Genomic DNA, 72,089 nt, shown 5'->3' with positions numbered 1-72,089 from the left:
TACAACGCCACACTCTCGGATAAGCCCGAGAGATGTAAAAAAAAGTGTGGCGGACCGTCCAGTGAGGTCAGAGGTCAGAAAAGTGCAGTTTTCAGACAACGGTGGACACTGGACCGGCGCCGGCGGACACTGCCGACACTTCTGACATACACACGCGTGCGGGGACACCTCCCCTACAACGCCACACTCTCGGATAAGCCCGAGAGATGTAAAAAAAAGTGTGGCGGACCGTCCAGTGAGGTCAGAGGTCAGAAAAGTGCAGTTTTCAGACAACGGTGGACACTGGACCGGCGCCGGCGGACACTGCCGACACTTCTGACATACGCACGCGTGCGGGGACACCTCCCCTACAACGCCACACTCTCGGATAAGCCCGAGAGGTGTAAAAAAAAGTGTGGCGGACCGTCCAGTGAGGTCAGAGGTCAGAAAAGTGCAGTTTTCAGACAACAGTGGACACTGGACAGGCACCGGTGGACACTGCCGACACTTCTGACATACGCACGCGTGCGGGGACACCTCCCCTACAACGCCACACTCTCGGATAAGCCCGAGAGGTGTAAAGAAAAGTGTGGCGGACCGTCAGAGGTGTAAAAAAAAGTGTGGCGGACCGTCCAGTGAGGTCAGAGGTCAGAAAAGTGCCGTTTTCAGACAACAGTGGACACTGGACAGGCACCGGTGGACACTGCCGACACTTCTGACATACGCACGCGTGCGGGGACACCTCCCCTACAACGCCACACTCTCGGATAAGCCCGAGAGGTGTAAAGAAAAGTGTGGCGGACCGTCCAGTGAGGTCAGAGGTCAGAAAAGTGCAGTTTTCAGACAACGGTGGCACTTTTCTGACCTCTGACCTCACTGGACGGTCCGCCACACTTTTTTTTACACCTCTCGGGCTTATCCGAGAGTTTGGCGTTGTAGGGGAGGTGTCCCCGCACGCGTGCGTATGTCAGAAGTGTCGGCAGTGTCCGCCGGCGCCGGTCCAGTGTCCACTGTTGTCTGAAAAAGGCACTTTTCTGACCTCTGACCTCACTGGACGGTCCGCCACACTTCTTTTTTACACCTCTCGGGCTTATCCGAGAGTGTGGCGTTGTAGGGGAGGTGTCCCCGCACGCGTGCGTATGTCAGAAGTGTCGGCAGTGTCCGCCGGCGCCGGTCCAGTGTCCACCGTTGTCTGTTGTCCTCGGATTTTCTGACCTCACTTCTGACATACACACGTGTGCGGGGACACCTCCCCTACAACGCCACACTCTCGGATAAGCCCGAGAGATGTAAAAAAATGTGTGGCGGACCGTCCAGTGAGGTCAGAGGTCAGAAAAGTGCAGTTTTCAGACAACGGTGGACACTGGACCGGCGCCGGCGGACACTGCCGACACTTCTGACATACGCACGCGTGCGGGGACACCTCCCCTACAACGCCACACTCTCGGATAAGCCCGAGAGGTGTAAAAAAAAGTGTGGCGGACCGTCCAGTGAGGTCAGAGGTCAGAAAAGTGCCGTTTTCAGACAACAGTGGACACTGGACCGGCGCCGGCGGACACTGCCGACACTTTTGACATACGCACGCGTGCGGGGACACCTCCCCTACAACGCCACACTCTCGGATAAGCCCGAGAGGTGTAAAAAAAAGTGTGGCGGACCGTCCAGTGAGGTCAGAGGTCAGAAAAGTGCCGTTTTCAGACAACAGTGGACACTGGACCGGCGCCGGCGGACACTGCCGACACTTCTGACATACGCACGCGTGCAACAGTGGACACTGGACAGGCACCGGTGGACACTGCCGACACTTCTGACATACGCACGCGTGCGGGGACACCTCCCCTACAACGCCACACTCTCGGATAAGCCCGAGAGATGTAAAAAAAAGTGTGGCGGACCGTCCAGTGAGGTCAGAGGTCAGAAAAGTGCAGTTTTCAGACAACGGTGGACACTGGACCGGCGCCGGCGGACACTGCCGACACTTCTGACATACACACGCGTGCGGGGACACCTCCCCTACAACGCCACACTCTCGGATAAGCCCGAGAGATGTAAAAAAAAGTGTGGCGGACCGTCCAGTGAGGTCAGAGGTCAGAAAAGTGCAGTTTTCAGACAACGGTAGACACTGGACCGGCGCCGGCGGACACTGCCGACACTTCTGACATACGCACGCGTGCGGGGACACCTCCCCTACAACGCCACACTCTCGGATAAGCCCGAGAGGTGTAAAAAAAAGTGTGGCGGACCGTCCAGTGAGGTCAGAGGTCAGAAAAGTGCAGTTTACAGACAACAGTGGACACTGGACAGGCACCGGTGGACACTGCCGACACTTCTGACATACGCACGCGTGCGGGGACACCTCCCCTACAACGCCACACTCTCGGATAAGCCCGAGAGGTGTAAAAAAAAGTGTGGCGGACCGTCCAGTGAGGTCAGAGGTCAGAAAAGTGTCGTTTTCAGACAACAGTGGACACTGGACCGACGTCGGCGGACACTGCCGACACTTCTGACATACGCACTCGTGCGGGGACACCTCCCCTACAACGCCACACTCTCGGATAAGCCCGAGAGGTGTAAAAAAAAGTGTGGCGGACCTTCCAGTGAGGTCAGAGGTCAGAAAAGTGCCGTTTTCAGACAACAGTGGACACTGGACAGGCGCCGGCGGACACTGCCGACACTTCTGACATACGCACGCGTGCGGGGACACCTCCCCTACAACGCCACACTCTCGGATAAGTGAGAGGTGTAAAAAAAAGTGTGGCGGACCGTCCAGTGAGGTCAGAGGTCAGAAAAGTGCCGTTTTAAGACAACAGTGGACACTGGACAGGCACCGGTGGACACTGCCGACACTTCTGACATACGCACGCGTGCGGGGACACCTCCCCTACAACGCCACACTCTCGGATAAGCCCGAGAGGTGTAAAGAAAAGTGTGGCGGACCGTCCAGTGAGGTCAGAGGTCAGAAAAGTGCCGTTTTAAGACAACAGTGGACACTGGACAGGCACCGGTGGACACTGCCGACACTTCTGACATACGCACGCGTGCGGGGACACCTCCCCTACAACGCCACACTCTCGGATAAGCCCGAGAGGTGTAAAGAAAAGTGTGGCGGACCGTCCAGTGAGGTCAGAGGTCAGAAAAGTGCAGTTTTCAGACAACAGTGGACACTGGACCGGCGCCGGCGGACACTGCCGACACTTCTGACATACGCACGCGTGCGGGGACACCTCCCCTACAACGCCACACTCTCGGATAAGCCCGAGAGGTGTAAAAAAAAGTGTGGCGGACCGTCCAGTGAGGTCAGAGGTCAGAGGTCAGAAAAGTGCCGTTTTCAGACAACAGTGGACACTGGACAGGCGCCGGCGGACACTGCCGACACTTCTGACATACGCACGAGTGCGGGGACACCTCCCCTACAACGCCAGACTCTCGGATAAGCCCGAGAGGTGTAAAAAAAAGTTTGGCGGACCGTCCAGTGAGGTCAGAGGTCAGAAAAGTGACCGTTTTCAGACAACAGTGGACACTGGACCGGCGCCGGCGGACACTGCCGACACTTCTGACATACGCACGCGTGCGGGGACACCTCGCCTACAACGCCACACTCTCGGATAAGCCCGAGAGGTGTAAAAAAAAGTATGGCGGACCGTCCAGTGAGGTCAGAGGTCAGAAAAGTGCAGTTTTCAGACAACAGTGGACACTGGACCGGCGCTGGCGGACACTGCCGACACTTCTGACATACGTACGCGTGCGGGGACACCTCCCCTACAACGCCACACTCTCAGATAAGCCCGAGAGGTGTAAAAAAAAGTGTGGCGGACCGTCCAGTGAGGTCAGAGGTCAGAAAAGTGCCGTTTTCAGACAACAGTGGACACTGGACCGGCGCCGGCGGACACTGCCGACACTTCTGACATACGCACGCGTGCGGGGACACCTCCCCTACAACGCCACAATCAGTGCGACGAGGACTGGCATAGGGATACAATGACAACAATAGCAGTACATTGACATGTTAGTTAGAATTAGCAGATATACATGATACACAAGTATTTGAGCCTATATGCAAGACTCTAAACAAGCAGATATACATGATAACCACAAGTATTTGAGCCTAAGCCAGACTCTAATCAAAAGGTGGAGGCTGGGGTGGAGGAGGAGCTAACAAAATGCATTGGTTCAGCAACCAAGAAAGACCTAGAGAATAGAACCGTATTTAAAGGATCCTCTTTGCTCATGCGTGAGCTGTGATTGGATAATGAGTGTGTGACGTAATGAATGGGGAATAGAAAGCTGATGTTCACATCAGCTGACTGCCCGCTGGTTACAGCTTTGGCGTGCACGACTTCCGTGTCCTGCATGAACTAACGCTATGCTTCATTTCAATCAGAAACACTCTCGTCTTAGTAGATTCAGTTTACCATTTATTGACACAAATGGAAACAATTAGGCTTGGCATTAAAGCTCCCGCTCTCGGGAGAATATTCACTGAATTTTGTCGAAGCAGCTTGCTAAGCATATATTCAGAGAAAGCTTATACAAATCCCCCAACCTAAAAATGCATACTCTCTGGTTTCAGCCAAGCGGCAGCTAGGATACTCAGAGAGTGCATAACAGAAATTCCCCCCAACACACGGAAGCCAACGCCAAGCCTAAAGAACGCCTTTATCAGTCATACTATATTATGTGAAGTAGCAAACCTGCTACTGACTTAAAATAGAATGCGCACGCATTCTGAAGTAATTCTACAATTATGTGATAAGAGACTATGTGTCACAGCAAGCTTGCTGAGGACCTCTGCATTTAATTATTAAGCAATACTAAAAGAATGCAGCATGCATCTTTTTAAACAAAGAGGTCATCCTACAATAAATGAGATATATAATATGTATGTGTTCAATCAGCCATGTTAATCCTGTACTTCAGGAGTGCCTCAAATGCAGCATGCATTTATGTGTTCAACAGCCATGTTGATACTGAGCTTCAGGAGTGCCTCAAATGCAGCATGCATTTATGTGTTCAACAGCCATGTTGATCCTGTACTTCAGGAGTGCCTCAAATGCAGCATGCATTTATGTGTTCAACAGCCATGTTGATCCTGATCTTCAGGAGTTCCTCAGCATTTGATTGTTAAGCTAAACTAAACAAATGCAGCATGCATTTATGTGTTCAACAGCCATGTTGATCCTGAGCTTCAGGAGTTCCTCAGCATTTGATTGTTAAGCTAAACTAAACAAATGCAGCATGCATTTATGTGTTCAACAGCCAACACACGGAGCTTCAGCATTTGATTGTTAAGCTAAACTAAACAAATGCAGCATGCATTTATGAGTTCAACAGCCATGTTGATCCTGAGCTTCAGCATTTGATTGTTAAGCTAAACTAAACAAATGCAGCATGCATTTATGTGTTCAACAGCCATGTTGATCCTGATCTTCAGGAGTTCCTCAGCATTTGATTGTTAAGCTAAACTAAACAAATGCGAGCATGCATTTATGTGTTCAACAGCCATGTTGATCCTGAGCTTCAGGAGTTCCTCAGCATTTGATTGTTAAGCTAAACTAAACAAATGCAGCATGCATTTATGTGTTCAACAGCCATGTTGATCCTGACCTTCAGGAGTTCCTCAGCATTTGATTGTTAAGCTAAACTAAACAAATGCGAGCATGCATCTATGTGTTCAACAGGCCTGATGAATGCAGAACCTGAACCTTGATTCCTGAACTTCAGGAGTCCTAGACGGTGTCCTAAAGCGATGTCCACTTTTGTGCCGCACCGCGAATAGGAGCGAAAAAGGACATTCTATTTCTTTCCTTTTTAATTAAATCTGATGAATATATATAGTTATGTGAAAAGTCTATGTGTAACAGCATCTGCTGTAGACCGTCCAGTGAGGTCAGAGGTCAGAAAAGTGCCGTTTTAAGACAACAGTGGACACTGGACAGGCACCGGTGGACACTGCCGACACTTCTGACATACGCACGCGTGCGGGGACACCTCCCCTACAACGCCACACTCTCGGATAAGCCCGAGAGGTGTAAAGAAAAGTGTGGCGGACCGTCCAGTGAGGTCAGAGGTCAGAAAAGTGCCGTTTTAAGACAACAGTGGACACTGGACAGGCACCGGTGGACACTGCCGACACTTCTGACATACGCACGCGTGCGGGGACACCTCCCCTACAACGCCACACTCTCGGATAAGCCCGAGAGGTGTAAAGAAAAGTGTGGCGGACCGTCCAGTGAGGTCAGAGGTCAGAAAAGTGCAGTTTTCAGACAACAGTGGACACTGGACCGGCGCCGGCGGACACTGCCGACACTTCTGACATACGCACGCGTGCGGGGACACCTCCCCTACAACGCCACACTCTCGGATAAGCCCGAGAGGTGTAAAAAAAAGTGTGGCGGACCGTCCAGTGAGGTCAGAGGTCAGAGGTCAGAAAAGTGCCGTTTTCAGACAACAGTGGACACTGGACAGGCGCCGGCGGACACTGCCGACACTTCTGACATACGCACGAGTGCGGGGACACCTCCCCTACAACGCCAGACTCTCGGATAAGCCCGAGAGGTGTAAAAAAAAGTTTGGCGGACCGTCCAGTGAGGTCAGAGGTCAGAAAAGTGACCGTTTTCAGACAACAGTGGACACTGGACCGGCGCCGGCGGACACTGCCGACACTTCTGACATACGCACGCGTGCGGGGACACCTCGCCTACAACGCCACACTCTCGGATAAGCCCGAGAGGTGTAAAAAAAAGTATGGCGGACCGTCCAGTGAGGTCAGAGGTCAGAAAAGTGCAGTTTTCAGACAACAGTGGACACTGGACCGGCGCTGGCGGACACTGCCGACACTTCTGACATACGTACGCGTGCGGGGACACCTCCCCTACAACGCCACACTCTCAGATAAGCCCGAGAGGTGTAAAAAAAAGTGTGGCGGACCGTCCAGTGAGGTCAGAGGTCAGAAAAGTGCCGTTTTCAGACAACAGTGGACACTGGACCGGCGCCGGCGGACACTGCCGACACTTCTGACATACGCACGCGTGCGGGGACACCTCCCCTACAACGCCACAATCAGTGCGACGAGGACTGGCATAGGGATACAATGACAACAATAGCAGTACATTGACATGTTAGTTAGAATTAGCAGATATACATGATACACAAGTATTTGAGCCTATATGCAAGACTCTAAACAAGCAGATATACATGATAACCACAAGTATTTGAGCCTAAGCCAGACTCTAATCAAAAGGTGGAGGCTGGGGTGGAGGAGGAGCTAACAAAATGCATTGGTTCAGCAACCAAGAAAGACCTAGAGAATAGAACCGTATTTAAAGGATCCTCTTTGCTCATGCGTGAGCTGTGATTGGATAATGAGTGTGTGACGTAATGAATGGGGAATAGAAAGCTGATGTTCACATCAGCTGACTGCCCGCTGGTTACAGCTTTGGCGTGCACGACTTCCGTGTCCTGCATGAACTAACGCTATGCTTCATTTCAATCAGAAACACTCTCGTCTTAGTAGATTCAGTTTACCATTTATTGACACAAATGGAAACAATTAGGCTTGGCATTAAAGCTCCCGCTCTCGGGAGAATATTCACTGAATTTTGTCGAAGCAGCTTGCTAAGCATATATTCAGAGAAAGCTTATACAAATCCCCCAACCTAAAAATGCATACTCTCTGGTTTCAGCCAAGCGGCAGCTAGGATACTCAGAGAGTGCATAACAGAAATTCCCCCCAACACACGGAAGCCAACGCCAAGCCTAAAGAACGCCTTTATCAGTCATACTATATTATGTGAAGTAGCAAACCTGCTACTGACTTAAAATAGAATGCGCACGCATTCTGAAGTAATTCTACAATTATGTGATAAGAGACTATGTGTCACAGCAAGCTTGCTGAGGACCTCTGCATTTAATTATTAAGCAATACTAAAAGAATGCAGCATGCATCTTTTTAAACAAAGAGGTCATCCTACAATAAATGAGATATATAATATGTATGTGTTCAATCAGCCATGTTAATCCTGTACTTCAGGAGTGCCTCAAATGCAGCATGCATTTATGTGTTCAACAGCCATGTTGATACTGAGCTTCAGGAGTGCCTCAAATGCAGCATGCATTTATGTGTTCAACAGCCATGTTGATCCTGTACTTCAGGAGTGCCTCAAATGCAGCATGCATTTATGTGTTCAACAGCCATGTTGATCCTGATCTTCAGGAGTTCCTCAGCATTTGATTGTTAAGCTAAACTAAACAAATGCAGCATGCATTTATGTGTTCAACAGCCATGTTGATCCTGAGCTTCAGGAGTTCCTCAGCATTTGATTGTTAAGCTAAACTAAACAAATGCAGCATGCATTTATGTGTTCAACAGCCAACACACGGAGCTTCAGCATTTGATTGTTAAGCTAAACTAAACAAATGCAGCATGCATTTATGAGTTCAACAGCCATGTTGATCCTGAGCTTCAGCATTTGATTGTTAAGCTAAACTAAACAAATGCAGCATGCATTTATGTGTTCAACAGCCATGTTGATCCTGATCTTCAGGAGTTCCTCAGCATTTGATTGTTAAGCTAAACTAAACAAATGCGAGCATGCATTTATGTGTTCAACAGCCATGTTGATCCTGAGCTTCAGGAGTTCCTCAGCATTTGATTGTTAAGCTAAACTAAACAAATGCAGCATGCATTTATGTGTTCAACAGCCATGTTGATCCTGACCTTCAGGAGTTCCTCAGCATTTGATTGTTAAGCTAAACTAAACAAATGCGAGCATGCATCTATGTGTTCAACAGGCCTGATGAATGCAGAACCTGAACCTTGATTCCTGAACTTCAGGAGTCCTAGACGGTGTCCTAAAGCGATGTCCACTTTTGTGCCGCACCGCGAATAGGAGCGAAAAAGGACATTCTATTTCTTTCCTTTTTAATTAAATCTGATGAATATATATAGTTATGTGAAAAGTCTATGTGTAACAGCATCTGCTGTAGACCTCAGCCTTTCATTATTTAAGCTATACTAAAAGAATGCAGCATGCATCTTAAAAAGAGGTCATCCTACAATTAATGAGAATGAAGTCTACTACCATGTGTAACAGCAACGTGCTGCAGACCTTCCTATCCGCACAGATAAGAGGGATGCAGCATGCGTCCGTAAAAGGACAACAATCTAAATTGGAATGTGTACTATATGTAACAGCAGCGTGCTGCAGAATGTACTATTGAGATTCCACTGGTTGCCCTAGCAACGCAACACCCCTGTAATCACCACTGATTAATAGCACATGTGTGCAACAGCAGCGTGCTGCAAACTTTCCTATCCGCTCAGATAAGAGGGATACACTTATTTACTACTACTTATTTAACCTCTCCTCATACAGTACATGCCACTCATTGCTTTTTGAGCAACTTTCAAAGTTTAAGCCGGGACCAATGTAGCTGCACAGTAGCCCCGCCAATGCGGAAATGAGTGAGTTATACAGATGCGCAGCAGTCCACATCTTTTGCAGAGGAGACGGAGCCGGGCCGTAAACCATGACTTTGGCTTTCCCTTGTCGGTCAGGAACAATAACCATCTTGCCTCGCCAGAGGACGTCTTTGCAGGTACTGGATCATGGAGAACAGAGACAAAATATGGTTTTAGTTGGGGTTAGGGTTAGGAATAATTCATCTGATTACAGTCTTTAAGATGTATAAAAAATGCATCCTACAAAAGTGTGAACTATGTGTAGCAGCAGCATGCTGCAGGCCTCAGAAATTATTTTATTAAGCTAAACTAAATTAATGAGCGTAAAATGAAATGCAGCAGTAAGCATACTGCGGACCTTACCCATCACGCACAGATAAAGGAATGCAATACAAAACAGAATCATACTACCTAAATCAGTGCAGTGGAACCCAGCCAACACTTTCAGCAGCATACTTATGTCTGATGTCAATCTCAGATACGTAGATAGCAATCCACGAAAGCTTCAAGTTCCACAAGCATGCAGAACACCACCTATATGACTTTTGGAAAGACACACACACAAGAGCAAGCATGCAATCCTTCTCATCTGGACGCTGTGGAGATCTGCAAGCATACAGCTGGGATTATCTCATTCACTCATGGTGAACGTAGTAGCGTTCATGGCTGCAGACCGGCAACCTGCTGCTTCATTGTGAATGCTGGAACCTAAGCAGCTGAAGAGTACTGTAGCTGCACGGTTTGCAATAAGGGCAGACCGCAATGCATCTTTAAGACTTTGTTTGCAATAAGGCAATTTTTAATTGCAATTATCATCATAATGTTTTTCTTCTTTCTGCAACCATCCAATGAAACTTAAGCCAGCAGCACCTGTATGAGACAGAGACAAGTAAACCCCCTTTATCCTTGCAATGAATAATGACTATTATATGAGTTCCGCCTTTCACCTGCTGTGTTTTTTGTCCAACTCGAGATGTGGCCAGACGGTGCGTATCTTGCTTTAGTACTTAACCCTCTAAGACCCAGCGAAGCTTTAGAGCAACAATTATATTTTATAAAGAAAGGAGTTTAAATAATTTGTTTTTCTGTTATTTTTTCACCTCTAAATCCTCATTGGGTCCTATTGTTTAGTCTTACAATGCCATTGGCCAGGATATTTGCATATAAATACCCCCCACAGAGCCAGGAATCATCACAACTTGAAAAATCTCTGTTGGAACAGATCTCTTTTTTCTCTGGAACATATTCCTCACAAAAACGTAAGTAATATGCCTGTAATATTTGTTTTGGTGAACATTACAATGTCTAGAACATGTACATATGTTATTATTGTGAAATATATGTCCAAAATTTAAATTAGAGCATGATTCATACTTGTTGCTTTTGGTCAACGTTGGGCCCTCTTGGTTGCAAAAAATACAAGGGTAGGCCTAATGTACACCTGTTACTGTTCAGCCTTATATATAATTTTCACAATAGATTTAAACAGTTATATGTGTATTTTCCCCACTTTGCATTACTATATATATATATATATATATATATATATATATATATATATATATATATATATATATATATATATATATATATATATATATATATATATTTATATATATATATATATATTTATATATGATATATTGAGCTGTAAGCCTCAGAAAATGTCCACCCAAAGTTTCTCTTTCCCCCTAAACAATACATATTCAACCATAGTTTAACCAATATATTCCCTTGTTATTTCTCAGTATGTTTAATTTTCTTTCAATACTACAAGGACAGTGGGACCATTGTGGTAATTTTTGGGGGGTTGTGGGGGTTGTTCATTATTCATTCGAGGGGTGGTGGGTACTTAGGGGCAATGTAATGATGATGACCACTTAGGGGCAATCATCATCAAACAATAGGTTGGCCAGACAGTATTGTATGACTTGTGAAATGTTGTGAGCAGTGATGTGTAAGAACTTAGCACTACTAAATGTACTAATGTCTTTATTTCATTTCAGAATGCCACAACAACAGAAAGGGCCTCGCTTTACAGCAAGGGATGTTCTGGATATCGTGATGAACGGAGAGAGTGATGTTGACATAGACATCAATGAGACTGATGAAGAGTCAGATGAAGAGGACTGTGGCGTGGGGTCCAAAGAAAACCTTGCTGTGGTCAACGCCTGGCTGATCTACAAACGGGAGTGCCAAGCTCTCAAGGTCCCACGGAAAGACGTCCTGAAACTCAGACTCTTCCAGGCACCACTTGCATCCTCTCTCATTCTGGTAAGAATCAAGTTCTGTTTACCATCTGTCATTTTAATATTTCACTGTTTGCATTATCTCAGACTTGTATCCTGATGAATCTTTGATGTGTAAATTAATTTATTCTGTTCTAATCAGGTGGACACTGCAGTCAGAACGCCAAAGAGGGGACGGCCATCTCCAGCTCAGAAGAGACAACTGGAAGAGAGTCCAAGCACTCCATACAAGGTGGCACGACCGCATCAGCCATCAGATGTTTGCAAAGACCAAGTTGGACTCTTCCCAATCAAGACACAGAAAGGGCGCTGCAGGAATACTGGTTGTTCAGGTTACACCATTGTGAGCTGCAACAAGTGTGATGTCCGCCTGTGCTTTGCAGGAGAGAAAAACTGTTTCTGGGACTATCACAACTGAAAAGAAAGTGATTGGGGGTGCCTGTCTCATTTTGCAGAGCAGGTGTGAATTGTCAGGAATGTGCAGGGTCATATTGGGTGGAGATCAGTTTGCATCCTTTTATCAATGCAAATCAGTGAGTTGGCCAGACAGTATTGTGTGATCACTGACAATGGTTTAGGTTATTAGGTTTCTTTACATATATTGTACTGATTTTTATTTTGTTGTTCTTTTAATAAAATTGATTTAAAAATATGGCTTATTGGTGTTATTATTCATAATGTATACTGTTCTGAGGCCAAATATTATTCATAATTGATCTGAGGCCAAATAATAAACCATGTAAATGAATCATTAAGTTGTTTTAGTGAAGTAATTACACATTTGCCATGTTATCCATAAAAATGGCCTATAGGAAATTTTGATATCTGATAGACCCAACGTTGCTAAATGTCAACATTTGCATAAAAACTTACCAAAATATATATATTTTTAAAAACATTATATTTTCCTCTTCAAAATATCTGAAAGTGTTTTTTTTTTTTTTTGCAAGTACAAATATATCCGGGTCTTACAGGGTTAAAATGAAGGATTACATTGACACTACTGAAGCACAAACATGTAAAACAAGGTGAAGCAGGAAGTGGCTGAGGCACAAGCAGTCGAACGCTCTCTTCTTCTGTAGATGTTAACAGGCAGCTTGCATCCATTGTGTTGCACTACTGCCACCTGCTGGAGTTATTTAACTCCTACATCTTCCCACTGGTCATATTCTTCTCAACAGTCTGGTTCTCTTTAGGATATTGAGCAAATACTTCCACTGAATACATATTTGTGTTGTGTTTGTATTGTGTTATGTGTTGTGTTGTGGTGTTGAACAGACTTGCAATAGAATATCCCTCTGGGACAAATAAAGACTATTCATATTCTTCACAGATCAATAATCACGTGTGGCTGCTGCTCAAATTACAAGGTTGTTACAAATATACTAGTTGTAGATGTTTCTTTCATCTGTCATTTGTCTGATTCTTGACTTGAAAGTTAAATTTCTTGAGCATTCAAGCACACAGATGAACCTAGGGTGCGTTCGGATATTGCGCACCGGAGCGCACTCGCCTATTAGTTTGTATTGGCCAGTGCGCTCAGTGCTGTATTTCCGAACGCACCCTATATATACTGCCAGTGGAGGTGTGAATCATGTCAAGGTATTAAAAGTTTAAACATATCCAATAAATGCTTCACGTGCAACAGGGTGTGGTTGGTTTGTGAACATTGATGATGTTTTTGTCATTTGCATCTTTTCTATGACTGGCAGAGCAATTGTACTACAATGATGTCCTTCCATTGTGTACGAGTTCTCACTTACTGACTGAATTACAAATCAATGATAAACCAATAGACCAAACAATGACCAATGAGCCACCATTATGTTCTTTACAAGATATTCACTACAAAGTTAAAAGACTACTGCTAATTCAATTATGGAAACGATCAGTTAAAAGTGGACTCGACTTTTACAACATGTGCACTTATCATTTGCCTATTGTTCATCTATAATGAACATGATCATATACATCTGTAAACAGTTTAGCAGGCTTACTAAACAACTAGAAATAGTCTCTAAATACAGTGCATATCTCCACAAGGATGGGCGGCCAGTCTACATATCTATGACATATGAAGGAATAATTTGACAATATTTTAAACATTGTGCTGGTGTATTTTTCTTACTTTCCAATCAAGCTCCCGTCACGCTGTTCACAATGATATTATAGAGATCTCAGTGGAGTAGCTGTTATTAGCATTAGACACTAGTTTCGAGTATAATTTAGATAAGATAATCTAATAGCCAGTGACTATGTCAGTAAATTCAAAGTAACTATAGTAACTAAAGTTTTCAAATAATTGTTGAGGAGCAATATTTGCCTCTGAGATGTAGTGGAGTGGTTAGTTTGTGAATATTGATGTTGTTTTTGTCATTTGCATCTTTTCTATGGCTGGCAGAGCAATTGTACTACAATGATGTCCTTCCTTTGTGTGCAAGTTCTCACTTACTGACTGAATTACAAATCAATGGTATACCAATAGACCAAACAATGACCAATGAGACATCATTATGTTCTTTACAGATAAACCAATTCAAATGAGTCACCTTTAATGACAATGAACCATCATCATTATGCACTACTTTGCCCAAATCCAGCTCAAGTGAAGCTAGGAGTTTTGTCCGAACAGAAATCCATCTCAAGTAGAGTTAGGAGTTCAGCTGACAATAGCTCCAATCGCTGCTGAGGGAGAGGTTTCAAATGGGGCTAAATTCCTAAAAGCTGACAATGGATCTCCAAGCTGCATCACAACGCATCACAATGTGTGAATTAATGCCCTGATGCTTCATGACACTTATTATATAGGCCTACAATAATAAACAGGACTTTAAACATTACAATAACTTCTGCAAAGAGGGGTTCACGCCACAGAGTTGCAGTTTTAGTAGAACTAGCGAGAGTAACTCTGTATGAACTCATTTCTTGTCACATTGTTCTCCTATTTCTTTCTTTTCGTGTCTTTGAAGCATGTGGTTATATGACAGTTTCCCATTTCTTTACACAGTCCTTTGCATTATTATTGAACTCTGCGAGATCTTTTTAGCTGCACTGGTTGGGTAGTAGAGGGCAGACAAGGCAGTGCTGCATCGTATGGTCCTCTTCTCCACATTCACAGATGGTTGGGCCGGTTTTGTAGCCCCATCTGGCCATAGCAGCTTTTGATCGCCCCATTCCTATTCTCAGGCGGTTGAGAGTCTTCCACTGGACCCATGGTGCTTCTGAGCCAGAAGGGAGGTCTTCGGAAGGGGGGATTCCCATGTCAATAGGAGGGGGGTCATTCTCAAGCTTTGTTGTCCATAGCTGGAGTCTGGTTTCTTCCCGAGATGTTGTTAGGGGCTGGACATGGCTGAGGAAGCTTCTCCTTGACCTCAGTCGTTGGGCCGGGGGATCGCGTCCATGAAGGAGGTAGCGTTCATCACTGGTAGCTTTTCGCTTTTTTGTAGTGCATTAGGATGGTGGCTCATTGTCATTAAAGTTCAGTCATTGTCATTGCTTACCTGGGGCAGGTTGCACCACATGACCATGTTGCACCCATATTTTTACAACCATTTGTCATAGATGCACACTCATTATTTCAATTGATAGAAGACATCTTCAAGTTTTAGTAGATGTTTAGATTTGACTTCCATCTCATTTTTCCTTGCCAAGAGGTCAACATAAGTAAAAAGTGGTTCATCTTACCCCGTTCTCCCCTATCTAGTTATGGTCCAATACCTTAGTTGTCATTTATACTTTGTTCATAACAGGTGATTGAAATGCAGCTTAAACTAAAGTAAGACACCAGCAACTACTGTAGGTTGCATGTAAACATGTTTGTATATCAAGATGATATCAAACATGACAATGTAGTGATGTTTAAGACCAGGCTTGTTCCAGCAGTCTAGATAACTTGACCTTCAACACATACCTTATATTAAAGTTGTGTTATTGTATGATTATGTTATTAATAAAAACAACAGAGAATGTGTCTCAATAGAGTGTTTATTAAATTCAATCAAAAAAAACTTAAAAACATTTTGGAGGGAAAAAAATGAAGTCTAAAAAAATATACAGATACTTTAAAATATGTACAGGAAGTGTGTACAACAGATTCAGAAATGATCAGTTAAAAGTGGACTCGACTTTTACAACATGTGCATTTATCATGAGCCTATTGTTCATCTATAATGAGCATGATCGTATACATTTGTAAACAGTGTAAAAAGTTTAGCAGGCTTACTAAACAACTAGAAACAGTCTCTAAATACAGTGCATATCTCCACAAGGTTGGGCGGCCAGTCTATATATCTATGACATATGACGGCATAATTTGAAACATATTTTAAACATTGTGCTGGTGCATTTTTTCTTACTTTCCAATCAAGCTTAACATTGATAGGGTTTTCCTTACATATGTGTGCGCTCATGACTTTTTAGATGTCCTGACTGAGTAAACCCCTTTCCACATTGACTACAAGGAAAGGGTTTAAATCCTGTGTGAACTAGCTTGTGACTTTCTAAGTGATGGGAATGACTGAAAGCCTTTCCACAATGGTCACATTGGTATGGCTTTTCTCCAGTGTGAATCCTCTGGTGTGATTTAAGGGCGGACAATTGAGTGAAGTGTTTCCCACACTGGTCACAACCATAGGGTTTCTCACCAGTGTGAATTCTCTGGTGTTGTATTAACTCATAGTTGGTCTTAAACTTGCTCCCACATTGGTCACAATGGTGTGGTGTTTCTCTCGTGTGAATTCTCTGGTGTGATTTTAAGTTGGCTGATGTAGTGAATCTGCTCCCACACTGGTCACAGTGGTATGGCTTTTCTCCTGTATGAATCCTCTGGTGTTCCTTAAGTTTGGACAATGTAGTGAAGTGTTTTCCACACTGGTCACAGTGGTATGGTTTTTCTCCAGTATGAATTCTCTGGTGTTTTATTAAGTCAGATTTGGTTATAAACCTGCTCCCACATTGGTCACAGTGGTATGGTTTTTCTCCAGTATGAATCCTCTGGTGTGATTTTAAGTTGACCAATTGAGTGAATTTGCTCCCACACTGATCACAGTGATATGGTTTTTCTCCAGTATGAATCCTCTGGTGTTTTTTAAGGTTTCCCATTCCAGTGAAGTGTTTTCCACACTGGTCACAGCTGTGGTGATTTGGTTTAGCCAAGCTTCTTTTCTGTTTCTTTACAGCTGGTAAGGCAAGGAAGCCAGACTGAAGATGCAACACTGAAAACAAAGACAAAGGGAAGATAGTTGAGAGGCAGAAAGATACAACAATTTATCTATTTGAAGTTATGCATCCCCAATTGATAACTTCCTAAACTTGGCTAACATGGTTGAATTTTACAAATACATATTCAAACTTAAACCTTTGTAAATACTACAATACAATTTTATTTAGTTGCCTTTTTAATGCATGAATAAACATGACAACAATGACAGACAGACATCATTTCTATATCATAATATAATGAGGAAAAGGTGACTTAAGTAACTAAAATCACTAGGGTTCTAAGTGAAACAAAGCATGAACAAACTGGAGGAAAAACACAGGACACAAAATATAAATTATCTGAATTTAAATTAAAACCATACAAAAGGTGCAGGTTTGAGAATAAAATGAGGATGTTCTTAGAGAATGAAGGGGGGAAAAGAACAGAAGGGGAAATACATGAGTGAAAACAAGTAACTTACTGAGGTCTTGATGGTCTTTGGGTTCCTCCTGGAGAGAGTTCATCTTCACCTGAAGTCTGGAGTCCACAGTCAGTTCTGGTTGAAATAATTGATAGCCTGGAGGAGTTGTGAAAACATGACAACTACACACTCTTCTTATACTAGAGAGCCTGAGGTGGAACCACTAACTGCTTGAATGATTGGCCAAAGAGGAGAACAATAGAACCATCTCTCCACCAACCACAACCTAACATCTTATCTTACATGTCCACACATGTGCTCCACCCCTCCCTCCCCCATACATGTTCCACACACAATTCACACACATACACACTATATATATATATATATATATATATATATATATATATATATATATGCCATGTATAAATAATGGCATCAAGGAAAACTACCAGAGAGGACTGTGTTGTACAATACAGACAGAAACAATTTGCACAAACAGCCTGTTCTGTTTGAGCATCACATTACAGGAACAATTGACCACTTAAACTGTATATAAAATATATACCATATTTATAGGACCTGGTTTGGAGAAGAAACAAGCATGTGATTGTACAATACAGCATCTAATTTAATCTGACAACAAATATGATGTGGTCTAACGTTACAAGATCCGTTATGGCCTTCCAATTGGTCTTTCATGTGCAAATGAGGTTTCTATAGGGACTTGACTGGTCTATCTATGCACATTCCCCCACACACACCCCCGTCGCGGAACCCCCCGGGTCCCGTCGCAAACACACACACACACGCAACGTTTAGCGCGACACACATACGCGGCCGTCGCGCGAACACAAATAATGTACATTTTGACACGTGCCTCCCCAACGTGCATACACGGCCGCGGAGGCGAGTGTTCTGTGTGTGCAACAGTGTAACGCTGTGGTGTGTGCAACAGTGTAACGCTGTGGGGCTGTAGATGCGACGCATGCGCACACACAGAGCCAGCGTGTGTGTGTCGCGGCTGGATTGGATGCGACGCATGCGCAGTTTGATCGGGCACAGACGAAACGACCCAAGACACACGACCCAAGACAGACAGACAGAGGTTACTCAAATTATAGGAAGATTGTATATACGACACGGTAATTTTATCAACCATGGGGAGAGGTAAATACATATATAACCATCGCATCATAGTCTATTGCTGAATTCGGGCTTCAAATGATGTTGATGGAAACATCACCATAGGCTTTATCTGGCAAAAGTGTTTGCAGTAGTTTAGCTTAGCATCTCTCTCTCAGCTAGGGGGTCCTTGGCCTGAAAACGTTGAAGACCCCTGCACTAAATCACCAATCTCACTTGGGGGGAGGGGTGAATAAATTAAAACAAAGGCTTGTAACTGCAGCAGGCTGGCCTTTTACAAATCTCTCAAGAACAGATTCAGATGGGTTCCCAGATTGGCCTTTTACATACTATTAGGAGAACACAGTTGCTCAATGATGCAATGTTTTTGTGGAAGTAAATAAATTATATTTATATTAGTTTTTCCTTTGTTGTGTGACAGACAGACAGATCTATCTGTGTGATAGATAGATATAGAGACCTGTGTGTGTGTGTGTGTGTGTGTGTGTGTGTGTGTGTGTGTGTGTGTGTGTGTGTGTGTGTGTGTGTGTGTGTGTGTGTGTGTGTGTGTCTAGATAGATAGACAGACCTGTGTGTGTGTGTGTGTGTGTGTGTGTGTGTGTGTGTGTGTGTGTGTGTGTGTGTGTGTGTGTGTGTGTGTGTGTGTGTGTGTGTGTGTGTGTGTGTGTGTGTGTATACAGACATACCTCTGTATAGATATAGTGTGTGTGTACAGACAGACAGACAGACACAGACAGACAGACCTGTGAATAGATATAGTGTGTGTGTGTACAGACAGACAGACAGACAGACAGACAGACCTGTGTATAGATATAGTGTGTTTGTACAGACAGACAGACAGACCTGTGTATAGATATAGTGTGTGTGTGTGTGTGTGTGTGTGTGTGTGTGTGTGTGTGTGTGTGTGTGTGTGTGTGTGTGTGTGTGTGTGTGTGTGTGTGTGTGTGTGTGTGTGTGTGTGTGTGTGTGTGTGTACAGACAGACAGACAGACAGACAGACAGAGAGACCTGTGTATAGATATAGTGTGTTTGTACAGACAGACCTGTGTATAGATATAGTGTGTGTGTACAGACAGACACACAGACCTGTGTATAGATATAGTGTGTGTGTACAGACAGACAGACAGACAGACAGACCTGTGTATAGATATAGTGTGTGTGTACAGACAGACAGACAGACAGACCTCTGTATAGATATAGTGTGTGTGTACAGACAGACAGACAGACCTGTGTATAGATATAGTGTGTGTACAGACAGACAGACAGACAGACAGACAGACAGACAGACAGACAGACAGACAGACCTGTGTATAGATATAGTGTGTGTACAGACAGACAGACAGACAGACAGACAGACAGACAGACAGACAGACAGACCTGTGTATAGATATAGTGTGTGTGTACAGACAGACAGACAGACAGACAGACAGACAGACAGACAGACAGACAGACAGACCTGTGAATAGATATAGTGTGTGTGTGTGTGTGTGTGTGTGTGTGTGTGTGTGTGTGTGTGTGTGTGTGTGTGTGTGTGTGTGTGTGTGTGTGTGTGTGTGTACAGACAGACAGACAGACCTGTGTATAGATATAGTGTGTGTGTGTGTGTGTGTGTGTGTGTACAGACAGACAGACAGACAGACAGACCGACCTGTGTATAGATATAGTGTGTGTGTACAGACACAGACAGACAGACCTGTGAATAGATATAGTGTGTGTGTACAGACAGACAGACCTGTGTATAGATATAGTGTGTGTGTGTACAGACACAGACAGACAGACCTGTGTATAGATATAGTGTGTGCGTGTACAGACACGGACAGACAGACCTGTGTATAGATATAGTGTGTGTGTACAGATAGACAGACAGACCTGTGAATAGATATAGTGTGTGTGTACAGACAGACAGACAGACCTGTGTGTATATATATATAGACAGACAGACAGGTGTGTGTGTGTGTGTGTGTGTGTGTGTGTGTGTGTGTGTGTGTGTGTGTGTGTGTGTGTGTGTGTGTGTGTGTGTGTGTGTGTGTGTGTGTGTGTGTGTGTGTGTGTGTGTGTGTGTGTGTGTAGACAGACAGAAAAACCTTTCCACTGTGATCATTGTGAAAAGAGTGTCAGTCAGCCAGGTTCTCTGAAGAGACACCAGCAGGCAGACAGACAGACTATATAGAGACAGACTATATATAGAGAGAGATCAATTATCCCAACGTGTGCTGTCTCATATGATCATGGGTAAAGCCAATTAGGCTCTACTCTATAGTATCGCATTTGTAGTTCTCATTCTGTAGATGGATAATACCTACTTACTGCAACCTCATAATTCTGATCTTGAGTCCAAAAAAAAAGTTAGGAAACAGTACAGTTACAAAAGCTATGCTAAAATTATTAGATTTTAAGTTGACCAATTGAGTGAATTTGCTCCCACACTGATCACAGTGATATGGTTTTTCTCCAGTATGAATCCTCTGGTGTTTTTTAAGGTTTCCCATTCCAGTGAAGTGTTTTCCACACTGGTCACAGCTGTGGTGATTTGGTTTAGCCAAGCTTCTTTTCTGTTTCTTTACAGCTGGTAAGGCAAGGAAGCCAGACTGAAGATGCAACACTGAAAACAAAGACAAAGGGAAGATAGTTGAGAGGCAGAAAGATACAACAATTTATCTATTTGAAGTTATGCATCCCCAATTGATAACTTCCTAAACTTGGCTAACATGGTTGAATTTTACAAATACATATTCAAACTTAAACCTTTGTAAATACTACAATACAATTTTATTTAGTTGCCTTTTTAATGCATGAATAAACATGGAAACAGGAAAAGGTGACTTAAGTAACTAAAATCACTAGGGTTCTAAGTGAAACAAAGCATGAACAAACTGGAGGAAAAACACAGGACACAAAATATAAATTATCTGAATTTAAATTAAAACCAAACAAAAGGTGCAGGTTTGAGAATAAAATGAGGATGTTCTTAGAGAATGAAGGGGGGAAAAGAACAGAAGGGGAAATACATGAGTGAAAACAAGTAACTTACTGAGGTCTTGATGGTCTTTGGGTTCCTCCTGGAGAGAGTTCATCTTCACCTGAAGTCTGGAGTCCACAGTCAGTTCACTTATACTAGAGAGCCTGAGGTGGAACCACTAACTGCTTGAATGATTGGCCAAAGAGGAGAACAATAGAACCATCTCTCCACCAACCACAACCTAACATCTTATCTTACATGTCCACACATGTGCTCCACCCCTCCCTCCCCCATACATGTTCCACACACAATTCACACACATACACACTATATATATATATATATATATATATATATATATATATATATATATATATATATATATATATATATATATATATATATATGCCATGTATAAATAATGGCATCAAGGAAAACTACCAGAGAGGACTGTGTTGTACAATACAGACAGAAACAATTTGCACAAGCAGCCTGTTCTGTTTGAGCATCACATTACAGGAACAATTGACCACTTAAACTGTATATAAAATATATACCACATTTATAGGACCTGGTTTGGAGAAGAAACAAGCATGTGATTGTACAATACAGCATCTAATTTAATCTGACAACAAATATGATGTGGTCTAACGTTACAAGATCCGTTATGGCCTTCCAATTGGTCTTTCATGTGCAAATGAGGTTTCTATAGGGACTTGACTGGTCTATCTATGCACATTCCCCCACACACACCCCCGTCGCGGAACCCCCCGGGTCCCGTCGCAAACACACACACACACGCAACGTTTAGCGCGACACACATACGCGGCCGTCGCGCGAACACAAATAATGTACATTATGACACGTGCCTCCCCAACGTGCATACACGGCCGCGGAGGCGAGTGTTCTGTGTGTGCAACAGTGTAACGCTGTGGTGTGTGCAACAGTGTAACGCTGTGGGGCTGTAGATGCGACGCATGCGCACACACAGAGCCAGCGTGTGTGTGTCGCGGCTGGATTGGATGCGACGCATGCGCAGTTTGATCGGGCACAGACGAAACGACCCAAGACACACGACCCAAGACAGACAGACAGAGGTTACTCAAATTATAGGAAGATTGTATATACGACACGGTAATTTTATCAACCATGGGGAGAGGTAAATACATATATAACCATCGCATCATAGTCTATTGCTGAATTCGGGCTTCAAATGATGTTGATGGAAACATCACCATAGGCTTTATCTGGCAAAAGTGTTTGCAGTAGTTTAGCTTAGCATCTCTCTCTCAGCTAGGGGGTCCTTGGCCTGAAAACGTTGAAGACCCCTGCACTAAATCACCAATCTCACTTGGGGGGAGGGGTGAATAAATTAAAACAAAGGCTTGTAACTGCAGCAGGCTGGCCTTTTACAAATCTCTCAAGAACAGATTCAGATGGGTTCCCAGATTGGCCTTTTACATACTATTAGGAGAACACAGTTGCTCAATGATGCAATGTTTTTGTGGAAGTAAATAAATTATATTTATATTAGTTTTTCCTTTGTTGTGTGACAGACAGACAGATCTATCTGTGTGATAGATAGATATAGAGACCTGTGTGTGTGTGTGTGTGTGTGTGTGTGTGTGTGTGTGTGTGTGTGTGTGTGTGTGTGTGTGTGTGTGTGTGTGTCTAGATAGATAGACAGACCTGTGTGTGTGTGTGTGTGTGTGTGTGTGTGTGTGTGTGTGTGTGTGTGTGTGTGTGTGTGTGTGTGTGTGTGTGTGTGTGTGTGTGTGTGTGTGTGTGTATACAGACATACCTCTGTATAGATATAGTGTGTGTGTACAGACAGACAGACAGACACAGACAGACAGACCTGTGAATAGATATAGTGTGTGTGTGTACAGACAGACAGACAGACAGACAGACCTGTGTATAGATATAGTGTGTTTGTACAGACAGACAGACAGACCTGTGTATAGATATAGTGTGTGTGTGTGTGTGTGTGTGTGTGTGTGTGTGTGTGTGTGTGTGTGTGTGTGTGTGTGTGTGTGTGTGTGTGTGTGTGTGTGTGTGTGTGTGTGTGTGTGTGTGTACAGACAGACAGACAGACAGACAGACAGAGAGACCTGTGTATAGATATAGTGTGTTTGTACAGACAGACCTGTGTATAGATATAGTGTGTGTGTACAGACAGACACACAGACCTGTGTATAGATATAGTGTGTGTGTACAGACAGACAGACAGACCTGTGTATAGATATAGTGTGTGTGTACAGACAGACAGACAGACAGACCTCTGTATAGATATAGTGTGTGTGTACAGACAGACAGACAGACCTGTGTATAGATATAGTGTGTGTACAGACAGACAGACAGACAGACAGACAGACAGACAGACAGACAGACCTGTGTATAGATATAGTGTGTGTACAGACAGACAGACAGACAGACAGACAGACAGACAGACAGACAGACAGACAGACAGACCTGTGTATAGATATAGTGTGTGTGTACAGACAGACAGACAGACAGACAGACAGACAGACAGACAGACAGACAGACAGACAGACAGACCTGTGAATAGATATAGTGTGTGTGTGTGTGTGTGTGTGTGTGTGTGTGTGTGTGTGTGTGTGTGTGTGTGTGTGTGTGTGTGTGTGTGTGTGTGTGTGTGTGTGTACAGACAGACAGACAGACCTGTGTATAGATATAGTGTGTGTGTGTGTGTGTGTGTGTGTGTACAGACAGACAGACAGACAGACAGACCGACCTGTGTATAGATATAGTGTGTGTGTACAGACACAGACAGACAGACCTGTGAATAGATATAGTGTGTGTGTACAGACAGACAGACCTGTGTATAGATATAGTGTGTGTGTGTACAGACACAGACAGACAGACCTGTGTATAGATATAGTGTGTGCGTGTACAGACACGGACAGACAGACCTGTGTATAGATATAGTGTGTGTGTACAGATAGACAGACAGACCTGTGAATAGATATAGTGTGTGTGTACAGACAGACAGACAGACCTGTGTGTATATATATATAGACAGACAGACAGGTGTGTGTGTGTGTGTGTGTGTGTGTGTGTGTGTGTGTGTGTGTGTGTGTGTGTGTGTGTGTGTGTGTGTGTGTGTGTGTGTGTGTGTGTGTGTGTGTGTGTGTAGACAGACAGAAAAACCTTTCCACTGTGATCATTGTGAAAAGAGTGTCAGTCAGCCAGGTTCTCTGAAGAGACACCAGCAGGCAGACAGACAGACTATATAGAGACAGACTATATATAGAGAGAGATCAATTATCCCAACGTGTGCTGTCTCATATGATCATGGGTAAAGCCAATTAGGCTCTACTCTATAGTATCGCATTTGTAGTTCTCATTCTGTAGATGGATAATACCTACTTACTGCAACCTCATAATTCTGATCTTGAGTCCAAAAAAAAAGTTAGGAAACAGTACAGTTACAAAAGCTATGCTAAAATTATTAGATTTTAAGTTGACCAATTGAGTGAATTTGCTCCCACACTGATCACAGTGATATGGTTTTTCTCCAGTATGAATCCTCTGGTGTTTTTTAAGGTTTCCCATTCCAGTGAAGTGTTTTCCACACTGGTCACAGCTGTGGTGATTTGGTTTAGCCAAGCTTCTTTTCTGTTTCTTTACAGCTGGTAAGGCAAGGAAGCCAGACTGAAGATGCAACACTGAAAACAAAGACAAAGGGAAGATAGTTGAGAGGCAGAAAGATACAACAATTTATCTATTTGAAGTTATGCATCCCCAATTGATAACTTCCTAAACTTGGCTAACATGGTTGAATTTTACAAATACATATTCAAACTTAAACCTTTGTAAATACTACAATACAATTTTATTTAGTTGCCTTTTTAATGCATGAATAAACATGGAAACAGGAAAAGGTGACTTAAGTAACTAAAATCACTAGGGTTCTAAGTGAAACAAAGCATGAACAAACTGGAGGAAAAACACAGGACACAAAATATAAATTATCTGAATTTAAATTAAAACCAAACAAAAGGTGCAGGTTTGAGAATAAAATGAGGATGTTCTTAGAGAATGAAGGGGGGAAAAGAACAGAAGGGGAAATACATGAGTGAAAACAAGTAACTTACTGAGGTCTTGATGGTCTTTGGGTTCCTCCTGGAGAGAGTTCATCTTCACCTGAAGTCTGGAGTCCACAGTCAGTTCACTTATACTAGAGAGCCTGAGGTGGAACCACTAACTGCTTGAATGATTGGCCAAAGAGGAGAACAATAGAACCATCTCTCCACCAACCACAACCTAACATCTTATCTTACATGTCCACACATGTGCTCCACCCCTCCCTCCCCCATACATGTTCCACACACAATTCACACACATACACACTATATATATATATATATATATATATATATATATATATATATATATATATATATATATATATATATATATATATATATATATATATATGCCATGTATAAATAATGGCATCAAGGAAAACTACCAGAGAGGACTGTGTTGTACAATACAGACAGAAACAATTTGCACAAGCAGCCTGTTCTGTTTGAGCATCACATTACAGGAACAATTGACCACTTAAACTGTATATAAAATATATACCACATTTATAGGACCTGGTTTGGAGAAGAAACAAGCATGTGATTGTACAATACAGCATCTAATTTAATCTGACAACAAATATGATGTGGTCTAACGTTACAAGATCCGTTATGGCCTTCCAATTGGTCTTTCATGTGCAAATGAGGTTTCTATAGGGACTTGACTGGTCTATCTATGCACATTCCCCCACACACACCCCCGTCGCGGAACCCCCCGGGTCCCGTCGCAAACACACACACACACGCAACGTTTAGCGCGACACACATACGCGGCCGTCGCGCGAACACAAATAATGTACATTATGACACGTGCCTCCCCAACGTGCATACACGGCCGCGGAGGCGAGTGTTCTGTGTGTGCAACAGTGTAACGCTGTGGTGTGTGCAACAGTGTAACGCTGTGGGGCTGTAGATGCGACGCATGCGCACACACAGAGCCAGCGTGTGTGTGTCGCGGCTGGATTGGATGCGACGCATGCGCAGTTTGATCGGGCACAGACGAAACGACCCAAGACACACGACCCAAGACAGACAGACAGAGGTTACTCAAATTATAGGAAGATTGTATATACGACACGGTAATTTTATCAACCATGGGGAGAGGTAAATACATATATAACCATCGCATCATAGTCTATTGCTGAATTCGGGCTTCAAATGATGTTGATGGAAACATCACCATAGGCTTTATCTGGCAAAAGTGTTTGCAGTAGTTTAGCTTAGCATCTCTCTCTCAGCTAGGGGGTCCTTGGCCTGAAAACGTTGAAGACCCCTGCACTAAATCACCAATCTCACTTGGGGGGAGGGGTGAATAAATTAAAACAAAGGCTTGTAACTGCAGCAGGCTGGCCTTTTACAAATCTCTCAAGAACAGATTCAGATGGGTTCCCAGATTGGCCTTTTACATACTATTAGGAGAACACAGTTGCTCAATGATGCAATGTTTTTGTGGAAGTAAATAAATTATATTTATATTAGTTTTTCCTTTGTTGTGTGACAGACAGACAGATCTATCTGTGTGATAGATAGATATAGAGACCTGTGTGTGTGTGTGTGTGTGTGTGTGTGTGTGTGTGTGTGTGTGTGTGTGTGTGTGTGTGTGTGTGTGTGTGTGTGTGTGTGTGTGTGTGTGTCTAGATAGATAGACAGACCTGTGTGTGTGTGTGTGTGTGTGTGTGTGTGTGTGTGTGTGTGTGTGTGTGTGTGTGTGTGTGTGTGTGTGTGTGTGTGTGTGTGTGTGTGTGTGTGTGTGTGTGTGTGTGTGTGTATACAGACATACCTCTGTATAGATATAGTGTGTGTGTACAGACAGACAGACAGACACAGACAGACAGACCTGTGAATAGATATAGTGTGTGTGTGTACAGACAGACAGACAGACAGACAGAACCTGTGTATAGAATAGTGTGTTTGTACAGACAGACAGACAGACCTGTGTATAGATATAGTGTGTGTGTGTGTGTGTGTGTGTGTGTGTGTGTGTGTGTGTGTGTGTGTGTGTGTGTGTGTGTGTGTGTGTGTGTGTGTGTGTGTGTGTGTGTGTACAGACAGACAGACAGACAGACAGAGAGACCTGTGTATAGATATAGTGTGTTTGTACAGACAGACAGACAGACCTGTGTATAGATATAGTGTGTGTGTACAGACAGACACACAGACCTGTGTATAGATATAGTGTGTGTGTACAGACAGACAGACAGACAGACCTGTGTATAGATATAGTGTGTGTGTACAGACAGACAGACAGACAGACCTCTGTATAGATATAGTGTGTGTGTGTGTGTACAGACAGACAGACAGACCTGTGTATAGATATAGTGTGTGTACAGACAGACAGACAGACAGACAGACAGACAGACAGACAGACAGACAGACAGACAGACAGACAGACAGACAGACAGACAGACCTGTGTATAGATATAGTGTGTGTACAGACAGACAGACAGACAGACAGACAGACAGACAGACAGACAGACCTGTGTATAGATATAGTGTGTGTGTACAGACAGACAGACAGACAGACAGACAGACAGACAGACAGACAGACAGACAGACAGACAGACAGACAGACCTGTGAATAGATATAGTGTGTGTGTGTGTGTGTGTGTGTGTGTGTGTGTGTGTGTGTGTGTGTGTGTGTGTGTGTGTGTACAGACAGACAGACAGACCTGTGTATAGATATAGTGTGTGTGTGTGTGTGTGTGTGTGTGTGTACAGACAGACAGACAGACAGACAGACCGACCTGTGTATAGATATAGTGTGTGTGTACAGACACAGACAGACAGACCTGTGAATAGATATAGTGTGTGTGTACAGACAGACAGACCTGTGTATAGATATAGTGTGTGTGTGTACAGACACAGACAGACAGACCTGTGTATAGATATAGTGTGTGCGTGTACAGACACGGACAGACAGACCTGTGTATAGATATAGTGTGTGTGTACAGATAGACAGACAGACCTGTGAATAGATATAGTGTGTGTGTACAGACAGACAGACAGACCTGTGTGTATATATATATAGACAGACAGACAGGTGTGTGTGTGTGTGTGTGTGTGTGTGTGTGTGTGTGTGTGTGTGTGTGTGTGTGTGTGTGTGTGTGTGTGTGTGTGTGTGTGTGTGTGTGTGTGTGTGTGTGTGTGTGTGTGTGTAGACAGACAGAAAAACCTTTCCACTGTGATCATTGTGAAAAGAGTGTCAGTCAGCCAGGTTCTCTGAAGAGACACCAGCAGGCAGACAGACAGACTATATAGAGACAGACTATATATAGAGAGAGATCAATTATCCCAACGTGTGCTGTCTCATATGATCATGGGTAAAGCCAATTAGGCTCTACTCTATAGTATCGCATTTGTAGTTCTCATTCTGTAGATGGATAATACCTACTTACTGCAACCTCATAATTCTGATCTTGAGTCCAAAAAAAAAGTTAGGAAACAGTACAGTTACAAAAGCTATGCTAAAAGGATTACACTAAAAGCTCTGGGATGATTGTTTGCAATGTTATTATTAGGTATGGGTCCATTTGGTTTCTGTGGTGGCCAGTCTACAATGAAAATTGTTGCTCAGATTTTTTCACGTTGGTGTTTTCAATCACAGGCCTCCATTTCTTCATTCACTCATTTGATGACATTGAATTGAACAAATTCCTCAGTGACTGCCATCAATTAGTAAAATTATTTTTATAAATCGTATACTGTAACAAGTTACATATATTCTTTTTTTGTCTGTCTCCAATAGCTATGAGGGTGGTCCATCAATCTCAACACCGCAAAAGCGCCTCTCTGTCTTCCCGATGCATCTGTCCCCAGTTGTGGAATCTAGGGCTGGACCTTCCAGGTATGCCAATGTTAGATACGTGCTCAGAACTGCACATGATTGTTCACAATGTACTGTATTTGTTATGTATCTTTCATGTGTGTGAAGTGAAGAATGAATGACTGTATATGTTGCATAGAACTACACGTGACACGTATGTCACATATTATGTGCATGAGTGAGACTCTTTTATAACACACATGTTCAGCATTTAAAACAGTTTAGCAATAGAGAAATTCATGTTGAAATATTTTCGTTTTGGAAAGTAATTTTTTATGTATTCTGTTGAACAGAGAGGACCGACCAGAGCGAACGGAAGAAGCTGTATTGAGTGCCGCAGAGCCTCTTCCAAGTTTGGGTGCAGAAGAAATGGAAGTGGGGTGTCTGCAACAAAGGTTAGACTAGATAACTGGCCTACACTAGATAACTGGCCTACACGCATGCTTGTATGAAAACTGCTGCCTAGTATTATTGCATTCAACAACACCATCAGCACGAAGATCTTGAACGCACCTTCACAGCTGATGAGGGTGAACAAGCCAATGTTGATGCCACACTCACGGCGGACGAGGAAGAATCTGTAGATTACGGGTCAGATGCAGATTACAGGACCGAAGACGATGAGCAATTATATGCTGAGGACGATGACTCAGACTCAGATGAGGACTATGTGCCCCCCATTTCTTTGAGGTTTGTATGTACAATGTTATTTCATGTAATTTCAATAAATTTTTCTGATGAGATATTTCTAATCATTTCCACTGTTTGTAAAACAGGACTGGTGGTGGTCTCCTTACAGCTCAGATAGACCTGGATACATTGCCTACTGTCGGGATGGATGAAATAGTCTACGATCCCCTCGACCTCGAAGGTGATGATGATACAGAGACTGAATCTTCGGACGAAGTAGGATACCTTACTGAAGATCTTATCGGTCAGCTGGCATACATAGCCTATGAAAGCTCTCTAAAGGAACTCATCTGTCCTCGAGCTGCCAATAAAGAATTGTCCTGTCAAAGACTGTCTGGACAAAGGACCGTTCAGCACCGTTCGGTTTTCCCGAAGAGGCTCTGCAGGCATAATGTCTTGGGTATGTCTTTCTTGTAATTTCCCCCATATTCTTTGTTGTTATACAGTTATACTATGTGTGTAATGTGTCATTGTAATCTATGTTGTACTATATATTACATACTAATCCATACCCGTGGGGGGATATGCGCACATGATCTGGCAACCCAAGAGGCAGTTCGTACCATACACCGTAACCATGGCAACATTCTTGTACACGAAAACGCCCTTGTACACACCTAAAATCATTGACACGCCCATGAGCATCTTTATAAAAAAAAAAGCCTCATCCCTGATGATTGCTCCAAGACCAACACACCAGCAGACAATACACAGCATATCCACCAAAAGAAGAAAAATGAACTCCCCATCTAAGATTCCCCTAGGACTCACAGCTGAAGGAAGAATGATTCGAGAGAAACTGCAATTGTTGAATGTAAGATCTATCATTTGACAATATATATTAATTGCACATAAGCAGATCCTGTAAAAACTGTAATTACTATGTTCAATGTATGCAGGTGGTAATACACATTAACGTAAGATTGAGGGCCTGCACAAATAATGTTACTTCTAAGGCTGCATTCTACTGAAATGTCGAGTTAATTTTATTATTCTTTCGGTTTTATTGCAAGTACCGATGTGGGGACAAGAATGTTCCCAAAGAACAGATGGCACCACACATTGAGGCATTGGGCACGCAAGTGATGATAAGCCTGGACCTCCTGGAGGAGGAGAGGGATGGTCTCAAAAGACAGCTGTCCGAGCTGTGCCAAAAAAACGGGGAGCTGCTCGCCAACAAAAGAGAACTTGAACATCACCTGGCAAAACCCAACAGAACCTGTCAAACTTGCGAAATAATGTTCACAAATGGTGAGGGAATATTATTCTCAACACAACTGATATTTATTACACATCCATATTTTCAACCAAAATTATGAAGAGATATGTTAATGTAAACTACGTTTAGTATGATTACCAGCTGGTAAAGGTTATCTAGCATTAGGGTGAAAGGATTGTTATCGTATCAATACAAACTTTAAAACATTGCTATGATGAATTTAAATATTACAAGAACAAAAATGCAAAAAAGAACCATACTAAGAAAAAAAAGACATATAATATATGATTTGTATTACACTGCAGGGAAACATAAGTTGGTACTGAAGATATAAACAAATCAGTTTTAAAATCTTAGCCTACTTATATGGGTAGAATTTCTTAATAATCACATGAACAAAGAGCAAGCTGAATCCAACACCAATTGGAATCCGAACACTACTGTTTCTTATTTAATTTAATTGACACTTGTGATCAAACGAACTCACTAAGCCAACCAAATTAACCCACGTAATGCATTAAAATCATTTGATTTCAAAACAACTTCACGAAAGGGACAAATAATGAAACACCTCTGAGAGATGTACAATTTACATAAACATAGTCTCACAACATGTGATTGTTCTCCGGATCCAGATCAATCAATTTCAACACCGCATTGTTGTGTAACTCATTGTCACTTGAACGAAATAACGCACTCCTCGTTAGAAAAGAACCACAGCGCCGCCCGTTTGTTCTCAAATCGAGAACACCCATTATGTCACAAGGTAGAGGGAGTGGCTAAATGGTGAAACGAACGTACCCATTATGTAATACAATTTTCACCTGCTTATAAAGCGAGCGCAGTAACCCCACCCCACATTACAGCAAAAATAATGGCGAACATTCAAGCACCACAGCCCTCTGTCCGTTTTGCCCGAATCGAATAACGGTTCCAAGAGATTATCGTAAGTTAAACATTAAAGTTATACCGGTAACAAATACAGCCCTATATGTTTGGAACAATTAAATGAGTCTAACGTATACATAAAACCCTCTGCTAACATTAACATTAATTGTATTCCCTCGAGGTATAAAACAACATATAGGCCTAAAGTTTTATATATGTATCACATTATAGCCGGTACAATCTATGTAACCTTATAAGACAAATATCCATGAAACACCATGCATTTTCGTGAAAAGGCCTGAAAGATTCGATAACATTCTACACTTAAACCCGACCAATTTGTTTGTTCAACAACCGATCTTAATTAACCGCATGGCGAGAAGCATGGTTAAAAAGCTAATAAGGCTCCAACTTTATGTTCATTCGAGATGTCTAGGGGCATAATTATTTCCTGCCAAAGCCTAAATAAAGTAATCGACACATACCACCGATGTATGAATATATAAATGTATATGAACATTATATCTAATTTATTTTCTTCCACTGTTACTGTTTTCAGCGAGTCATACGACACCCAGTGTCCACAGTGGAAGACATGACCGCCATTGTGATACAGGCCCAGGTGGAGACCAGGGCCGACTGCAGAGCCATGGAGGCCGAATTCCGGCGCCAGGGGATGTTAATCACCCAGCTGAACGACCAGGACTGGCTTCGGGAGGTGGAGAAGGGGCGCCTTCAGAGAAAAGTTGAAAAACTAACTCTTCAAAACCGCCTTCTGCAGATAGAGATGGAGGAGGAAGCCGGTAAGACAAAGCTCAAATCCAAATCAACATTTTTAAAATTGTAATCATGTCAAACACATTCGACAAATATTTAATTACATGCTAACACTGAATACTAGGCCCACTCCAAATAATACGATACAATAGAGCAGGGTACTACAACAGGGGGTCCAGGACCTCTAGAGGGTCCTCAGAGTTACTACAGGGGGTCCACATATATTTGTTGACCACTTGAATCCTAGCGTCCATTTTCTGATGACATTTTTGAGCAAAAATAGCATGAGCTGGTATAAAATAACTATTTTTGACAAAGAGAGTTATAGCTGTAGAGGGAAAAAGAACAGAAAAGGTTTATCTGAAACACAGTTTTATACAATATAGAGGAGGGTCCATGCTTCATCTCTCTCTCAGCTAGGGGGTCCTTGACTTGAAAACGTTTAAGATCACTGCAATAGAATGTAAACAAAACTATAAATGAAAGAACATAATGTGATGTAACTATACAATGAATGCACCTAACAGTGTTAATGTTTCTTTGTCTTTCAGATGCTGCAAATGGAAACTGACAATTCCCATAATTTTTGTACTGATTTTATTTTTGAATTTTTGAAATGTGTAAAAAAAAATTATAACACGTTCTTCACACCTTTTTCGTGCACATTTATAGTAGTTAATAGACTCTAATAAAAGTGTGTGAACAAATTATGGCTTCTCATTATCAACAAACAAACAAACACATGGAACAATACAACTATTGATTTTCTCCTAATTACAATTTTACAACGATTAGATAATGTTCAAAATACTGTAACAAAAAATCATCTAATTCAAATACTTTCATACTGAAATTAATGTACCCTACGCTCTAACAATGTGATGACAAGCACTCTATAAGATTAGGATGTTGTGGTTTAAACTTGAAGCCTACAATGGGAGAACAACACTAGATTAGAAATTAACTAGCATGAACATAATTATTATATTTAATGTTTAGGTAATGTTTACTTTACTGGATAATTTACTATGTTAAAAAGATATAGGAATTTAACTTACATTAATGAATTCACAGTCTCAAAAGGTTTATGTCAAATCACTTCTCATTAACTTAGTGACCTTTGATATTAAAGTTAGGAATTTTAAGTTACATTAATGAGGTTTCAAATATTGCTTAAATTCATTGTGTTGACTTTTGTCATGTTGACTGACAAACAGTACTAATTATTCCTTATATTATATTCATGGAAAAAGAGTACCTTATGTTGTATGCCACTGTAAAATGGCAATACATTGTTATCTTGCTTTGACTTTGAGATGAACTGTTCTTTAAAACAGTACATGGTTGAAACTCCATTGGCTCTGGTCATACAATATAATCATGGACTTAAATAGTAATATATTGTTAAGAAAGAAAGAAAGGTTCTCCAACGGAAACATACTAAGGCAAAAGTCAACTCAAGCACAGACACAACGGAAGTGGAAGAAACGCGGAAATCATCGCTGATCGAACAGCCACGGGAGAGGAGACCTGTTTAGGGATGTAAGTGATTCAACCCATAAAGTTTGCTTCAAACAAGTAGTTTTTCCAAGCCAAGAGGTGAGTTTCAGTTGTTAAGATGTCTGTATGTTTATGTGAATTCGGTTTTAAGCCAGTAATAATTAGAAATAGCGTGGAGAACTCTGTTTACAATGTGTGTGTGTGTGTGTGTGTGTTTGTGTGTGTGGGGGGAGGGGTGCGCGCGAGCGCGCGCCTGTGTATAAAATATACTGTGAAAATGTTTACACAAAGTTAGGTGGCAGCTAATGAAGGCAAAAGGCTGTTGGTGTACACAACTACATTTCTTATTTCTATGCACAACGTAAAAAATTCTATCTGTGGAACCACAAAATGTCCACCACTGCTCTGCCCTTTAGTTGGGTAAAATATTAGTCCAATTTAGAATCCATTTATGTAGTTGTAATTCTAGTCTTGTTTAATGCATACTGTTCCTTGTTCATATTGATTACATCAGGTCTGCCAATTATTTTTAATAGGTTTTGATACACAATGCTTCACAGAGCATTGTAAACTTGTAGATCTATCATCTTAGGTCCATTTTACAGAGAGGGTTTAAGTGTTTAATGTGTATTTCTTTGTCTCAGCTGTACAGTATGAGTCCAATGATGAATATCACATCTTGCTGCTGGTGAATGAAATCACTTCACTCCTACAACATGCATGTGAAGTAATGTCTCATTGAAGTTGTTGTTAACCCATTAAGACCTGAGGCCGATTCTAAAAATGTCTTCTAAATCCAAAGCTCTCAAAATTGTGTGTGCCAATGACCACCAAAATGTATTTTGCCACATAAACCCCCATCTGAAAATTGAAATGTCTAATCTTAACCTGAATATTTTCCCTATTGTAAGTTGAACTCTAGAATTATTTTGTAACCAGAAAACAAACTATAGAAGGCCTTCGACCGTGTCGAATGGGAATATCTCTTTGCAGTGCTCCACAAATTTGGACTCGGAGACAGATTCATATCCTGGATCAAGCTTCTGTATACCTCTCCTCAAGCTAGCGTTCACACCAACGACACCTACTCTGACTACTTCACACTATCTCGTGGTTGTAAACAGGGATGTCCCCTATCTCCCTTGCTTTTCGCCGCGGCCATCGAACCCCTGTCAATAGCCCTAAGATCACTCCCGTCATTCTGTGGAGTCCGCCGTGCTGGCGTTGAGCTCAAACTATCACTATACGCGGACGACTTGCTTTTATACATATCAGACCCACTCACTAACATCCCGCCGATCCTGTCTCTACTGGACACATTCAGTTCCTTTTCAGGCTACAAAATAAACGTTCTTAAAAGTGAATGTTACCCCATAAATCCACCTGCTCTGTTACTCACACAATCTGAGATCCCCTTTAAACTCAGTCCATCAGGGTTTAGGTACTTGGGGATCAACACAACACGAACCTTAACCTCTCTTTACTCCGCCAACTATGCCCCTTTACTCACTCAACTCAAAGTAGACTTACAGAGGTGGAACTCATTGCCCTTATCATTGATAGGCAGAATCAACGTGGTCAAAATGAATGTCTTGCCCAGATTTCTGTTTCTGTTCCAGTGTATCCCCTTGTTTCTTCCCAAACATTTTTTTAAATCTGTGGATCAAATCATTACTAACTTCCTGTGGAATGGGAAGACACCTAGAGTGAGGAAATCCCTATTGCAACAATTCAAATTCAACGGTGGCCTTGTTTTACCCAATTTTATGCTCTATTACTGGTCAGCTCAGATCCAAAAACTGTCTTATTGGCTTTATTCCCCAGAGACTCTATGGTGCAGGCTGGAGGCGCTGCCAAGCTCCTCGCCTTCCCCTATGGCTCTTCTCTCCTCTACATTAACAATAAACCCCTCCAAAATTACACCCAACCCTGTTATACGCTCCACGCTTAAGATCTGGTTCCAATTCAGGCGCCATTTCAAATTGGTCTCCCCCTCCTCTTTGATGCCCTTAACGAGGAATCATTTATTTCCCCCGTCTTTTGAAGATGTTACTTACACTGCCTGGCAGAACAAAGGAATCAAATGCTTCAGAGACCTCTTTAAACACGGTACGTTCTATAGTTTTGCGGAGTTATCCTTAGACTTCAACTTACCCACATCGCATTTGTTCCGCTACTTTCAAATCCGACACTGTGTCTCCTCCCTTTTTCCCTCTTATCCTTCTCCCCCTCCCATTCAGAAATGGGAAGACCTCTTGACATTGAAACCCAACCAGATATCCTTCATTTCTAACATATATGAGAAACTAATGTCCTTTGACTACCAACCGGCTGTCAAGGTCCGAGCGGCCTGGGAGCAGGAACTCGGTGTAGCCTTTACTAACCAGTGCTGGAATGAAGCCTTAAACAGAATAAGATCAAGTACTCCCTGTGCAAGACTAGAACTCATACAGTTTAAAGTACTTCACAGAGTTCACTACTCTAGATCCCGCCTATCCGAGATATACCCATCTATTACAGACCAATGCGAAAGATGCCATGCCTCCCCATGCAATCTGAGCCACATGTTCTTTCTCTGTCCTATACTTAACAAATTCTGGAGCGAACTTTTTGCCACCCTGTCAAAGGTTTTTGGCTTCGAAATACAGATAAATCCTTTCATAGCAATATTTGGGGTCTCAAGTGTCCCCCTCCAGGCAAATTCCACACAACTAGACATAATAGCCTTTACATCTCTCCTGGCAAGACGGCGCATTTTATTGCAATGGAAATCCTCCAAGGCCCCATCCATCTCTATGTGGCTAAAGGACGTCATGTCTTTTCTAAAATTGGAAAAGATTCGTTTCTCGGTGAACGGCACCCCTGCTAAATTTGCCCATAAGTGGAACCCTTTTATTGATTATTTCAATTCATTACAAACACTACCTTCTGACTGAATCCCCCCCCCCCTCCTTTCCCATCCCTTCATTCCTTGTCTTTATTTTATTTTTATTTATTTTTAAGGATGATTCTATTACTATCCTTTCCACTCATTATTTCCTTGCATATATATACATATATACATACATCTGTATTATTATTATTATTATTATTTATTTATTTATTTATTTTTATGTTATTTGTTGTATTATTACTCTCACTCACCTGTTCTGTTTTATTGTACATAAGTCTAAACCCTTATACCATGCAAATGTTCTATTACTATCATTATGTCCCCATGTATACAGAGATAAAGGGGGGGGAAAAAGCAACAAAAAAAAAAGGGAATACAACTGTACCTATGTACCCATAATTATGTACTCTAATTTTTCCCTAATAAAAATATTAAACAAAAAAAAAAAAAAAAAAAAAGAAAACAAACTATTTCACTTGTGAGGACCTTGAAAATTGCCCTCACAATGTCTATTTTGTAAATTCTACTATACTTGTGGGGACATTTGACCCTGACAAGTATAGTCACACACACAGTATCAAACCTGATACTAATATCTGTTTCGTCCCTGCAGGGATAACGGACATTCTGATGTGTGTCTGGCAAAACCACCCAAGCGAGTCCTCCACCCTCCCATCAGCAAAAGGGACATCAAGCCTATCCCAGGCCTGGGCCACTGCAGCCACAAGACCACCAAGAAACAGACCGCAAAGGTAAGTGCAGTGCCCGCACAATTACAAGAAAAGGTTGCCTATCACTGAAGTCATCTCCATATTTGGACCTCACCATAACAAAAGAATTGACTGTTTGGTTGTCAAACTCAGGACCTCTTACTGTGCCATTCTATTGTGCCTTTGAATGGCGTAGCGCTGAAGAAGTCAGCCGTTAACAACAGTGTTTCTATGTATGTGCCCCAACATTTTGCCCTAATATGGAGTAACACGTGTCCTCAAACAATTGCCCAAGTTCTACATGGCTCCAGAATGGCCTCAAAACTGCACACCATGATCATGTTCATCCCTGTAGGCTTGTTGTACATTTAAAATAGCACCTCTGTTATTTGATTCTAAACTATTTCCTTCAATACTAATGATAGGAAGGACTCATGCATATTCTCCTCCCATTTCTCCCATCTTCAGTCCTCTGCTTTCTTGTCCTTCTCGTGTAGTCACTCCATGCAAGACTCCACAGAAAATGGAAAAATGTATCTAGAGAAGTCATCCAGAGGAGGTATGAACCATAATTCTCTCTGTAATCAAACGGTAGCATTGGAGCAGTGAGTTGAAGATCCCCTTTGTGCTGTTGTCTCTGAGATTTCCGAGATGATTCGGAGATTAAAAAGAGCAGTGTGCAGCCTCCTCCTCCACTCTAATGTTCCATGCTTCCACTTCCTCCTCCTGTCTGCTAGGACTGTACCATTTGTATGGTTCCTTTTGACTACAAAGGCTCAGAAGTAAGGCCCGTGACCAGGGCAAAGTCAGTGGGGAGACGGGCCCAGTGTGGACATCAGTACCGCCATGTGCAACAAGGACAGCAGGTAAGAGTCCTCATAAAAGCACACCCGATTGCTCACAAATACACTATTTTATCATCACTGCAACAAGACTGGTAGACGATTCAAGTTTAGGTGGTAAACTTTAAACTTCTCTCCTCTCTTCCAGGTTAGAGGGGCCAACTGTACGACCATCTACGGTGTGAAGAAAGGCAACCGTCCAGCATGGAAGATAGAGTACCGCATCATCCCCAAATCTTTACCAGAACACCCAGACTGCAAAACCATACGCATCATCTACAACACGATTCAGGTACAACACAGACCAATGTGTGATTCCCCAATGTTGTGACCGATCCGAATCCAAATGTGTTGAGCTTTAGACTTTTTTTGGGGATGAAACAGTGTTAGGATACTTACCCTAAAGAACTTTACATACAGCCTAAATGATAATAACAAATATTTCTTAAAGACGTGACAGCTATTCATTAATGTAGTTGTTCCAGGTTTTGAGAAAATGTGATGGATCCTGTACATTTTACTGTTTTTTTTTGTGCTGTATTCTAATCGTTTTTAGTTAGGTTGGTGTAGTATTTTTTTCTTTTGTGTGTTTTTAGTATTGTTAAGTGCGTTATTGAATGTTGGTTTGTTCACAAAACCACAAAAATGTGGTTGTCTGAGCAGAGATGATCTTGGTTTAAGACTCTGTGTACTGTGGCCGGAACCAAATTAATTGCAAAATTAAAAAAAGAGGTTTAGACTTTGATGATACATTAATTGATGTGATGTGAACCCTATCTCTCCCTGACCAGGGACCTGAGCTTTCCTCGACACTGCTACCTCCCCAACACAAGAAAGGCCCGAGGTATCCACCCTTTAAACGCATCAACTAGGACTGTACAACTCAGCATCCAAAATTATATTTTGTGATTATAGTTTTGTCTGCAATGAAGTTTACCAAGTGTAGAGGGTTTAAATGGTCAATATAACATGTTTTCTCTGTTTCAGCTGCTGTCTTATTGGTGGGATGTTGCTGTTCTGACCGTCTGAATGACCCATCCCTGGCTTTCTACCCTGTTGAAGGAAATCTACTCATCACTCCCACAGACCATCATGTTACAGTAATGTATCATTGAGTATGTGTCGTTAAAATGTTTCACATTTAGTCAAGAAAAGACTGGGACACTATAGATCCACACGGAGATAGACGGGAACGCCCAGGAACGCCAAACTCGATTTTAGCTTGGGGGAAAACGGAACGATCTGCCTAATACAGTTACATCATACACGATCATTTGGATCACTTTCAGAGCTATATTATGGACGATAGAAACATTGTCAACCAAGAAATATCCATCTAAAGGACAGCTGGAACACAATTGTACACTCGCCCTCGGAAAAGTAATCTTATTAAGATGTATGTGACTAAAAAGACTAAACATTGCCAATCTATGAGCTCACAGCGCGTCGGAACACGGCGCGTTGTAACTGTGAGCTAGATTGGCAATGTTTGGTTTATGTTCCCCCCAGAATACGTAAACTGGGGTTCATGTGGTTTATCAAATTATCTTAATATCTTATTGAATGAGTCAAGTTTCAGCACAAGCACCACTGACATCAGAGATCTGTTTCCCTCTTTCCAGCTCCATCTAAATACCAAAACACTCGCCCCCAAAACACAGTCGCCCCGGGGCAAACACGCCGGGATACACCTGGTATTCCTAAACGTAACCTAAGTAAAACTATGCCTAAACATAACCTTATTCCTAAACGTAATCTCAGTAAAATGGTGCCAAAACATAACCTTATTCCTAAACTGAACCTCAGTAAAACTACGCCTAACCCTGAACTTATTTCAAACCTTATCCTCTGTTAAACAAATACAAGAATACAAGAACCGCTGGTCAGTGAGAAAAATAAGGGAGAGCGTGTTTGGGGCGAGTCATCTGGTTACTCTCGTCTCCCGCCTTGGTACAAAACATGTTTAAATATGTACAGTGTTTAATCTCACCTGGAAGAGACACTATTACTTGCTACTTATTTGCTCCTAATTTATTTTATGATATGCAATTAGCCTCTTCTGTTTTTAATGTTTCATTACCAACATGGTTAATGCAACATGTGTTCTTGTTTTCTCTTGTGTTTCAGTGATAGCTGTTCCTGACCATCTGGAGGACGCACACTCATCACAGCATAGAAGAATGAAGAGATTGCATTTTCTGCACCAAGAGGGGAACGGTTTTTTAAAGGAAGAATGTATTGGATCAGGTCCAAAACTTAATTAATGGACCAAATGTTTTATCGGCAAAGGATAATGTTCAATAGAATGTTTAGATCTTGTTACCAAGTGGGATGGTATATCGGCATTTTAGTCAGTGAAAAACCACCACTGCCACCATTTGTTACCAAGTGGGATTATATATCGGCATTTTAGTCAGTGAAAAACCCTTTAAATGTCATGAATGGACCAGGAGGCAGGCTTGCAGGTAAAAATAACAGTATTAAGTCCAGGCCAGGACAACAATAGGTGAAACAACCAAAGAAATAAAGAAACTTAAATTCAACACAACATAACTAACAGAGGTACGGTGTCAACCTCACTCCATGGCAGCCCCAATTCTACTGAGCAGCTCTCTTTTATATAGTCTATACAGACCTCAACCATGGCTACAATCAACCAACCCAATGCATTCGAAATCCACCCAAGCTGCTCCCCATGTAGCATTAATCAGCTCCTCAGGCTTCAAGGCAGCCTCCCCTTTACAGCATCTGATAAACAGATAAATACAAGTATATTAGATTCCATGTCACAGCAGAATGTGCACCTTGTGTGGGACTGAGAATCTACAAGTTATACAATACAGCATAACATACAATTAATGTGTAACATTAGTAAATTAGTCAAGCTACTCTGTCACAGATCTTAATTTAGTTTTAATCAAATACTTGTAAAAGCAATTGTATGTGGTCACAGATTTTGGTTTGTAGGTAGCCCAGGGTTTCAGTTGCGAATGAGACCTGGTTAACCGCTCAAAAAGGTCTTTCTATTTACAAAATGTGTCAACATTAAAACACTCTGTATCCAGCATGTAAGAGGGCACCCAAGTTGTTTTCAGCCACGGACAAGCAGTAACTTAGTACGACCCAAGATTTTGAACAAATACACCTGTGTTCTCAAATATCTGAACGCTCTAATCTGAGGCACCAAAACTTTGCTGTAACCATATTGTTTTATGTGCACAGTTTTGCGCAATGCAGCTAGATATAAGTTAAGTTAATGTTGATCTAGCTCCATAAAGAACCTCTCACTCCGCTATACAGCTCCGAGATGAGGTTCTATGTCGTTACCTTCCAGAATCGGGTGAACGTCCGCCAAGGCTCCGCTGTTTACCCTTTTGTATATGTTGTATCCCAAAACTAATGGTAGATTCCAAGCCGCACGGATGTTTAAAGTTTGGAACGGAGCATAATATTTTAGGTCCGAAGCTAAACTACCCGTTTAAATCGCTTATTTTGTCAGTCTGTGGCCATGTTTCCCATTCAACCCGGAAAACCCCCCTACGTCCGCTGCCAGTACTGCTCCCGGTTTGGCTACAATAGACCATATTCACACGGCGGCCATATTGGAATTTAACATTGAAAGTGCTGCCACCCGGGGTAGCTACTTTCATTGACTTCATAGAAACATGGCCGCCGTGTGAATATGGTCTATGGGAAACATGGCCACAGGCTGACTAAATAAGCGATTTAAACGGGTAGTTTCGCTTCGGACCTAAAATATTATGCTCCGTTCCAAACTTTAAACATCCGTGCGGCTTGGAATCTACCATTAGTTTTGGGATACAACATATACAAAAGGGTAAACAGCGGAGCCTTGGCGGACGTTCACCCGATTCTGGAAGGTAACGACATAGAACCTCATCTCGGAGCTGTATAGCGGAGTGAGAGGTTCTTTATGGAGCTAATGTTGATCTAAGTCTTACTGGTAAGTTGGGTAAGCTTGTTCAATTACTGTATTATTTGTATAAAATGACTGCCCTTTGTGGACTATCACTTAGGCGTCGTACACCTATTAATCCACTAGATGACAGTTGCGAGCAATTAAGTGTTGAAAAGTGTTGCCATGTCCGCTTATTATAAGCGACTTTGGGCTTATCTTTCTGTAAAGTTGCTTGTAAACAAACAAGCATTTTTTTATTGGTGGTTGCAGTTTTATTTGGGCTTGTTTCTTAAGTGTAGTTGCTTATTTGTGCCAATTATTATTTAAACCAGTGATTCTCAAATATATATTGTAGATCTGCTATTTTCTTGTAATTATTTTGGGCTTGTTTTCATAGACCTGGTTGCTTATTTCTCTCACAAAACCTGGCAACAGCGCTAACATGAAACTAGCATTGTAGCATCTAGCCAAAACAACGCAATAAAAGACACTAGTCCACAAACTAGACAAAAGCAATGGTTGTCTACAAAACGTGAGTTCGAACCCTACTGCACAGTGCTATATTATTTGTGTGTTTAGGGAATGGCTGGGTTCATTTTGTCACGGACCGTGGACCGACTAACCTCGGTCCCAGCCTCACTCATCTGCGAAAAGAAGATGAAAAAGAAGAAAATGGACCGACGCGTTGGGTAGTATTGCTCTAAGTAATTAAGTACATATACTCAAGTACTTCCACCAACGTGGTTCTTTTTTTGGAAAAAGAGGTCCCGAGGAAAAGGTTTTGATCCTTATACTGCCAACGGGCACAAATGGTACTAGGCAACGTACATGTTTTGATATTAAGACACTTCAGTTGAATCAAAGGTTTTCTTTTAACAATGCATCAATTGCTTTTAACAAACGTATGAAATGAATTTTACTCCGCATTAACTCTTAAAAACAAGATATAACTTGTTATGGTGTTAATGCATGTGTTCAAGCGGAAGAGTGATAAACAATCTCTTAAACTTGTAATGCAGTGTTAAATTACTTGCAAGGCTACACGCAAAATGTACAGATATACCCACCCTAAAACATGACTTAAAATAGGTTAATATTAAATAACATGACCACAAGTTGTCCACAGCATATTGCTTTATAAAGGTATGCATAACTTTATTTAAGGATGGTTTTATTTCCTCAATTAGTAAACATCACACTGTTCATTCAGACTGTCCATCCTATCTTCATCCCCCTTACCACAAACTTAACCATAACACCTCTCTACTGTTCTGCGCGATTCATCATTATACCTCATGTCAAAAAAGATGTTTATAATATGGCATAATGATACCCTGGACCTTAATATACTGTATACATGAATGCACATTTTTAATAACCTTATGAATGTCTTTACACTTGTACCCCTTTAAGGAGAGAATATAATGGAATGTTGTAACTATTGAGCAACAAATACTGGTGTAAGTGCATTACTATATACCAAAGAGATGTAATTGAAACACATTTTACGACCTGTTTTTACTCCCAAATCCTGCTGTGACAAACTTTGTTATGGAGATACAGCTCATGAGCTATGAACTGTTTTATGATCAATTGTGGATTTATACTAAGCCCTGTACAACTTTGAAAACATTTATTTACATAATGTGGAATACACAATATCAAACGAACCAATTCTTGTATATAATTATACAGTATTATTCAAGCCAAACTGTTACAGGGACACAATGTAAAACAGAACAAGTCACGTACTGTACACAACTGTATAATGTATTGTGGGAAAATACACTATATAATACAAACCTATATTCATCAACAGAAACCTGTATCTACAGCAGTACACATATTACAATTTAGACAATTGTAAAAAATAAATGCACAGTTTAATCTCTGTTTAGATGACCCATAACCGAAAGGAAAATGTGTCATTTATTATTTATTAACTCTAACTAACATACATAATACAGTGTATAAGAGAATGACAACAACCACATAGACACAAAGTGGAATAGACTTTATTTAATATGGCAATGCATTTAAAACAGAAGGCCAGCATCACAAAGTTAACAAATAAAGATTTTAAAATGTATTGCAAGGGTCACACAATGTCAAATGATATTGTCTATATAACCTATATATTTATGTAATGGTCCCCTCGAACGTCAAATGGTTGAGGGTAGGGCATTTGACCCGTCACTCTGATTAACTCAGTTATAATTAGCTTGGATCTCTTTTTAAAATAATAAATGCTCATGCACTTTCCAGGTCACAATAGTATGAATGAACCTGTTCATGCAGTTGTATAACCCAAAGTAAATTAAATAAGTCTGGCTGAACTTACCTCTATCCAGAAGGTATACAAATAAATACATTCACACAACAAAGTATTTCAGAAAAATAGATCTCACCATAATATTAATACCCCCTTTCTTTCAATAATACAAACATATTGTTAAAAGCAAAATACCCAAAAACAATAATATACCTTCTAACAGAATATATTTTAAAGTGAATGCTTTATTTAGCCCAAAGTCACTTAGGAACCAATACTGTAATTTATGTGCCCCCACACACACACACACACACACACACACACACACACACACACACACACACACACACACACACACACACACACACACACACACACACACACACATAGTCCTATTTGATGACTGGGTTATTCACTTATAATGATTTCCTCATAAAGCCAATACATCTAGCCTGTAACAGGTGCAACCTCACATCTTTAAATTGTACCATTGTTTACTATACTTTAGAAAAACTAAAGTAAGCATTGCATGTCATTTGGCAATTTAATCATATCCACACTACAACCTTCAATATTAATCCTCTACAGCTCATGTCCACATGAACAATAAAACCATTACATAACCTCCACTGCAGAGAATCTCGCCACACTACTTTTGTATTGTAATGTATTTACTTTGGGCTACTCCTAACTGAACCCAAAACTGATTCCTGGGACCCCAAAACCTGCAACACGCGACTAATGTCGGTGCAACCACACTCTGCAATTGCCCTGAATTGCGACGCGTCTAGTTATTATTATTATTGGTAGTAGTAGTCTGTTTTCAGTAGCCCTATCTGGTAAAGTTGATCAAATCGAATGAGGCAACATTTTCAACATTTTAATGTCATTAATATACCTTGTATAGTTGTTGTGTGGGAATAATTAATGTTCCGTACAACTGGAGGTCTAGGAAATCAGTAAACATAGTATACATCTTTGTGATGTCGCAACAATGTGATTTTACATGTTAACTAATTAATTACATAGTAAAATGTTGAAAATGAGCGGTATTCCCCTTTAACTTACATTTCATGACAACTTGAAATACAAAAAAGTATTTGAACTAATGCCAGTAAACTACTTTTGAAGTTTCATGGTCCATAAATTCATCTCTATATGTCTAGAACAGAAGAGATATTCTCTCCCAATTGAAGGTCATACAAATCAGATTCAGGTCCTACACTATATATTGTATATTTTTATATTTTTTATCCCCACAATACTGTAATCAAGTTTGCTCATTTACAAAATCCTGGACTGTCTGATCATGTATGAATTCAATATTTGAATTTTGTTTTAGATCTACATGGACGGAACTTTTAAAACGTGCCCTAGGCCGTTTTACCAGTTTGTGACGGTCCATGGCCTGTATATGGACAGGGCCATATCATTCGTCATGGTCCTCATGACTGGAAAAATCACACCCAGTGTGAAGAGAGTGGTGCCTTTCATGAGTTCATTTCATTAGTTACTTTTTACAGACTTTGATGACTTCAATGTATTTTTACTCATTTTAAGTACTTTAAAATGTTTGTACAGATTTGTACGTGTTTTTACTCATTTTAACATCTTTTAAGTATTTTTACGCATTTTAAGTATTTTTACTCATTTAAAGTATTTTTACTCAGTTTAGGAACTTTAAATTATCTTTACTAATATTTAAGTATTTTTACTCATTTTAAGTATGTTTACTCATTTTAAGTATTTTTACTCAAAAGTGTGTGTGTGTACTGTACTGTACTGTACTGTACTGTACTGTACTGTACTGTACTGTACTGTACGGTCTGTACTGCACTGTACCTGTACTGTACCTCTACCTGTACCTGTACCTGTACCTGTACCTGTACTGTACTGTACGTACTGTACTGTACTGTACTGTACTGTACTGTACTGTACGGTCTGTACTGTACTGTACTGTACTGTACTGTACTGTACGGTCTGTACTGTACTGTACTGTACTGTACTGTACTGTACTGTACGTACTGTACTGTACTGTACGGTCTGTACTGTACTGTACTGTACGGTCTGTACTGTACTGTACGGTCTGTACTGTACTGTACTGTACGGTCTGTACTGTACTGTACTGTACTGTACGGTCTGTACTGTACTGTACTGTACTGTACTGTACTGTACTGTACTGTACTGTACTGTACTGTACGGTCTGTACTGTACTGTACTGTACTGTGCTGTGCTGTACCTGTACTGTACTGTACGGTCTGTACTGTACTGTACCTGTACCGTACTGTACCTGTACTGTATGGTACTGTACTGTACTGTACTGTACTGTACTGTACTGTACAGTCTGTACTGTACTGTACTGTACTGTACTGTACTGTACTGTACTGTACTGTACTGTACTGTACTGTACGTTCTGTACTGTACTGTACCTGTACCTGTACCTGTACCTGTACCTGTACCTGTATGGTTGCATCTTTGTGTTGCAATCAGCCGCAGCTGTTGAGGCTGTGCTCAAACATACAGAGAGGCCGTGCTCATACGGACACACAGACGGACACACACACACACACACAGACACGGTCAAATGTAGGAGTGGTTGGCACCACTCAAAAATGGAGGACATGTACCGGAGTGTGCTCCGTCTCATCAAGAGGAGGGTGCAGAGGGTCACTGGACAAGGGTAGGCTGTGTGTGTGTGTGTGTGTGTGTGTGTGTGTGTGTGTGTGTGTGTGTGTGTGTGTGTGTGTGTGTGTGTGTGTGTGTGTGTGTGTGTGTGTGTGTGTGTGTGTGTGTGTGTGTGTGTGTGGGAAATAAGAGTAACCCATTTTGCTGTCTGTCTGTCTGTGTTTGTCTATGTTTCTATCAATCCTTCATCCCTCCTGTCATAAATCTACCAGATGGACACCAGAAACCGTGGTCACGGACTTCGAATTAGCTTCAATGAATGCGCTACGCGCTGAAATTGCAGGAGTCCGGACCACTGGGTGTTACTTTCACTTCTGCCAGAGCCTGTGGAGGAAAGTCCAGGAGCTTGGCCTGGCAGGTCAGTGGCAGTGCATTAACAGCACACAACGAGTCATTTGGTTGATGGATACATGCTAAGACGTCTGGGAGACCCTTTTAATTTTTTTATATTTTTAATGCATGTTCCATTCTATTTTTATCAAAAGTTGACCCAATGAACCTGCCCTAGACTTTTACTATGTGTGTCCTTTATAAAAGCCTGTATCAACATTTTTAAATTGAACAATAACTTGAACTCATTCAATTACAGATTAAAAATAGACTTCAAGTTCTCAATTACTATTGATTGTTCATGAAATTATTATGTCACAGTACATGTACACTAATATATCTGGAATCAATGCATTGTGTCTCCAAAGTAAATGTAAAAGTATGTATTTAGTGTATTGTAGGTGTTTATATGTCACTTTGTACTTTGATCTCAGTCAATTTTCAGGGAACTAATTCTTATTTCTTTACAAAACCTTTGCAGCTCCATACCGGCAGGATCTTAAACGGTGGCTCAGGAAGGATAAGGATAAGGATAATTCCTTTTAACAGGACGTTCATGAAAGTCCTTGCGGGCTTGTTTCCAATGAGGGCCTGTGAGCAATTAGGGGTTAAGAGTCTTGCTCAGGGACAAACTTCATTTCATCAACACATTTGCTGGCGTGGCCTGGAATCGTACCTGGGGCAACCAGGGCCTCTGGCTCCCTAGGCGGGCTCACTAACCACTCAGCTATGGCCACAGGCTACCTGCCTCTGCTGATTGTCCGCAACAACTTCCGGCTCATGGCCAGGGAACGGGAGACCAGACGGCTGAGGGGAATGTACCCAGCACTGGCTGCTTTCATTGAGTATTTCTACAATACTTATGTAGCAGACCATGCCACCTTCCCCCCAGCCGTCTGGAATGTTTATGGCCGTGGGTCGGACAACAGGACCAATAACCGGGTTGAAGGTAACAACTTATATTTCTTTCCTGGGTAAGATAGCTGAAAAGGATTATAGATTCTCTTTACAATTTGTGAGGAGTCAGGAGGTGTGTGGTATCCTTGTGAGAGCATCCTGATCCAGGATACTGTACACTAAAAAGTTTGGCCATAATTGAAAAACTATTGATCAATCAGGTTATGAGGATTTAATAAAAATAGAATTATAGAGAATTAAAGTTTGCCCTTTTTCTGTCATGGTGACATATGTTTCTATATAGAATCGTATAGCATGACAGAAAAAGCAGACTCATAAGTCAAACGTGAGGTTACATCTGTGCATCTTCTCATGCAGAATTGGTTCAATTAGTTAAACGTCACTGAGCAATGTATGAAAAAATATCAATGGGCCATGCCATGTGTGTTGTATTTACACATCTATGATTGTTTCAGCTTTCCATCACAGATGGAATGCCACTGTCAATCGCCGCCACTCCTCCTTGTGGGTATTTATCAGGAGGCTGAAGGACGAACAACCTCGGGTGGAGTCCTTATGTGTCATGGCATAGCGTGGGGACCGCCCACCTACAGCACGAAGGAAGTGGAGGATGCTGGACGAGAGGCTCCAGCGCCTGCGTACACAGTACCAGAGGGGTCTTAGGACCTTAGAGCAGTACTGGGAGGGAGTCAAACACATAATTGTAAATTTTGTTTAATTGTGCAGGGGCGGCAGTGGCTCAGGGGTAGAGTGGCCGGAAACCGCAAGGTTCCCAGTTCGATCCCGGGCTCCCCCAGAGTTAGTGTCGAATTGGCCTTGAGCAAGACTCTGAACCCCTAATTGCTCCCGATGTGCAGGTTGGTGCCTTGCATGGTTTCCTCTGACATCGGTGTGTGAATGGGTGAATGTAATGAATGTGTGTGTGAATGGGTGAATGTAATGAATGTGTGTGTGTGAATGGGTGAATGTAATGAATGTGTGTGTGTGAATGGGTGAATGTAATGAATGTGTGTGTGAATGGGTGAATGTAAGTCTTAAGACTTACATTCTTACTTACATTGTAATAAAGACTTCTGCTCCTTTTTGCTGTCCAGTGTGGACAGCAACACAGCCTTTTTGCTGTCCAGTGTTTCAGTGTTTATAACTCAGATAGGGGGGTAATATTATTCTTTCATGTAAGGTCACGTGGTAGTTTTTTTTTCTTTTTTTTCCTAATATTAGGTATTATAGATTTTTTTATTTGGGATATTACCATGCTATAACTGAGCCTCTGCCCCTCTGTCTTGGACAATGTTTTTTTTTTTTTTTTTTTGTACTATGCCTTATTTTATTATTATAATTTTTTTTTTATAAAACAATTGTCCTCCTAATATAGTGCCTCATTCTATTTTTGTATTGTACTCTGCTGTGTGGGGGGGGGGGGGCTATCGTTTGCCTAGCTGTCATGGTGGCAATATTCTCACAAAACATAGACTTTGCGTAAAAGGGACCTGTACCCCCATTAGCCTAGTCTGTAGGCTGTAAGCCAACACAGAATAATAATAATGAACAATAACAATAATAACTAGACGCGTCGCAATTCAGGGCAATTGCAGAGTGTGGTTGCTCCGACATCAGTCGCGTGTTGCGGGTTTTGGGGTCCCAGGAATCAGTTCTGGGTTCAGTTAGGAGTAGCCCAAAGTAAATACAATACAATACAAAAGTAGTGTGGCGAGATTCTCTGCAGTGGAGGTTATGTAATGGTTTTATTGTTCATGTGGACATGAGCTGTAGAGGATTAATATTTAAGGTTGTAGTGTGGATATGATTAAAATGCCAAATGACATGCATTGCTTACTTTAGTTTTTCTAAAGTATAGTAAACAATGGTACAATTTAAAGATGTGAGGTTGCACCTGTTACAGGCTAGATGTATTGGCTTTATGAGGATATCATTATAAGTGAATAACCCAGTCATCAAATAGGACTGTGTGTGTGTGGGTGTGTGTGTGTGTGTGTGTGTGTGTGTGTGTGTGTGTGTGGGCACACAAATTACAGTATTGGTTCCTAAGTGACTTTGGGCTAAATAAAGTATTCACTTTAAAATGTATTCTGTTAGAAGGTATATTATTGTTTTCGGGTATTTTGCTTTTAACAATATGTTTGTATTATTGAAAGAAAGGGGGTATTAATATTATGGTGAGATTTATTTTTCTGAAATACTTTGTTGTGTGAATGTATTTATTTGTATACCTTCTGGATAGAGGTAAGTTCAGCCTGACTTATTTAATTTACTTTGGGTTATAAAACTGCATGAACAGGTTCATTCATAATATTGTGACCTGGAAAGTGCATGAGCATTTATTATTTTAAAAAGAGATCCAAGCTAATTATAATTGAGTTAATCAGAGTGAAGTGTCAAATGCCCTACCCTCAACCATTTGACGTTCGAGGGGACCATTACATAAAATTATAGGTTATATAGACAATATCATTTGACATTGTTTGTGTGACCCTTGTAATACATTTTAAAATCTTTATTTGTTAACCTTGTGATGCTGGCCTTCTGTTTTAAATGCATTGCCATATGAAATAAAGTCTATTCCACTTTGTGTCTATGTGGTTGTTGTCATTCTCTTATACACTGTATTATGTATGTTAGTTAGAGTTAATAAATGACACATTTTCCTTTCGGTTATGGGTCATCTAAACAGAGATAACTGTGTATTTATTTTGACAATTGTCTAAATTGTAATATGTGTACTGCTGTAGATACAGGTTTCTGGTGATGAATATAGGTTTGTATTATATAGTGTATTTTCCCACAATACATTATACAGTTGTGTACAGTATGTGACTTGTTCTGTTTTACATTGTGTCCCTGTAACAGTTTGGCTTGAATAATACTGTATAATTATATACAAGAATTGTTTCGTTTGATACTGTGTATTCCACATTATGTAAATAAATGTTTTCAAAGTTGTACAGGGCTTAGTATAAATCCACAATTGATCATAAAACAGTTAATAGCTCATGCGCTGTATCTCCATAACAAAGTTTGTCACAGCAGGATTTGGGAGTAAAAACAGGTCGTAAAATGTGTTTCAATTACATCTCTTTGGTATATATTAATGTACTTAAACCAGTATTTGTTGCTCAATAGTTACAACATTCCATTATATTTTCTCCTTAAATGGGTAAAAGACATTTATTTTAATGTATCCATAAGGTTATTAGAAATGTGCATTCATGTATACAGTATATTAAGGTCCAGGGTATCATTATGCCATATTATAAACATGTTTTTTGACATGAGGAATAATGATGAATCTCGTCGAACAGTAGATAGGTGTTATGGTTAAAGTTTGTAGTAAGGGGGATCAAGCTAGGATGGACAGTTTGAATGAGCAGTGTGATGTTTACCAATTGAGGAAATAAAATCATCCTTAAATAAAGTTATGCATACCTTTATAAAGCAATATGCTGTGGACAACTTGTGGTCATGTTATTTAAATATAACCTATTTTTAGTCATGTTTTAGGGTGGGTATATCTGTACATTTTGCGTGTAGTCTTGCTAATTTAACACTGCATTACAAGTTTAAGAGATAGTTTATCACTCTTCTGCTTGAACACATGCATTAACACCATAACAAGTTATATCTTGTTTTTAAGAGTTGATGCAGAGTAAAATTCATTTCATACGTTTGTTAAAAGCAATTGATGCATAGTTAAAAAAAAACTTTGATTCAACTGAAGTGTCTTAATATCAAAACATGTTCGTTGCCTGTAGTACCATTTGTGCCCGTTGGCAGTATAAGGATCAAAACGTTTTCCTCTGGACTTCTTTTTCCAAAAAAAGAACCACGTTCGTGGAAGTACTTGAGTATATGTACTTAATTACTTAGAGAAAATTACCCAACCCATCGGTCCATTTTCTTCTTTTTCCATCTTCTTTTCGCAGATGAGTGAGGCTGGGACCGAGGTTAGTCGGTCCACGGTCCGTGACAAAATTAACCCAGCTATTCCCTAAACACACAAATAATATAGCACCGTGCAGTAGGGTTCGAACTCACGTTTTGTAGACAACCATTGCTTTTGTCTAGTTTGTGGACTAGTGTCTTTTATTGCGTTGTTTTGGTTAGATGCTACAATGCTAGTTTCATGTTAGCGCTGTTGCCAGGTTTTGTGAGAGAAATAAGCAACCAGGTCTATGAAAACAAGCCCAAAGGAATTACAAGAAAATAGCAGATCTACAATATATATTTGAGAATTATTGGTTTAAATAATAATTGGCACAAATAAGCAACTACAGTTTAGAAACAAGCCCAAATAAAACCGCAACCACCAATAAAAATAATGCTTGTTTGTTTACAAGCAACTTTACAGAAAAATAAGCGCAAACTCGCTTATAAGCGGACATGGCAACACTTTTCAACACTTAATTGCTCGCAACTGCCATCTAGTGGATTAATAGGTGTACGACGCCTAAGTGATAGTTCACAAAAGGCAGTCATTTTATACAAATAATACAGTAATTGAACTAGCTTACACAACTTACCAGTAAGACTTAGATCAACATTAACTTCAATATATCTAGCTGCATTGCGCAAAACTGTGCACATAAAACAATATGGTTACAGCAAAGTTTTGGTGCCTCAGATTAGAGCATTCAGATATTTGAGAACACAGGTGTATATGTTAAAAATCTTGGGTCGTACTAAGTTACTGCTTGTCCGTGGCTGAAAACAACTTGGGTGCCCTCTTACATGCTGGATACAGAGTGTTTTAATGTTGACACATTTTGTAAATAGAAAGACCTTTTTGAGCGGTTAACCAGCGTCTCATTCGCAACTGAAACCTTGGGCTACCTACAAACCAAAATCTGTGACCACATACGATTGCTTTTACAAGTATTTGATTAAAACTAAATTAAGATCTGTGACAGTGTAGCTTGACTAATTTACTAATGTTACACATTCATTGTGTGTTATGCTGTATTGTATAACTTGTAGATTCTCAGTCCCACACAAGGTGCACATTCTGCTGTGACATGGAATATAATATACTTGTGTTTATCAGATGCTGTAAATGGGAGGCTGCCTTGAAGCCTGAGGAGCTGATTAATGCTACATGGGGAGCAGCTTGGGTGGATTTCTAATGCATTGGGTTGGTTGATTGTAGCCATGGTTGGGGTTTGTATAGACTATATAAAAGAGAGCTGCTCAGTAGAATTGGGGCTGCCATGGAGTGAGGTTGACACCGTACCTCTGTTAGTTATGTTGTGTTGAATTTAAGTTTCTTTATTTCTTTTGTTGTTTCACCTATTGTTGTCCTGGCCTGGAATTAATACTGTTATTTTTACCTGCAAGCCTGCCTCCTGGTCCATTCATGACATTTAAAGGGTTTTTCACTGACTAAAATGCCGATATATAATCCCACTTGGTAACAAATGGTGGCAGTGGTGGTTTTTCACTGACTAAAATGCCGATATACCATCCCACTTGGTAACATGATCTAAACATTATATTGAACATTATCCTTTGCCGATAAAACATTTGGTCCATTAATGAAGTTTTGGACCTGATCCAATACATTCTTCCTTTAAAAAACTGTTCCCCTCTTGGTGCAGAAAATACAATCTCTTCATTCTTCTATGCTGTGATGAGTGTCCGTCCTCCAGATGGTCAGGAACAGCTATCACTGAAACACAAGAGAAAACAAGAACACATGTTGCATTAACCACGTTGGTAATGAAACATTAAAAACAGAAGAGGCTAATTGCATATCATAAAATAAATTAGGAGCAAATAAGTAGCAAGTAATAGTGTCTCTTCCAGGTGAGATTAAACACTGTACATATTTAAACATGTTTTGTACCAAGGAGGGAGACGAGAGTAACCAGATGACTCGCCCCAAACACGCTCACCCCTATTTTTCTCACTGAGGGTTCTTGTATTCTTGTATTTGTTTAACAGAGGATAAGGTTTGAAATAAGTTCAGGGTTAGGCATAGTTTTACTGAGGTTCAGTTTAGGAATAAGGTTATGTTTTGGCACCATTTTACTGAGATTACGTTTAGGAATAAGGTTATGTTTAGGCATAGTTTTACTTAGGTTACGTTTAGGAATACCAGGTGTATCCCGGCGTGTTTGCCCCGGGGCGACTGTGTTTTGGGGGCGAGTGTTTTGGTATTTAGATGGAGCTGGAAAGAGGGAAACAGATCTCTGATGTCAGTGGTGCTTGTGCTGAAACTTGACTCATTCAATAAGATATTAAGTTAATTTGATAAACCACATGAACCCCAGTTTACGTATTCTGGGGGGAACATAAACCAAACATTGCCAATCTAGCTCACAGTTACAACGCGCCGTGTTCCGACGCGCTGTGAGCTCATATTTTAACAACACATACTCAATGATACATTACCGTAACATGATGGTCTGTGGGAGTGATGAGTAGATTTCCTTCAACAGGGTAGAAAGCCAGGGATGGGTCATTCAGACGGTCAGAACAGCAACATCCCACCAATAAGACAGAGAAAACATGTTATATTGACCATTTAAACCCTCTACACTTGGTAAACTTCATTGCAGACAAAACTATAATCACAAAATATAATTTTGGATGCTGACTTGTACAGTCCTAGTTGATGCGTTTATAGGGTGGATACCTCGGGCCTTTCTTGTGTTGGGGAGGTAGCAGTGTCGAGGAAAGCCTCTGGTTGTGTAGGGCTTGCCTGGGTTCGGTTGCTCAGGCCCCGGGTCAGGGAGAGATAGGGTTCACATCAATTAATGTATCATCAAAGTCTAAACCTTTTTTCTTTTTCTTTTGCAATTTATTTGGTTCCGGCCACAGTACACAGAGTCTTAAACCAAGATCATCTCTGCTCAGACAACCTAATTTTTGTGGTTTTGTGAACAAACCAACATTCAATAACGCACTTAACAATACTAAAAACACACAAAAGAAAAAAATACTACACCAACCTAACTAAAAACGATTAGAAGACAGCACAAAAAAAAACAGTAAAATGTACAGGATCCATCACATTTTCTCAAAACCTGGAACAACTACATTAATGAATAGCTGTCACGTCTTTAAGAAATCTTTGTGATTATCATTTAGGCTGTATGTAAAGTTCTTTAGGGTAAGTATCCTTAACACTGTTTCATCCCCAAAAAAAGTCTAAAGCTTAACACATTTGGATTCGGATCGGTCACAACATTGGGGAATCACACATTGGTCTGTGTTGTATCTGAATCGTGTTGTAGATGATGCGTATGGTTTTGCAGTCTGGGTGTTCTGGTAAAGTTTTGGGGATGATGCGGTACTCATCTTCCATGCTGGATGGTTGCCTTTCTTCACACCGTAGATTGTCGTACAGTTGGCCCCTCTAACCTGGAAGAGTGGAGAGAAGGTTAAAGTTTACCACCTAAACTTGAATCGTCTACCAGTCTTGTTGCAGTGATGATAAAATAGTGTATTTGTGAGTAATCAGGTGTGCTTTTATGAGGACTCTTACCTGCTGTCCTTGTTGCTCATGGCGGTACTGATGTCCACACTGGGCCTGTCTCCCCACTGACTTTGCCCTGGACACAGGCCCTACTTCTGAGCCTTTGTAGTCAAAAGGACCCCCTAACGGCTCCATACAAATGGTACTGTCCTAGCAGACAGGAGGAGGAAGTGGAAGCATGGAACATTAGAGTGGAGGAGGAGGCTACACACTGCTCTTTTTAATCTCCGAATCATCTCGGAAATCTCAGAGACAACAGCACAAAGGGGAACTTCAACTCACTGCTCCAATGCTACCGTTTAATTACAGAGAGAATTATGGTTCATACCTCCTCTGGATGACTTCTCTAGATACATTTTTCCATTTTCTCTGGAGTCTTGCATGGAGTGACTACACGAGAAGGACAAGAAAGCAGAGGAGTGAAGATGGGAGAAATGGGAGGAGAATATGCATGAGTCCTTCCTATCATTAGTATTGAAGGAAATAGTTTAGAATCAAATTATAGAGGTGCTATTTTAAATGTACAACAAGCCTACAGGGATGAACATGATCATGGTGTGCAGTTTTGAGGCCATTCTGGAGCAATGTAGAACTTGGGCAATTGTTTGAGGACACGTGTTACTCCATATTAGGGCAAAATGTTGGGGCACATACATACAAACACTGTTGTTAACGGCTGACTTCTTCGGCGCTACGCCATTAAAAGGCACAATAGAATGGCACAGTAAGAGGTCCTGAGTTTGACAACCAAACAGTCAATTATTTTGTTATGGTGAGGTCCAAATATGGAGATGACTTCAGTGGTAGGCAACCTTTTCTTGTAATTGTGCGGGCACTGCACTCACCTTTGCGGTCTGTTGGTGGTCTTGCGGCTGCAGTGGCCCAGGCCAGGGATAGGCTTGATGTCCCTTTTGCTGATGGGAGGGTGGAGGAACAGCTTGGGTGGTCTTGCCAGACACACATCAGAATGTCCGTTATCCCTGCAGGGACGAAACAGATATTAGTATCAGGTTTGATACTGTGTGTGTGACTATACTTGTCAGGGTCAAATGTCCCCACAAGTGTAGAGCCCTGCTAAATATAGGAAATGAATGGAAATGAATATGTGGCATATATGTTTATTATTTATTTTCTCTCAGCAATGCAGCGTTGGTTAACTTCAGCTTTTATTTTGCTAATAATACTTCCTGCCTACTGGTGCCTGTTTTTGTGCCAATGTGGCATCAGTGCGAGGGGGTTGGCATATGGAAAGACTTCCTTGTTTTCTAACGCGCCAAAGAGAAGGAGAGTGTGAATATCCTGATTGTGGTTTGCGAGGGAAAGAGCCACTTTCTTTAAGAAAACGAGGGTTTTGTAAACTGAAAGACATTCACAGTATTGGCACAAGTATTCTCTGTCTTATCTTATTTTGTTTGTAAGTCTAGTGCCTCGCTAAAAACTATTCTCCAGTTCAGTCTTGTCTCGGAAGAATCGACGGGTCCGGTGTTTTGTTTACATGTTTGTTTTTCGGGGACGTTCACGTTAACCGGGGCTTAAACGGGACAACCGGTGGAGAAGAGGAGTCGCCGACGGGTCGCGCGTCAACGCTGCCGCGGTGGAATATATCCTGTGGAATATACTGTGTTGCTCATTCATTCAAGCCCTTGGAGCCCTTGTGAACTTGGCCGTGACTCGCGGGGAGCCGTGAGTAAAAGGAGGAGGAGTCATCTGACACTGACTGAACGTGTTGCTAAGGAGTTTTTGTATTCTCTTATCTTCTTTGATTTTGTGCACCAACGTATGGGCCCCACCGTTTTACAAAATCCAAGCGCTTGGTATTAGTGTTATTGAACATTTGCTCTGAGTGAGCTGTGAATTGTGAACTCTACACACACACACACACACACACACACACACACACACACACACACACACACACACACACACACACACTATTTTTTGTGTTGGTTTGGTATATCCCTGAAGAAGGGTAAATTGTTATTTCAAGGTTAATAAGTGTTATTGGCTTTATATGCAGAGGTTTGTTAAATCTTTAATTTGGTTATTGTCAACTGTTTTGAAACAGTTATTGCTGTCAAACATTACACACACACACACCCACACACATCCACTCATACAACAGAAACGGAATAAATCCCTTTGTTTGTTATTCCGTTTATATGGTGGTCCTGAGCACTTTATTGTTACTATTCTGAGGTTGTCAATTTTGGTACTGTTACTAACTATTCACATTTTTCTGGGGAATACAAAGAAAGCTCATAGTTTATGGGTTAGTAATCTCCAGTGGAGGCACTGCACCATAAGTATTCTGTTGCTATCAACTCAAGCCTGCATTAGTACTGGTAAACTAGGTGAATCAGCCAGTTCAACACCAACAGCTGAGAACACAGGATCCTGTTTTTATTATATGAGACTTTTGGCCCTTTATAGTGAGGAAAGGGGTTACATTTTGGAGGCACTACTGAGATATATTATTTTCTTCACCTATTTACCAGACAGGCACATGTTTTTTGTTTCCATTTAAAAAAAAAAAAAAAAAGACAAAATGGATCTTTCTAAGGCTGTTGAATGGATTCAACAGGAAAAAGTCAGCCCTTCTCGTGCATTATTACTGAGCAGGGTACCTATAGATGTTAAGGAAGAGACTATCACTAAAGTATTAGATACAGTAAAGATTTTTGGGAATCCTAAGATTTGTGGCCGCCGCGGAGACTCCACTGGCACCCAGCTGTTCCTGTTACTGGAGGCTAGCAGAGATTTAGACCCTCTTACCGTACCTCCAGAAATAGGCATTGATGGTGAAGCTGGACCCTGGGCCGTGCATGTAGTTGAAACTCTTGTAACACCAGAAACTGCTCCTGTGGAAGACGCTTTCCGAGCAAAGTTGTTGTCACTACTACAAACAGAAGGTAAATCTATGGAAGATTTCCGGGCCATTGCATCAGAAAGCCAATCTCCAAAAGCAGATGTGAACATGGATTTAGTACATGCGATTGGCCAATTAGTGGACAAGTGCAACCAGGTCTCTGCAGACGGACCTAGCTACAGAAAGCTCAGATTGTTTTCAGGATTGAAACCTGTATCCCCTGGTGAGGAAGAATATGATGCCTGGATGGAGCAGGCTACCCAAATGATCAGTGAGTGGCAGTGCAACGATGCTGCCAAGAGACAGCGCATAGTGGAGAGCTTAAAAGGGCCTGCTGCTGATATTGTTCGATTCTTGAAGGTCAGCATTCCCAATGCCACAGCCACTGATTATTTATCTGCTCTTGACACAGCCTATGGCACTACAGAAAGTGGAGCAGACCTTCTGACCACCTTCAGACACACATACCAGAATGAAGGGGAAAAACTCTCTGCGTTCCTGTATCGACTTGACAAACTTCTCCACCGCACTCTTCTAAAGGGAGGAATTAGGGCAGAAGACATGAATCGAGCACGGATAGAACAGCTCGTCAAGGGTGCTCTAACTCATGACATGGTCGCTCTGCGCATAAGGCTGAGCCACACTCTGGCGAAACCCCCTTCCTTCTCACAGCTGATGCGTGACGTACGAGAAGAAGAAAATTGGATCAGCGCCAGAGAAGGTGTGAAGACTGCTGCTACCGTCGCTGCTGCCACTGTAACCCAGACTTCTGTGACCTCTGAGCTGAACAGTTTAAGAAACGAAGTGAAGGAATTATCTTCTCAAGTAACCCGACTGTTGAACGTCGCTCCAGTAACTCCTACTACCCCTGAGCGTTCGATGGCGATGGCTGGGCCTGTAACTCAAATGCCAGAAGTTGCTGCCCGGGATGCACCATCCAGAGTGAGAACGTCCAGAGCTCCACAGCCAGGAATCTTTTGCTACCAGTGTGGGGAAGATGGGCACACTAAAACTAACTGTCAGCAACCTGAGGATCTGCGGAAAGTGACTCAGAAGCTGATTAGAGGGTCCCGGCAGCAGGGAAACTTCCCCGGAGCCAGGTAAAGGAACGGTCCTTGGCTCCACATGAGGTTCGTTCCACCACATGTTCGCCCCCAGTGAGGGGAAGCCAAAACCAGTTACCTTCAGGTCTGGTGGGCCCCTCATCTGATGTACCAGTGCAGATAGAAGGAATTTACACAAGAGCCCTGATTGACAGTGGTTCCCAAGTGACTCTCCTGTATCGTAGTTTCTATGACTCTTACCTGAAACACTTACCTCTCCAACCGATCGAACAACTTGAAATATGGGGCTTAAGCACTCACAAGTACCCCTATGATGGTTACCTGTCTGTCCAACTCAGATTTACTGAAACTGTAACCGGAGTGCCACAGACAGTTGACACCTTGGCTCTAGTCTGTCCTGACCCAGTGACAAATGAAAACATTGCCATATTGGTGGGAACCAACACTCAGCTGGTGAGAACAATGTTCGAGTCTTGCAGAAAACAGGCAGGGGAAGAATTCCTAAAAACTTTGGCCATACACCCTGTTTTCCGAGAAGCCTACAAGACTATTAAACAGACTGACCTTTCCCCAAAAGATACAGACAAGCATGGAACGGTGTGGTTTGCCCAACGCAAGGCGATTACAGTAAAACCGGGACAGGTGTTTAAAGTCACTGGCCTCCCCAAGTTCCCTGGTGAGTTCACAGACCAGCTTGCTCTTATTGATCAGCCTAAAGATACTTCCTCTCCCGAAGAGTTACAAGTGAGACCTGAGGTTCACCCGTCTGAGGTCGTGTTCAGTAGGCGCATTACAGTGACTGTTAAAAACATGTCATCAAGAGAAATTTTCCTGAAACGTGGAACTCCCCTAGCCCACATTTATCCGGTAGCCTCTGTTCCACTGCCAATGGCGCAAAGTACCACTGAAAATGCTGTTGAGCTGACCCCTGAGTCCTTTGATTTTGGGACCTCTACTATGCCAAAGGAGGCAAAGAGACGTCTCTGTGAAAGAATGATGGAGAGAAAAGAGGTTTTCTCTTGCCATGAGTGGGATGTGGGCTGCTCTAAGAGCACAAGGCACGAGATAAGACTGAAAGATGCCAGACCTTTCAGAGAGAGGTCACGCCGCTTGTCGCCTGCTGACTTCGAGGATGTGCGGAAGCACTTGCATGACCTCCAAAACCATGGCATTATCTCTGAATCGCGAAGTCCTTATGCCTCGCCAATCGTGGTTGTACGCAAGAAATCAGGGAAGGTTCGAATGTGCGTTGACTACAGAACCCTTAACCTCCGAACGATACCAGACCAGTACACTGTTCCCAGAATAGAAGATGCTCTCCATTCTCTGTCCGGCAGTAAATGGTTTACCGTGCTTGACCTGAGGAGTGGGTACTATCAGATTCCCATGAGCGAGTCAGACAAGGAAAAGACTGCTTTTATTTGTCCTTTGGGCTTTTACCAATTCGAGCGCATGCCCCAAGGAATTTCAGGAGCCCCTGCCACATTCCAGAGAATCATGGAACGTACAGTCGGTGACATGAACTTTCTGGAAGTGTTGGTGTATCTGGATGACGTAATTGTGTTTGGGCGAACTCTCGAAGAACACGAGGAGCGGCTGCTCAAAGTTCTTGACCGGTTGGAAGAAGAAGGCTTAAAGCTATCACTTGACAAGTGTCAGTTTGGCAGGACTTCTGTCACTTATGTTGGACATGTTGTGTCGCAAAATGGAGTAGCGACAGATCCATCCAAGATTGAGGCTGTTGCCACCTGGCCAAGACCTCAAACTGTGACGGCGCTCAGATCGTATCTTGGATTTTGCGGCTACTATCGCCGTTTTGTGAAGGATTTCTCAAAGCTCTGTCGTCCACTAAATGAACTCCTTCAAGGGTATCCTCCCAGCTCCCACTCAAAGGGAAGTAAGGCTGCGAATTCGCCCGACAAGACTTACTTCAAACCTTCTGAGCCTTTTGGTTCCCGATGGAATGAGCAGTGTGAACATGCTTTTCAAGAACTCAAGACTCGGCTTACCAAGGCCCCTGTGTTGCTGTTTGCAGATCCCCAGAAGCCTTATGTTCTGCATGTGGATGCCAGCTTGGACGGCTTAGGTGGTGTTTTATACCAAGAACATGGTGATGGTCTACGCCCAGTCGCTTTCATCAGCAGGAGTCTGTCGCCATCTGAGAAAAACTATCCAGCACACAAACTGGAGTTTCTAGCACTGAAGTGGGCTGTTGTCGATAAACTCCATGACTACCTCTACGGAGTTCCAGTACAAGTCATAACCGACAACAACCCACTGACCTATATTCTGACGTCAGCTAAACTGGATGCCACTGGACACCGCTGGCTCTCGGCTTTGTCTACTTACACCTTCAGTTTGAAATACAGGCCAGGTCGACAGAACATTGATGCCGACTCTCTGTCCCGACGTCCACATGATAGTGCGTCACCGGATGACGAATGGCAGGAAATTCCAGTTCCTGGGGTAAGGGCTCTCTGCCAGACCATGTCCATTGACACCGGAACTGGACACTATCCCTGCATGGTTGAGCCGATGGGAGCTAGTGTGTCTGCCATTCCAAAGGTTTTCTGTCACACTACTGCAGTAGCAGCTGATCAACTGCCCACTTTCAGCCCAGCTGAGCTTCAGGCTGCTCAGAAAGGTGACCCCTGCCTAGGCAAAGTATGGCTAGCTGTCAGTCAGAAGGCACCTGCCAGTTACATATCGACAGACCATCCAGATATTACACTGCTGAAAAGAGATTGGGGGAAATTGTCGATTAATCAGGGTCTGCTATACAGAACAGTTAAGCAGTCTGACCAGCGTATACGGCGACAGTTGGTGCTCCCCAAGCAATATCACAGCATTGTCCTCAAGTCACTGCATGATAGCAATGGACATCTAGGGTTCGACAAGACGTATGCCCTAGTTTGTGATTCTTCTGGCCTCGCATGAAGCTTGATGTAGAGGCGTACTGTAAGACATGTGAACGATGCATAAAGAGAAAGACTCTGCCCCAAAGAGCTGCACCACTCTCACATATCCACAGTTCAGGCCCCATGGATCTTGTATGCATTGATTTCCTGTCCATAGAACCAGACTCCCGCAATGTGTGCAACGTGCTGGTAATAACGGACCACTTCACAAGGTATGCACAGGCAATCCCTACAAAGGATCAAACGGCCATAACAGTGGCAAGAACCCTATGGGAAAAATACTTCATTCACTATGGGGTTCCGACTCGCATACATTCCGACCAAGGTCGTGATTTTGAAAGCAAGTTGGTGAAAGAGATGCTGACCATGTTAGGAGTGAGGAAATCAAGGACGTCACCCTACCACCCACAAGGTGATCCTCAACCCGAACGTTTCAATAGAACACTTCTGAACATGCTAGGAACTCTTGAACCCAGTCAGAAGTCCAAATGGAGTCAGCATATCACTCATCTTGTACATGCATATAACTGCACCCCAAATGAGGCTACCGGCTATTCCCCATACTTCCTCATGTTCGGAAGGGAAGCCAGGTTACCTGTGGATGTTTGTTTTGGAGTGTCAGCAGATGGAACATCAACGACTTCTCACCTGAAATACATATCTAAGATGAAGAAAGAACTCCAAGCAGCATACCAGCTGGCTAAATCCACTGCCGCTAAAATGAACCAAGGTAACAAAGAGAGATATGACCAGAGAGTGCGGTACCATTGCTTGAATCCTGGGGATAACGTCCTCCTTCGAAACCTCGGCCTGAAAGGTAAACAAAAGCTTGCTGATCGTTGGAGTCCAACTCTGTATGTGGTTGAGGGGCAATTATCTGATCTCCCGGTCTATCGTCTGAAGCCTGTGGATGGGTCAGGACCTGTCAAGGTCATGCACCGGAATCATATTCTGCCTTTGGGCCAAGGAGTCAGATTAAGTCCTGAAGTTGACCCAGAGCCTGCTCCCACCAAAAGAACGTTCAGGCGCAGGAAGGCCAAGGAAAGGAGACAAGCTCAGGATGATCACAAAGTTGACTCCGCCATTAATGTACCCCTGGAGCACTCTTCAGATTCAGAGTCTGAGTATGGGTGTTATTTAGAGGACGTGGTCATTGACACTCTGGAAATATGTGATCAGACAGACCCGGAGGTGATAGAGTCTGATGCTGCTAAATCTGCCCCAGAAGTGCCCAGGGTCTCAGAATGTTCAGAGGATCTATCTGCTTTAATAGAAGATAGTGCTGAGGTAGTAGATGCCGGTGAAGAAGGGGAAGTAGAACAGGAATGCCCTATTGAAAGTACCAACACTGCAACGGATCCTACTATAGTGAACTCAGAACCTAAATTAAGGAAATCAGAGAGAGACAGGAAGCCAGCAGAACGATTCACGTATGAAAAGCTAGGAGAGCCATGCATAGAGCCTGTAGTGACGACGCATATTGTTCACTTACCCACATCACACACACTACATTTCCCTGAACACTACACTAGTTGTCATACTTGGTGGTGTAACTCTTTTGCTAAATGTAAGTTGTGTATGTCAAGGGAAGCATTAAAGAAAAAAGCTGATGTACCAGTCATCTAAGTTACGTGGGGTTAACTTTGGTTCTATGTCATGTTGCCAGCATGGGGGCATGCTGAAATTTGGTGGGGGGAGAATGTAGAGCCCTGCTAAATATAGGAAATGAATGGAAATGAATATGTGGCATATATGTTTATTATTTATTTTCTCTCAGCAATGCAGCGTTGGTTAACTTCAGCTTTTATTTTGCTAATAATACTTCCTGCCTACTGGTGCCTGTTTTTGTGCCAATGTGGCATCAGTGCGAGGGGGTTGGCATATGGAAAGACTTCCTTGTTTTCTAACGCGCCAAAGAGAAGGAGAGTGTGAATATCCTGATTGTGGTTTGCGAGGGAAAGAGCCACTTTCTTTAAGAAAACGAGGGTTTTGTAAACTGAAAGACATTCACAGTATTGGCACAAGTATTCTCTGTCTTATCTTATTTTGTTTGTAAGTCTAGTGCCTCGCTAAAAACTATTCTCCAGTTCAGTCTTGTCTCGGAAGAATCGACGGGTCCGGTGTTTTGTTTACATGTTTGTTTTTCGGGGACGTTCACGTTAACCGGGGCTTAAACGGGACAACCGGTGGAGAAGAGGAGTCGCCGACGGGTCGCGCGTCAACGCTGCCGCGGTGGAATATATCCTGTGGAATATACTGTGTTGCTCATTCATTCAAGCCCTTGGAGCCCTTGTGAACTTGGCCGTGACTCGCGGGGAGCCGTGAGTAAAAGGAGGAGGAGTCATCTGACACTGACTGAACGTGTTGCTAAGGAGTTTTTGTATTCTCTTATCTTCTTTGATTTTGTGCACCAACGTATGGGCCCCACCGTTTTACAAAATCCAAGCGCTTGGTATTAGTGTTATTGAACATTTGCTCTGAGTGAGCTGTGAATTGTGAACTCTACACACACACACACACACACACACACACACACACACACACACACACACACACACACACACACACACACACACTATTTTTTGTGTTGGTTTGGTATATCCCTGAAGAAGGGTAAATTGTTATTTCAAGGTTAATAAGTGTTATTGGCTTTATATGCAGAGGTTTGTTAAATCTTTAATTTGGTTATTGTCAACTGTTTTGAAACAGTTATTGCTGTCAAACATTACACACACACACACCCACACACATCCACTCATACAACAGAAACGGAATAAATCCCTTTGTTTGTTATTCCGTTTATATGGTGGTCCTGAGCACTTTATTGTTACTATTCTGAGGTTGTCAATTTTGGTACTGTTACTAACTATTCACATTTTTCTGGGGAATACAAAGAAAGCTCATAGTTTATGGGTTAGTAATCTCCAGTGGAGGCACTGCACCATAAGTATTCTGTTGCTATCAACTCAAGCCTGCATTAGTACTGGTAAACTAGGTGAATCAGCCAGTTCAACACCAACAGCTGAGAACACAGGATCCTGTTTTTATTATATGAGACTTTTGGCCCTTTATAGTGAGGAAAGGGGTTACACAAGTATAGTAGAATTGACAAAATAGACATTGTGAGGGCAATTTTCAAGGTCCTCACAAGTGAAATAGTTTGTTTTCTGGTTACAAAATAATTCTAGAGTTCAGCTTACAATAGGGAAAATATTCAGGTTAAGATTAGACATTTAACTTTTCAGATGCGGGTTTATGTGGCCAAATACATATCATTTTGGTGGTCATTGGCACACACAATTTTGAGAGCTTTGGATTTAGAAGACATTTTTAGAATCGGCCTCAGGTCTTAATGGGTTAACAACAACTTCAATGAGACATTACTTCACATGCATGTTGTAGGAGTGAAGTGATTTCATTCACCAGCAGCAAGATGTGATATTCATCATTGGACACATACTGTACAGCTGAGACAAAGAAAATACACATTAAACACTTAAAGGGATACTTCACTTTCACATAAAATAAACATTAAAAATATATATTAAAAAAAAATGAAAGAAGTTATGGCAAAATAAAGGCCCCCTCACACATTAGTAGGACACTCTAATGCGTGAGGGGGCCATGAATTTTCCATAACTTTTTTCATTTATTTTTAATATATTTTTTAAATGTGTCCCCGGCCCTAAAGTGAAGTATCCCTTTAAACCCTCTCTGTAAAATGGACCTAAGATGATAGATCTACAAGTTTACAATGCTCTGTGAAGCATTGTGTATCAAAACCTATTAAAAATAATTGGCAAACCTGATGTAACCAATATGAACAAGGAACAGTATGCATTAAACAAGACTAGAATTACAACTAGATAAATGGATTCTAAATTGGACTAACATTTTACCCAACTAAAGGGCAGAGCAGTGGTGGACATTTTGTGGTTCCACAGAATGTTTTAGGTTGTGCATAGAAATAAGAAATTTAGTTGTGTACACCAACAGCCTTTTGCCTTCATTAGCTGCCACCTAACTTTGCATTTTCACAGTATATTTTATACACAGGCGCGCGCACGCGCGCACACCCCCCCCCCACACACACACAAATTGTAAACAGAGTTCTCCACGCTATTTCTAATCTACAACAAGTTATCAATGAAAGTAATTATCGTCATAAAACCCTTCATTAAAGATAATTCTTGCATAATTAGCATGAATTCATTATTTCAGGGCAAACAAGCACTTAGCGTTTGTTCAAGGCCTTGTATTCAGATAAGCCTGCCATGCTCCGAGCAAACATTTCAATTGGGGTTGAATACATTTATTATTACTGGCTTAAAACTGAATTCACATAAACATACAGACATCTAATCACTGAAACTCAATTGGCTCGGAAAAACAACTTGTTTGAAGCAAACTTTATGGGTTGAATCACTTACATCCGCGCACACCCCTCCCCCCACACACACACACACACACACACACATTGTAAACAGAGTTCTCCACGCTATTTCTAATCTACAACAAGTTATCAATGAAAGTAATTATCGTCATAAAAACCTTCATTAAAGATAATTCTTGCATAATTAGCATGAATTCATTATTTCAGGGCAAACAAGCACTTAGCGTTTGTTCAAGGCCTTGTATTCAGATAAGCCTGCCATGCTACGAGCAAACATTTCAATTGGGGTTGAATACATTTATTATTACTGGCTTAAAACTGAATTCACATAAACATACAGACATCTAACCACTGAAACTCACCTCTTGGCTCGGAAAAACAACTTGTTTGAAGCAAACTTTATGGGTTGAATCACTTACATCCTTAAACAGGAACAAACTATTGGTCCCGTCGCTGTCCCATAAGCGATAATTTCGGCGGTCCTTCTACTTCCGTGAGTTGACTTTTGCCTTAGTATTTTTCCGCTGGAGAACCGTTCTTTCTTTCTTAACAATATATTACTATTGAAGTCCATGATTATTGTATGACCAGAGCCAATGTAGTTTCAACCATGTAATGTTATAAAGAACAGTTCATCTCAAAGTCAAAGCAAGATAACAATGTATTGCCATTTTACAGTGGCATACAACATAAGGTACTCTTTTCCCATGAATATAATAAAAGTGAGGATTATTACTGTTTGTATTTTATTTTGTCGTATATTATGAGGCATAAACTGCAGTTAGCAGGCTTGTTGATGGTAATAAGAAGTGGAGGAGAATAGAGAAGAGACGGACGTCAGGGTTTCCAGGTTCTAGAATCTCCAGTGTGTTTATTCAGAGTCAGCAACAAACAACCAGCATTCAGAGGAGCAGCCAGGAGCAGAGCCCCTGTCCACCCCCCAGCCTGACGGCTTGTGAGAGTGTTCTAGTCTAAAGTCACATTACAGTTTACTTTTATGCCCTGTATTTCACATTTACATTAGAACACAGGTGGTTGGGTGGCAGAGAATCCCCCCACCAGCTGTTGACTGTTCAACTTCTTTGATCATTCAAGTGCCTGGTGGAAGGGAGTGGAGACAATGTGGAGACTTCTGTCTCCCCAATTGGTAATGCTAATTCCACCCCCACCTGGCTAGGCCCATCAGCCACCTCTGAATAAGCTCTCCTGTGCACAGGCCAAAGTGGACTTGTGATCCCAGTACTGCTAACATATGGTTTTAGATTTGTACATTATGTTATGAGGGTTTTACTTGCATACTGTCCATATACCACACAACTATTCCCCCCACGAAAGAATTAAACTTCTTTCGCAACCAGGTATATTAAATAAAACAGTTTGCAAGAAAAACATAAAAAAACAACATCCTCCAACTTACACCCCCCAAGACCAATCAATGGCTGAAACCTAAACAAAGAAGACATTCAGTAGATTCAACACAAACAACACATCAGAAAGAGCAACTTAGATACAGGCTTCAAAATTACACAATAGTCATACAGTGATTCACCTTAAATTTCAAAATAAAAATACATCAATACGGTGCTGAACTTTCTCTTTATACCACTTCTTCATTTCATCATACCCATGTCTCGAAAATAAAAACACCAGTCAAAATGCATCTTAAATTCCCTAATCAGTGCGCAGGCCTTTCTGTTGTCTTAAACTCTGGGATACAATGTTACACATAAAAATATAAGGGAATCGCCCTCAAACACACTTCAGCATACTCAACGAAAATAAAAAACTCCACATTAAACCCCAGAGACCAGAAAGTTAAACAAAGTCCTCACTTCACACTTTTACACACGGCAACAAAAATAATGCTCCGTAGTTTAAACCACTTTATCACTAAAATACAACCTCTTGTCCCGAATGTTCAGTGTTCCATCCGATAATGCTGCTTTCGTAGTCTATATCTCAATGTCCACGCACCCAGCAGAAAGCTGAGCGCAGGTCCAGATGGTTCCATTGTTCCAGCCAAAAAATAGCCTCTCTCCATGCTCACCACCTCCCCCCACGGACAACTTTGACACAGAAAGTTTTCCGCACCGCCGTCTCCACAGCCAAAGCGCTCCAACGCCGTACCCAGATTTTCCAACAGATAGCTGCATTTTAACAACAGAGCGCTCCACTTGCGATCGCTGAAGATGTGTTACCACACTCTCCACGAAGAACCCCATCATCGCAAGTCCTCCACTCTGCCGGCACCCGCTGTCCTCTCCCCACAACATACCCGCCACGAAGAAATTCGACACACCAACTTCTCCGCCCTGCCGTCCGCACCGCAGCGCGCTCCTTTAGCGATCGCAGAAGATATGTTGCGCAGCCAGATGAGTCTTACAGCCGTCCTAGGTCTGGTCACGAGCGGCCGCGCAGTCATCACAACGTCGCCGTCGCGAGGCATTCATCGTAGGTCGCCCCGAAGTCTCCATGGTCCGCTCCGCGGTGGTCCTCCTCGCCGTAGGAAGACATCCACGGACCCGATCCTCCTCACAGGCCCGCTGCTGCGGCCACCTCAAAATACACAGGTTCTTCTCTAAAGCGCCTCCGGAAAGGAAAGCAACAATAGCCGCTGGTTCGCCAAATGTCGTATATTATGAGGCATAAACTGCAGTTAGCAGGCTTGTTGATGGTAATAAGAAGTGGAGGAGAATAGAGAAGAGACGGACGTCAGGGTTTCCAGGTTCTAGAATCTCCAGTGTGTTTATTCAGAGTCAGCAACAAACAACCAGCATTCAGAGGAGCAGCCAGGAGCAGAGCCCCTGTCCACCCCCCAGCCTGACGGCTTGTGAGAGTGTTCTAGTCTAAAGTCACATTACAGTTTACTTTTATGCCCTGTATTTCACATTTACATTAGAACACAGGTGGTTGGGTGGCAGAGAATCCCCCCACCAGCTGTTGACTGTTCAACTTCTTTGATCATTCAAGTGCCTGGAGGAAGGGAGTGGAGACAATGTGGAGACTTCTGTCTCCCCAATTGGTAATGCTAATTCCACCCCCACCTGGCTAGGCCCATCAGCCACCTCTGAATAAGCTCTCCTGTGCACAGGCCAAAGTGGACTTGTGATCCCAGTACTGCTAACATATGGTTTTAGATTTGTACATTATGTTATGAGGGTTTTACTTGCATACTGTCCATATACCACAATTTCATAGCGATAAGTCCCATATAAGACAAAGTTCAGTCAACATGACAAAAGTCAACACAATGAATTAAAGCAATTTTTGAAAACTCATTAATGTAAGTTAAAATTCCTAACTTTAATATCAAAGGTCATTAAGTTAATGAGAAGTGAATTGACACAAACCTTTTGAGACTGTGAATGCATTAATGTAAGTTAAATTCCTAAACTTATCAGAGCTCATTGAGTTAAAGAGAAGTGAATTGTATTTGTTTTACAAAGTATCTTTACTTACTGTAGTGGAGTGAAAGTACAATGTTTGCCCCTGAGATTTAAAGGAGTAGAATTGAATCTTTTTAAAACAGTAAAATATCCAGTAAAGTAAACATTACCTAAACATTTTATTTAAGTACAGTAATTATGTTCATGTACTTAGTTACTTTGTAATCTATAGTGCTGTTCAATAGCTGTATTGTCCCATGTGTGTGTCTGTTGATAATGAGAAGCCATTAATTTTTCACCAACTTTTATTAATGATTTAAAAGTTTCAAAAAACAAATTAGTGTAATGTTAAGCACATTATTACAAAATTAAATGTTGGCCAAGTGGCCTGGCCCAGCTTCTTCAGCTTCTGAAAGACAATGAAACATAAACATTGTTAGGTGTATTCATTGTATAGTGAAATCACATTATGTTCCTTCATTTAGAGTTTTGCTTACACTCTATTGCTGGGGTCTTCAACGTTTTCAGGCCAAGGACCCCCTAGCTGAGAGAGAGTTGAAGCATGGACCCCCCTCTATATTGTATAACATTGTGTTTCAGATAAACCTTTTCTGCCCTTTTTTCCCTTTACAGCTATAACTCTTTGTCAAAAATAGTTAATTTACAAGCTCATGCTATTTTTGGCTAAAGTTCTCCTCAGAAAACTATGATAGGTTTCAAGTGGTTAATGTAAAAAATAAGTAATCCTCTCTCACAAATATAGGCAAACCCCCTGTAACTCTGAGGACCCCCTAGAGGTCCCGGACCTACTGTTGAAGACCCCTACCCTATTGTATCGTATTATTTGGATGGGCCTGTAGTATTCAGTGTTAGCATGTAATTGGATCTTGTCGAATGTGTTTGATATGATAATATTTTTTAAAGTGTTGATTTGGAATTGAGCCTTATCTCACCTATGTCCCGTTCCTCCATTTGTATCTC

General features: G+C 41.8%; 1 protein-coding gene across 1 annotated transcript; it reads left to right on the top strand.

Moving 5' to 3' along the window:
- Positions 1-59,455: 59,455 nt before the first annotated feature.
- On the top strand, positions 59,456-60,451 carry LOC308077037 (paraneoplastic antigen Ma1 homolog; the record flags this gene model as incomplete). The annotated part of the gene is made up of 1 exon (XM_080417564.1): positions 59,456-60,451. The coding sequence occupies one exon, from the start codon at positions 59,456-59,458 to the stop codon at positions 60,449-60,451; it is 996 nt and encodes a 331-aa protein (XP_080273690.1).
- Positions 60,452-72,089: the final 11,638 nt, after the last annotated feature.

Source organism: Gymnoscopelus braueri (assembly GCF_963280865.1).
Source record: "Gymnoscopelus braueri genome assembly, chromosome: 21".
Classification (NCBI taxonomy): Eukaryota; Metazoa; Chordata; class Actinopteri; order Myctophiformes; family Myctophidae; genus Gymnoscopelus; species Gymnoscopelus braueri.
The sequence above is the reverse complement of the archived record's forward strand: the minus strand, read 5'-3'. Positions and strand labels throughout refer to the sequence as shown.